Below are 60,722 nucleotides of genomic sequence, written 5' to 3' on the forward strand. Positions count from 1 at the left end.
TCGTTCATCTGAAGTTGCTCAGTGAGTAAACAGAAGAGATTTTCAACCCAGATATACCAAACTCACTCTCAACAAGCTGAGGGTTCTCCAAGGTGTCTGGTTAGACGCCTGTTGTATATTCAAGGTGGGATGAGAGAGAGGGCCGTAACTGTGATAAAATTAGGGGTGCAACCCTGACGCACTATGCGGCTGTTTTTCCTTTTTTTTTTTTTTTTTACTGTGGTGGGTCTTCTTTGCCTCACGCGGGCTTTCTCTAGCTGTGGTGAGCGGGGCTACCCTTTGTTGCAGTGCACGGGTTTCTCACTGAGGTGCCTTCTCTTGTTGCAGAACATGGGTTCTAGGCACGCAGGCTTCAGTAGCTGCAGCATGCAGGCTCAGCAGTTGTGACCCAAGGGTTTTAGAGCACGGCCTCAGTAGCTCTGGTACACCGGCTTAGTTGCTCCAAGGCATGAGGGATCTTTTCAGAGCAGGGATTGAACCAGTATCCCTTGAATTGCAAGATGGATTCTTAACCACCGGACTACCAGTGGAGCCTGTATGTGGCTGTTTTTGTGGAAGATGCTCTGCAGAAGAGAAAGCCAGGGGCCACAGTTCAGAACAACCAGGTTCCTGGATGGTAATGTGAATGATCAGGTCCTTTTTGCAGGAAGGAAACCCAGGACAAGGGGACTGCGACACCAGCCCAGGCAAGCAGAGAGCAGAGCTGTTCATCAGCGGGGACCCCATGGCTCCCTGCCCACGGCCTCAGAGGCGCAGCTGTCTCTGCCTAGCCACACTTCCAGCCTGCCTGCTAGACGGCGGGACCATGTGAGGGCAGAGAGAAAGAAGATGGCGTTTCCGAAAGTGGGGAGCTCTGAGGTTCATGGTCTCCTACCCCCAGCTGGTTGGGCTGCAGGCACCAGCTCCTGGTGGGGCAGAATGCAGAGCCTCCCCAGGTCAGCAGGCTGGAGCCAAGATGCTTTCCTGAATGGGATTTCCAACGACAAGCTCTCTGGTCCTTGTCCGTGCATGCATGCTCAGTCATGTCCGACTCTGCGACACCATGGACTGTAGTCCGCCAGGCTCCTCTGTCCATGTGATTCTCCAAGCAAGAATACTTGAGTGGGCTGGCATTTCCTCCTCCAGGGGATCTTCCCAACCTAGGGATGGAACCCAGGTCTCCTGCACTGCAGGCGGGTTCTTTACCACTGTGCCACTTTGGAAGTCCCCTGTTTCATGTCCACTATTCATGAAAAACTGACATCTCTCTCCTCCCCTCAGCCTCCCCATTCCCTTACCCATCAATCTTGCCCGCAGAGGGATCCACTGTGAAAAGTGTGGCTTCTGTCCTACGAGGGAATCATTTATCTACATATTTACAAATTGATATTTTCTTAAAAGAAGATTGCGTGCAGTGTACTGGCCGGCAGCCTGCCCATTTCATCTCTGAATGGTGGGCTTTCCTGGCTCCTCAGTCTGCACGTGGATGCCTAGTGTCCTTCTCTGGCACAGATGGCATGGCATCCCACAGTGCAGACACAGGCCTTGTGGGCCCGGTTGCTGAGTGGATATAGTCACAGGCCTTCTTAAGAATGGGTTTCGCACAGAGTTGCTCCTTCCCATCAACTAACCAGAGGTGGGGACAGGGGAGCTGGGGAGGTGACATCTTGCCCCAGAGGATCTGGTAATCCCAGGACTCTGGTCCCTCTGATGTTTAAGGGATTTATAGGAGATGACAGACCCAAGGGGTGATGTAGCTAGGGGATTGACGGTTGGGAAATGGATGAGGTCTAGAAAGTCTTTTGTCTAGGAGGGGTGGGCCTGTGAGGCTACAGGGTCTGAAACACCTCCCATGGTGCAGTGGTAGCTCCACATAGTCAGGCCTGCTGCCCTCAAAGAGCTGAGCTGCAGCCTCCTTCTAGGGGCTGAGGTGCTATCCACTCCGGGCAGCCAGGCTGTGTCCTGCAAACCTCTGGGTGCAGCTCTCTGGAGCCTCCGTCTCGATCACCCAGGTGAAGCACTGGCAGCTCCCCTCCCTTCCTTACAAGAGCTCTGCTCTTCTAAGTCATGGACCAAGCAGTGGGGCAGCCAAGAGTCTTTCCTTTCTTTTTTTAAGCCCCAGAGCTGCAAAAACTGGTCTGTTTATAGTGATAGAAATCAACTTACCCAAAGGACATGCTTCCTGGCAAGTCCAGGAGACCAGTGGGACACAGCCACAGTGGAGCCTGAAGGGTCCTGGGTTCCCCAGAAGCCCGCTGGCATGCGTAATGTCGCCCTCCTTTCTCACTGCCTTCCCTTCCCCACCCTCCCTCCCTGTCCTTGAACAAGCCGTCACCACTCCTCCCATGCTGCAAGCACTTCGTTAAATACTAGGTATTGAGAGGTGAGGGTCATAGGCTTCCACATTGGAGAAGGAAATGGCAACCCACTCCAGTGTTCTTGCCTGGAGAATCCCAGGGACGGGGGAGCCTGGTGGGCTGCCGTCTATGGGGTCGCACAGAGTCGGACACAACTGAAGCGACTTAGCAGCAGCAGCAGCAGCAGCAGCAGCAGTGGTAAAGAATCTGCCTGCTAATGCAGGAGATGTGGGTTTGATCCCTGGGTGGGGAAGATGCCCTGGAGGAGGAAATGGCAACCCGCTCCAGGATTCTTGCCTGGGAAAATCCATGGACAGAGGGGCATGGTGGGCTCCAGTCCATGGGGTCACAAAGAGTTGGACATGACTTAACAACTAAACAACAAAACCAAGGGCTGAATAAACAAGTTCCTGCTACTCTTCAAAAGGACATGCCATTCTTCTGCACTGAGTTTCATAATCTGCTTGGCTGAAGTTTTACGGTTTTATTATGTTTTCTGATTTTATGCTGTCCCAGATCTCCAGGGTCCCTATGCCAATGCATAGAACTATGGGCTGGTCCCCGGACCCCTGTTTTTGTCCCAAGCGCTTGGCACTGACCACACCTTCCAAGGACTAAAGAGACATGGGCACCTGCTGGACTCCCCTCTCTTCCCTGGAGAACTCATACTTGGCCTTGGCAAAGGCCCTCATGGCTGCCACACGGGATGCTCCCAGGGACAGTGGGCCCCCCCTCCACCTCTCAGGCTCTCGCATCCCTCTCTCCTCAGCCTGATCACCTATGCTCAGACATTGTGGGCGTGGCGCTTGGAGGGTGTGTTTGAGACTGACTGAATGAACAGGTCACCAGGTGGAAACTGAAGCTCAGCGAGTTTCTGCCTCTGAGTTTCAGGTCTGCCTCTTCACGAGTCCTAAAAGGTGATGTGCAGGACTTCGCTGGTGGTCTAGTGGCCAAGACTCCGCCTCCCAAGTCAGCAGGCCAGGGTTCAACCTCTGGCCAGGGAACTAGATCCCACAGGCCACAACTGAAAGAATCCGCACACCAAAATGAAGCCTGAAGATCCTGTGTGCCGCAACTAAGACCTGAACAACTAAATCAATCAATCAGTATCTTACAAAATAAAACTAAAAATAATGTACAGAGTGAAAACAGTTGCCTTGGTTTGGAAGAGATGGGTGGGGGCATCAGTACAACTTTCCTTACTAATATACATTTGTAAGTGTATTTTTCCCAAGAGAAAACAAATGCAGAGAACAGACAGCAAAAGAGGGCCCACCAGCACAGTAGGTGGGAGGCAAAAGGCTTCCCAGTTGAGTGGTTTCTCTGGGAGTGGGTGACTGGTCCTCCAGAAGAGGTCAGTTTCCACAGGGAGGCCTTAGGAGGAAGCCCAAGTAGAAGTGTGAGTCTGAGAGCAAAATACCTGCGATCAAGGCTGTTCCAGGATGCACCTGCAAAATTCTAATGTTTACTCAATTCTTCACAGTCTGAAATGCATGCTGTGTGGCAAAGGCTATTTGAGTGAAACCTGGAAGAGACAAGCTTAACAGGAAGCAGCCGGTCTGCCCCAACCTGCTTGGAGGGTGAGTCGGCCTCTGGGGGCCCCCGGCCCAGCCCTCCCTGTGCACCAAGTGCTTCCTGATATTTTGGGTGGCTTAGGCCAGATTCCGGCACAACTCGAGGGGCAGAGGGTGAGCTCTTCTGCAGAGGTGAGGGTCCTGCCGCTCTCCAGGGTGGAGAGATTGAGTCGGATTAGTCTCAGGGCTGGGTTTCCCAGGTCATGTTAGCAGTAAATAACCCGATTGCCAATGCAAGAGACATAAGAAACATGGGTTTGATCCCTGGTTCGGGAAAATCCCTGGAGGAGGGCATGGCAATCCAATCTAGTATTCTTGCCTGGAGAATCCCATGGACAAACGAACCTGGGAGGCTACAGTCCACGGGGTTGCAGAGAGTCGGACACGACTGAAGCGACTTAGCACGAGCATGCAGCAGTCTCAGGGCTGAACAGGAGAGAAATGACTCAGCTTGAGGTGTGCTTTATGTTCTTTAAATTTTGCTTCTTTCCACCTGAGCCCAGCCTGCCCTTGGCCTTTCCAGCTCTGCCCCAGGAGCCACTTTGCTCCCCACAGAGATCAGACCCTTTCCGGCCTCCAGGACCCATGTATGCCTCTCGCTTGGCCTGGCACACCCGTTTCCCCCTTCCTGCTCAGGCTCTCCTCAGACTCCCCTGTCTTCTTTTGCCAGAACCCATCTGTGCTGTTTCCTTCTGCCCTGGATGCCACAGGTCTCCCCACTGCTCCCCCAGCAGAGTGGCTCTGACCCCCTCAGGGATTCCCATATCTATCCTGCAACCTCACAGCATGAGGAGCAGGGCCTGACCAAACTCCAGGGCCGGGTGCCTGCTGCTCCTCTGTAGGGAAGGCTGCCTTCTCCCTCCAGGTAACCACTGCTCCCCCTTCAAGGGTCCCTTCCTCCACAAGCTCCCTGGACCCCGAGCCCAAGCCAGGCTGGGCTGCTGGGTGCTCTTGAGTCTGCCTGCACTCCCTCCCAGCACCAAACCCTTTACACATTTATCATGCAGTGTTTGATTGACCTCTCTCTCCTGTGCTCTAGGGCGAGCTTCAGAAAGGCAGGGATCCACACCCTTGCCAACATTTGTTGTGTTCTTTTCAGTGATAGCCATTCTGGAAGGTATGAGGTGAGACCTCACCATGGTTTTGATTTGCATTTCCCTGATTATGTTGAGCATCTTTTCATGCGCCTGTTGGCCATTTCCTCTTTGAAAAAATGTATATTCAATTCTTCAACCCATTTTTAAATTGGGGTATTTTTTTATGTTGAGTTATAGGAGCTGTTTAGATAAGTTAGATATTAACTCCTTTTATCATCTGCAAACATTTTTCTCATTGAGTGGTTTGCCTTTTCATTTGTCATGGTTGCCATGCCTTTCATGGTTGTCTTTGCTGGGCAAAAGCTTTCAAGTTTAATTAGGTCCCATTTGTTTATTTTTGCTATTATTTCCTTTGCTTTAGGAGACAGATCCAAAAAATTACTGCTACAATTTCTTTCAAAGAATGTTCTGCCTATGTTTTCCTCTAGGAGTTTTATGGTTTCTTGGCTTACATTTAGGTCTTTGATCCCTTTTGAGTTTTGTATGTGGTATAGTAGAATGTACTAACTTCATTCTTGTATATGTGGCTGTCCAGTTTTCCTAGTACCACTTACTGAAGAGACTGTCTTTTCTCCATTGTATATTCTTGCTCCCTTCATCCCAGATTAATTAACCGTAAGTGCATGGGTTTGTTTCTGGGCTCTCTAGTCTGTTCCATTGATCTGTGTGCCTGTTTTTGTGCCAGCACCATACTATTTTAATGACTAGCTTTGTAGTATAGTCTGAAGTCAGGATGAGTGATTCCTCCAGCTCTGTTCTTTCTCAAGATTATTTTGGTTATTCAGGGTCTTTTGTGTTTTAGTACACATTTCAAAATTATTTGCTCTAGTTCTGCAAAAAATGTCATTAGTATTTTGATAGGAGTTGTATTGAATCTTTAACAATATTAATACTTCCAATTCATGTTGGCAAGGATGTGAAGAAAAGAGAACCCCCGTACACTGTTGGTGGGAATGTAAATTGATGATGCAGCCACTCTGGAAAATAGTATGGAGGTTTTCAATATACTAAAATTGGAACTGTCATCTGACCCAGCAATTGCACATCTGGGTATATGTCCGAGAAAACCAAACCACTCCTCTGCAAAGGTACATGCACCCCGATGTTCATAGCAGCATTATTTTCAATCACCAAGGTATAGAAGCAACCCAACTGTCCATCAACAGATGAATGGATAAAGAAGATGTGAGATACACACACACACATACGCAATGGAATACTACTAAATCATAAAAAAGAAAAACCTTTTGCCGTTTGTAGTAACATGGATGGACTCGGAGGACATCAGACTAAATGAAATGTCAGAGAAAGGCAAATGCTGTGTGATATTCATATATGAAATCTAAAACTATACAACAAACTAGCTAATATAATAAAAAGAGAAGCAGACTCACAGATACAGTTTTCGAGTGTGTGGGTTTTATGCAAGGGACACAGAGGCAGTGGGGACTGTCAGCCGTCGCCAGTCAAGAGGCCCAATTGCTCTCCTGGGCATGTTCCTTCTCCACTCTGAGCCTGGAGGTGGGGTGACACCCGCTGGAAAGGCTCCTTGAGATTAAATGAGGTCACGTGGGCAAAGAGCCTAGGGGGTGCTGGGCACTTAGCAGGCCCTCAGCAGTGCTGGCTCCCTCCAAGGTCCAAGATTCAAGGCAGGTGTGATTGCCCTTAATCCATCGCCCAGCAGTTCCAGCGCCGAGTGGTGCGGATCGGGGTGGTGCAGAGTTCCAGGCTCCAGGCTCTGAGGGCACAGGGAGAAGGCATGGGTGACCGTACCTGGTCTCAGCAGTCCCTGCAAGGCAGGGAACTAGTCCCACGGTGAACTTGGATGCGTATTAACGCACCCGGCAGAAAGATAAAAGAGCCCCAACTTAAGAACAGTTTGCGCTATGCTGATCCAAGAGATGCCACGGTGCCTGCGGAGTTTAGGGAGCCAACTGTTGATGGTGATCATTCTTAACAAATGCTGATCACCTGCAAAGAGTGTAAAGCGCCTCACCGAATGGCTTTATTCGGCTTCCGATGGAAGGTAGCGCCCAGACGTGGGGCTCAGGAGTCAAACCCCAGTCTAAACCTTGGAGTGTTTCAGGGCTGCGCCTATGACGCTGGGCAGGGCCCTTGGGGCGCGCCCCACGGTTTCGGGCGGGGACCGGGCGGCGGCGGCGGCCGGGGCTCCTCCCTCTTCGGCCAGGGCGCCCCCGCTCTTAACCCGCGCGCGGGGGCGCCCGGGCCACTGGGCTCCGCCGAGCAAGAGAGCGGTCAGCGCAGAGTCAGAGCTGCGCTCGTCCCGTCCGGTTCCGAGGTCGTCGCCAGCCCGCCAGCATGGCCCCCTCAGCGGCGTCGGGCGTCAGCAGCCTGCCTAGCGGTTTCGCTGTCTTCACCACCTTCCCGGACCTGCTCTTCATCTTTGAATTTGTGAGTGGCTGGCGCGCCTGGCGCCGGCGCCGGCGCCGGGAAAGGCAGGTCGGGATGGGTCATGGAGCGCGCTCTCCTCTGCCGCAAGCCGCGAGGGTCCCTGAGCCTCTGGTAGCCGCAGGAGGAAAGGCTCTCCCCAACCCCCACCCCGTGATGCTACTTTGGCCCCTTCTAGCCCACGATAAACCGTCTCCGAGATTTGGGTGGAAAAACCAAACTCGCAACACGGATCAAATGTCGTAAGCTGGCCCGGGTCCATTGGGAGCGCACCGGGTCCAAAGCTGCGCTCCCAACCTGCTTCCCATGGGCTTACTGGCGATCGGCGTCCCTGTAGATGCACCCGGCTCTCCCCAGGGTTGGGATTTTGTTTTAAAATTTAAAAATCAGCAAAAGACACCTGCATATTACCAAGCGAAGGGTGGAGATGGGGTTAATGTCATAGGAGGAGCCGAATCTGGGTTATTTTCCCTTGAACGTTTCTGGTGAGTGAAGGAATTGGCCACCACTTTGATCTGGAAATACAACAGGCTGTGACTGCTCTGCCACAGTTATTGTGCTCATTGTGGAGGCTGGGGGAAGGAAGAGGGACCTGAAAGCTGGGCCAGGACTTGGCTGACCTTGAGCATCCAAGGACTTCTGCACCTGCTGTTGGTCCCTCCTTACACCGGAGCCCCAACCAGAGGCTGTGGGAAAGCGCTTCCTCCTCAGGGCTCCTGGAAAGTGCTCTCTGTGGGGACGCTTCAAACCATCCTCAGCCTAAACTCCCCAGGGTCCCAGGCCCTCACCTGGGAAGGGGCGGGCTGTATTTCTTTCCTGGGTGTGGTTCCATGAGCCAGGAGACTCCTGTCCCTGCATCCCCACCGCAGTAGTGGCTGCCTTGAGAGTCAGCTGGTAAAGAAAACATCCAACCTGTTCAAAAATGGACCTCAGCTTCTTACCTCCTGCTCGGTTGGGGAAGGCATGAACACCAAACCCAGCAGGTTCTGTTGCCCATGCAGGGTAGAGGGGGAGCACCCATGGGGGAGAGGGCTGAAGGGGTCAAGGTTGCCTGGTGGCACCATATCACTGAAATTGAGCCCGAACCTGCGTGTATACAGAGTAACTTTAAATCCTGGTGCTAGCCAGAATGCAGGAAGGGACTAGAAGCTCTAGACACCTCTAAGCTCAGCCACACCATTTATAGGTGGGGACACTCAGTCCCAAAGTGGAAGGGGTTTGCATTCACTGGAAAATTCCTTCCCCAAACGGCTCGTCTCTGTGCTTCTATTCAGCACTTAGCCTGAAAATGAGCATGTATAGTAAGCAATAGGTCGTTCCTTCAGAGGCTACTGTATTTACAGCGACAGAATTTGGTGATTGTAAGTGATGAAGGCTAAAGGTGAGGTGTGTGATGGGGCAGAAAGATTTGTAAGCCACAGAAGGAGTTGCTAGTATCTCTTGAGTTGCCCTAATGAGTTGTTTACTCTGCCTTTGTAGCTGTTTGGGGAGCATTATAACAGGAGGCATCAGAAAATGCGTTGAGAATTCCTCGGTGGTCCAGTGGTTAAGAATTCGCCCTTCTACTGCCAGGGGCCAGGGTTCAATCCCTCATCGGGGAACTAAGACGCCACAAGCCAAACAGCATGGGTAAATAAATAAATTTTTAAAAAATGTGTTCATTGGGCTTCACACAAAAGACTCTGGCACACCTTCCTCCTCTTGCCCTGACTTGAATAGGTGAACATGCAGTATTCATAATAGTCAACCAGTGGAAACAGCCCAAGTGTCCCATCAACAGGTGAACAGATAAATGAATAGCGATATTCCATGCAGTGGAATACTACTCAACTGTAGGAAAGAATGAAGCACTGGTGCAGGTTGGTAAACCTGAAAACACTACGCTAAGTAAAAGAGCCAGATACAGTAGGTCACATGGCATTTGGTTCCACTTACGTGAAATGTCCAGAATGGGTAGATCTCTAGAGACAGAGCACAGATTGGTGGTTTGCCAGGGGCTGAGAGGAGAGAGAAATGGGGAGCAACTTAATGGGTGTGGAGTTTCCTTTGGGGGTGATGAAAATGCTTTGAAGTTAGATAGAGGTGGTGAGTGCACGTCGTGAAGGTATTAAATGCTATTGAACAGGTCAGTTTTAAATGGTTAGTCTTCTGTTGTGCCAACTTCGTTTTCACTTTTTAAAAATTGAAAACTGTTTCAAAAATGACAGAAAAGTATACATACTTTAATAGGCGTTCATGTAACTATCACTCAACTTTGTTATACCTTAATATTTTTCCTTATTTACTCTCAGTAGTAAGGAAATAGAGCTTTCAGATGTCATCTAAGCCACCTGGATATTTTGCTATTATCTTACTCTCTTCCCTTCAGCCTCAGGACCACCCCTGGGCTGAACATGTGTTCAATGTTAGACTTTTACTGCACCCCTAACTATTTATGATTACACCTGTGTGGTTTCATATTTTCCCGCTTTATAAAAAGGATGGTACACATCCTTCTTCAACACGGGTTTCATACAACCTTGTTCTGAGGTTTATACACACTGACACTCTTTATTTGGTCTTTTATTGATGGACATTTGGGCAATTTCCAAATGTGATACAGCAGATGGCACTGCCAAAGAACATTCTTGTGTTTGCTCCTGTACTTTGGGGAATTTCTTTCAAGAGCACAAAGAGATTTGACTCACTGGGTCATAGGGATCGCACGCCCTCATTTTCCCAGTGTTAGCACACTGATGTCCAAAATGGTTACTCCAGTTCATAAGTGGGATTACCAGGAAGCTGATGGAGCTTAATTAAGCTCAGGACCCCTTCTTTCTCAGGCCCCTTCCAAGACTCTGGCTGACTTCGCGTTCCTTTAGAAAGAAGGTCTCCATACTGTATAACCCTCCTGACTCCCACCAGCAGCTTATGAAAGTCCCCATTGTGCTTCATCTTGCCTCACTTGGTAGAGTCAGACTTTGTAATTTTCTGCTAGTCCAATGGGTGTGAAAGGCTTGATTATTTTTTAAATCTGTGGCCCAGCAAGTTGTTGATTACTCACAGTCCATTTTCTCATGCTTGACCTCCCAGTAGCCTGGGAGGTGCCGCAGTCAAACTTTCTGCCTCCAGGTCTGCAGGGTGGACCTCTGCTGAGCTCCCCAAGACCAGGAAACTGCCCAGGAGCAGGGAAGGGTGGTAGCTTGGGTGGAGCAAGGCAGCTCTTCCCTAGGCCTGCACCCCTACCCTTGGGCTCCTGACCTCTGAAGGCTGTGGCAGACCCTGTCTCCATAAGCACCCCAGAGCCACCAAGGCCCTGCTGCTGCAGCAGGCAGTGGGTCACAGGTGTACACCCCCCTCCAGGCGCAGGCAGAATGTCAAATGTCCCCCTCCCCCAACAGCTCCCAGGGCTGTGCTCTGGCCTGTTCCCCCTCACCCACCCGAGAGAATTTTTCCTTTTGGAGCCAAGGCTCTGGTTTCCCTTCCCCCGCCCGCCACCGCCCTCGCCTAAGCCAGGGACTTCATGACACTGTTCAGAAAACAGGATGTTAACATAGGATGCTTTTGTCTCAAGCTCCAGCCAGGGTCCCCAAAGGAAACTTCTTTCACAAAGTGTTGAGAGGGACACCTCCCTTTCAAAACTTTTGGAGGGGTTGCCTGAGAACAGGTTATGTAATAATCTTTAACCCAACTCCCTTCTCCCCAGCCTGCTAGAGGCAGCGCCGCTGACAGCATGGCCAGGACGTTGAGAGAGAACTTTTGTTTGGAGAGTGTGCTGGGGATGCCATCCACTTCTCCAGGCACGCTGCTGCCCCCCACCCCCGCCTGCACACCTCAGGAGCCCGAGGGATCAGAGAAGGTCAAGTGATGAGGGGCAAAGCCTGTAGTGTGCAGTTTTAGGGGGTGAAGATGGGGAACCACCTGGAATCGTTGGCTGTGTCAACGCTTACAGTGAACTGAACATGTGCTATGCTTGTGCTTCGTCGCTCAGTCATGTTGACTCTTTGCTACCCCACGGACTGTAGCCCGCCAAGTTCCTCTGTCCATGGGATTCTCCAGGCAAGAATACTGGAGTGGGTTGCCATGCTCTTCTCCAGGGGATCTTCCCAACCTAGGGATCAAACCCAGGTCTCCCGCATTGCAGGGAAGCCTGAACATAGTAGTTATTAATACTAAAGTGAGACTTGCAGGGGCCCAAAGTGACTGGGGGCTTTTTATTATTTGACGGTGACCAGAAAAGTCCTTGGACCTCCCTGGTAGCTCAGCTGTTAAAGAATCCACCTGCAATGCAGGAGACCCCCGTTTTATCCCTGGGTCAGGAAGATCCCCTGGAGAAGGGATAGGCTACCCACTCCAGTATTCCCAGGCTCCTTGATGACTCAGATGGTAAAGAATCCACCTGCAATGCAGGAGACCTGAGTTCGATCCCTGGGTTGGGAAGATCCCCTGGAGGAGGGCATGGCAACCTACTCCAGTGTTCTTGCCTGGAGAATCCCCGTGGACAGAGGAGCCTAATGGGCTACAGTCCATAGGGTCTCAAACAGTTGGACATGACTGAGCGACTAAGCACAGCAGAGAAAAGTCCTGGCACTTACCCTAGAGCTTCACCTGTCTGGGGAAAGGCAGAACCACAGAATGGGAACTAGACAGTGGGGGTGGGGTGGGGCCAGGATAAGAAAGCAGTTTTCTAATGGGAGGTCGGCATTCTGGCTCCACGGGGAAGGCAGCCTGGAGACCCCTAGGGGATGAGAGCTGTAGAATCCCAGAAACCTAGAGTTTCTAGAGCTGGGGGAAAAACAGGCTCAGAGAGGGGAGGCACTCGCTTGGGAACTCCATCTCCAGGATGGGCCTCCTTGCAGTGACAGCAGGTCCTGAATTCGCCCCAACACCCATGACAAACTTTTGCCTACAGGAAATGGGATCATTCTGCCCACCTGGCAGCCCTGGGTGAGGCCTGGTTCCCTCTTCTCCCCTAGCTCCCCCAGAGGGTGAAGGGACAGTTCGGAGATCTTGGGGAGCCCACACCCACCAAGGCCTTGTTGCTACAAACACCCTGGAGGCTCTGAGCCGCTAGCTCCTGGGCAGGTCCAAGAGTCTGCACGTGATGCCACCGCCTGGCCCCCAGTGACCCAGCTGGGTCTGGAGTGGTCCTTGGGAGGCCAGTCTACACCCTGAATGTTTAAGGGGGGACAGTGAAAGGCTTGGGCGGGGAGCCAGGCGCCCTGAGGTTCCCCTGGGTTCCTGGCAAGCACCTCTCCTCCAGTCACCAGAGAGTGGGGGCCGGCCCTGCTGGCCAGTGCTGGCAGCCTGGCTTCCCCGACTGTGCCCTCCGACTCCCCGCCCCGAGTCTCCGATGTCGCAGGCCCCTCCCTGCAGCTGTTAAGGGCACAGCTGGGTTTTTACCTTTCTTCTTCTCTAAAGGGAGGGGAGGTGGAAGTCTCTCAGGGGGTTGTCCTTGGAGCTGAGGTACACTTGACTTTTCAAGTTTTTCAAGAACAGGAAGGCTACTTTGATCAGGAAACAGTGACTTTGAGCTGTTTTCTGGAAAATGCTAAGCGTGAAGATGCACTTAGCTCCCGGATCTGTGCGTTCATGTGTCATCACGACCAAGCCGCCTTGAAAAAGATTACTTTTTAAGTTTTCCATAAGTCACCCCCAAGTCAACACTGATGGGGCCCCTTTCTCTGTCTGAGAGCTGTCAGAAGAGACGAGGCAGGTTCCAGATGCCCCTGCAAAGGCACATCTCACACTCAGGGTTAGGCTGGCTATTTGTACCCACAACCTCCATGCCCCCCACCCCCTCCCCCTCCGGCTGCCAGAGAGCATGGAGGAGGGTCACACTGCCTGCCGAGGCTAGCTCTGAGCCGCTGTAGGAATGGCTTGGCTTTTTTTTTTTTTTTTAATTGAAGAACAGTTGATTTGGAGTGTTGTGCCAATCTCTACTGTACAGCAAAGTGACTCAGGTTTACACATGTATACATTCTGGTTTTATTTGTTTTAATTTGTTTATTTTTAGTTGAAGGGTAATTGCCTTACGGTATTGCAGTGGTTTCTACCGAACATCAATATGAAGCAACCATAGGTTTACATTCTGTTTTTAATATTCTTTTCCATTACGGTGTATCCCAGGTGATTGGATATAGTTCCCTGTACTCTACAGGAGATCCTTGTTGTTCATCCATTCTAAGTGCAGAGGTTTGTATCTACTAACCGCAGACTCCCAGTCCGCCCCTTGCCTTCCTCCTCTCACCTTTGGAAGCAGGTCTGATCACTGTCTGTGCATCTGTTTCTGTTTCGTAGCTGGGTTTGTTTGTACCATAGTTTAGGTTCCATGTACAAGTGATATCAGAGCTTCCCAGATGCCGCTAGTCGTAAAGAACCTGCCTGCCAATGCTGGAAACGTATGTTCGATCCCTGGGTCAGGAAGATCCCCTGGAAGAGGGCACAGCAACCCACTCCAGTATTCTTGCCTGGAGAATCCCATGGACAGAGGAGCCTGGCAGGCTATAGTCCATAGGGTGGCAAAGAGTTGGACACAACTAAAGTGACTTAGCATGCTTGAACCGACTTAGCTCACATGCACATAAGTGATATCGTATGGTATTTGTCTTTCTCTTTCTGACTTCCTTCACTTAGTATGAGATTCTCTAGTTCCATCCATGGGAGAAGGCAATGGCACCCCACTCCAGTACTCTTGCCTGGAAAATCCCATGGGCGGAGGAGCCTGGTAGGCTGCAGTCCATGGGGTCGCTAAGAGTCGGACCTGACTGAGTGACTTCACTTTCACTTTTCACTTTCATGCATTGGAGAAGGAAATGGCAACCCACTCCAGCGTTCTTGCCTGGAGAATCCCAGGGACAGGGGAGTCTGGTGGGCTGCCATCTATGGGGTCGCACAGAGTTGGACACGACTGAAGTGACTTAGCAGCAGCAGCAGCAGCAGTTCCATCCATGCTGTTACAAATGGCATTATTTTGTGCTTTCACATAGCCGAGTAATATTCCGTTGTATATGTGTACCATGTCTTCTTTACCCAAGGGCTTTGCTCTGGACTCAGGACACATTGTCTGGGGGAAGGGCTGGTATGGGGACTGGGCCACCTGGGGCCGGCCTCAAGGTGGGATGGGGCCAGTCTGCACCTGGCTGGGGGCTGGCTCTTCCTGGATTCAGTGCTGAACACCAGCTTCCACCCTTCATACAAGCCTAGCTGGGCTTCCTCCTGGCTCTCACTTGTCACCTGGTCTTGGTGCTTTGGACCAGGGCCCCTGGGGTTAGGCATTGAGGAGATGCCCCAGAGGGTGCTCTTTCTGGATGCTGAGGGATGTGAGGACAGCAAGTGACGGACACCCCTGGGCCCTGAGGCACTGCCTTGAGGAGACGTGGGTCAGCTCCTCACAGCTTCCAGACTGTCCCATGGCGCATAGGGCAGGGCCCTGGTACTCTGTGCATCATGGGACTCTGACTTGCCTCCTGCATTCTGGTGGGAAGTTGTGGTTCCTGGTAGCCTCCGGGTGGGCAGTCTCTAGTGGTGTAACCAGTTCTGAGGGTAATGTAGCAGCCTTGACTCTCCGCCTCAATTCCCAGGCTCCCTGTCCCTCCCTTTTCGTTGTTGTTCGGTTGCTGAGCCATGTCCGACTCTCTGTGACCCCATGGACCGCAGCACATCAGTCCTTCCTGTCCCTCACTGTCTCCCCGAGTTTGCCCAAGTTCATGTCCATTGCATCAGTAATGCCATCCGACCATCTCATCCTCTGCCACCCTCTTCTCCTTTTGCCTTCAGTCTTTCCCAGCATCAGGGTCTTTTCCAATGAGTCCCGGTGGCCAAAGTGTTGGAGCTCATCTTCAGCATCAGTCCTTCCATGAGTATTCAGGGTTGGTTTCCCGCAGGGCTGACTGGTTTGATCTCCTTGCCGTCCCAGGGACTCTGTCCCTCCCACTATGTGATCAATATTGCACTCACACTGGGACAGAATGACCCGTGCTGAATCATTTTAATACACCAAGGTCCTAGGACCTAAAAACATCTGTAGGAACTAGAAGAAAAGCTGTCACACATCGATGGGCAGTGGGAAGAAGGGCTACACAGCCAGTCTCAGCTGACCTAAAATTCCACACTGGAGCCTTGGTTCCTATTAGAATGCCATCGGGCTAGGAGGGGAGGGGCAAGAAGAGAGGAGCAGGAAGGAGGGGGAGAAGTACCCCCTCATGCTTATAACCAGTGCCATGGAGAGAGAAGGGTACTGGGGAGGAGGAGATTTCCCTGCAACCCCCAGGAGAAGGGAATCCGGCCTGGACAGGGGCCCACAGTCCATACTCGTCCTATTAACATCAACTGCAGATCTGAACTCACAGCCTATCTCTGAATCCCAAACCTTTATCCATCTCCTCACCAACAGACTCAAGGCCCCCTGGGTCCTGGCCTCACCTTCAGATTAAAGGGACACTAGCACATGCTTTCAATGGCACCCCACTCCACTACTCTTGCCTGGAAAATCCCATGGACGGGGGAGCCTGGTGGGCTGCAGTCCATGGGGTCGCTAAGAGTCGGACACGACTGAGTGACTTCACTTTCACTTTTCACTTTCATGCAGTGGATGGCACCCACTCCAGTGTTCTTGCCTGGAGAATCCCAGGGATGGCAGAGCCTGGTGGGTTGCCCTCTATGGGGTCACACAGAGTCGGACACGACTGAAGCGACTTAGCAGCAGCAGCAGCAGCACATGCATACTTTTCATACTGTTCATGGGGTTCTCCAGGCCAGAATGCTGAAGTGGTTTGCCATTTCCTCCTCCAGTGAACCACATTCTGTCAGACCTCTCCACCATGCCCCACCCGTCTGGGGTGGCCCCACATGGCATGGCTTAGTTTCATTGAGTTATACAAGGCTGTGGTCCATGTGATTAGATTGACTAGTTTTCTGTGATTATGGCTTCAGTGTGTCTGTCCTCTATGCCCTCTCTCAGAGCCTGCTGTCTTACTTGGGTTTCTCTTACCTTGGAATTGGGGCATCTCTTCACGGCTGTTCCAGCAAAGTGCAGCCACTGCTCCTTACCTTGGATGTGGGTAGCTCCTCCTGGCCACCGCCCCTGACCTCGGACATGGGGTAGCTCCTCTCAGCCATGCTTCTGCAAGGATACTGAAAGAGGAACTCCCCAGGTCGGTAGGTGCCCAATATGCTACTGGAGATCAATGGAGAAATAATGCCAGAAAGAATGAAAGGATGGAGCCAAAGCAAAAACAATACCCAGTTGCAGATGTGACTGGTGATAGAAGCAAGGTCCAATTCTGTAAAGAGCAATATTGCATAGGAATCTGGAATGTTAGGTCCATGAATCAAGGCAAATTGGAAGCGGTCAAACAGGAGATGGCAAGAGTGAATGACGACATTCTAGGAATCAGTGAACTAAAATGGACTGGTTGGGTGAATTTAACTCAGATGACCATTATATCTACTACTGTGGGCAGGAATCCCTTAGAAGAAATGGAGTAGCCATCATGGTCAACAAAAGAGTCAAAAATGCAGTACTTGGATGCAATCTCAAAAACGACAGAATGATCTCTGTTCGTTTCCAAGGCAAACCATTCAATATTACAGTAATCCAAGTCTATGCCCTGACCAGTAACGCTGAAGAAGCTGAAGTTGAATGGTTATATGAAGACCTACAAGACCTTTTAGAACTAACACCCAAACAAGATATCCTTTTCATTATAGGGGACTGGAATGCAAAAGTAGGAAGTCAAGAAACACCTGGAGTAACAGGCAAATTTGGCCTTAGAGAACAGAATGAAGCAGGGCAAAGAATAATAGAGTTTTGCCAAGAAAATGCAGTCATCATAGCAAACACCCTCTTCCAACAACACAAGAGAAGACTCTACACATGGACATCACAAGATGGTCAACACCGAAATCAGACTGATTATATTCTTTGCAGCCAAAGATGGAGAAGCTCTATTCAATCAGCAAAAACAAGACCAGGAGCTGACTGTGGCTCAGATCATGAACTCCTTATTGCCAAATTCAGACTTAAATTGAAGAAAGTAGGGAAAACCACTAGACCATTCAGGTATGACCTAAATCAAATCCCTTATGATTATACAGTGGAAGTGAGAAATAGATTTAAGGGACTAGATCTGATAGACTGCCTGATGAACTATGGACAGAGGTTCATGACACTGTACAGGAGACAGGGATCAAGACCATCCCCATGGAAAAGAAATGCAAAAAATCAAAATGGCTGTCTGGGGAGGCCTTACAAATAGCTGTGAAAAGAAGAGAAGTGAAAAGCAAAGGAGAAAAGGAAAGATACAAGCATCTGAATGCAGAGTTCCAAAGAATAGCAAGGAAAGATAAGAAAGCCTTCCTCAGTGATCAATGCAAAGAAATAGAGGAAAACTACAGAATGGGAAAGACTAGAGATCTCTTCAAGAAAATTAGATATACCAAGGGAACATTTCATGCAAAGATGGGCTCGATAAAGGACAGAAATGGTATGGTCCTAAAAGAAGCAGAAGATATTAAGAAGAGGTGGCAAGAATACACAGAAGAACTGTACAAAAAAGATCTTCACTACCAAGATAATCACGATGGTGTGATCACTCACCTAGAGCCAGACATCCTGAAATGTGAAGGATCCTGAAATGTGAAGTCAAGTGGGCCTTTGAAAGCATCACTACGAACAAAGCTAGTGGAGGTGATGGAATTCCAGTTGAGCTATTTCAAATCCTGAAAGATGATGCTGTGAAAGTGCTGCACTCAATATGCCAGCAAATTTGGAAGACTCAGCAGTGGCCACAGGACTGGAAAAGTCAGTTTTCATTCCAATCCCAAAGAAAGGCAATGCCAAAGAATGCTCAAACTACCACACAATTGCACTCATCTCACATGCTAGAAAAGTAATGTTCAAAATTCTCCAAGCCAGGCTTCAGCAATATGTGAACCATGAACTTCCAGATTTCAAGCTGGTTTTAGAAAAGACAGAGGAACCAGAGATCAAATTGCCAACATCCGCTGGATCATCGAAAAAGCAAGAGAGTTCCAGAAAAACATCTATTTCTGCTTTACTGATTATTGAAAAGCCTTTTACTGTGTGGATCACAACAAACTGTGGAAAATTCTGAAAGAGATGGGAATACCAGATCACTTGACCTGCCTCTTGAGAAACCTATATGCAAGTCAGGAAGCAACAGTTAGAACTGGACATGGAACAACAGACTGGTTCCAAATAGGAAAAAGAGTACGTCAAGACTGTATATTGTCACCCTGTTTATTTAACTTCTATGCAGAGTACATGTTGAGAAACGCTGGGCTAGAAGAAACACAAGCTGGAATCAAGATTGCCGGGAGAAATACCAATAACCTCAGATATGCAGATGACACCACCCTTATGGCAGAAAGTGAAGAGGAATTAAAAAGCCTCTTGATGAAAGTGAAAGTGGAGAGTGAAAAAGTTGGCCTAAAGGTCAACATTCAGAAAACTAAGATCATGGCATCTGGTCCCATCACTTCATGGGAAATAGATGGGGAAATAGTGGAAACAATGTCAGACTTTATTTTGGGGGGCTCCAGAATCACTGGAGATGGTGACTGCAGCCATGAAATTAAAAGATGCTTACTCCTTGGAAAGAAAGTTATGACCAACTGAGATAGCATATTCAAAAGCAGAGACATTACTTTGCCAACAAAGGTCCGTCTAGTCAAGGCTATGGTTTTTCCTGTGGTCATGTATGGATGTGAGAGTTGGACTGTGAAGAAGGCTGAGCGCCAAAGAATTGATGCTTTTGAACTGTGGTGTTGGAGAAGACTCTTGAGAATCCCTTGGACTGCAAGGAGATCCAACCAGTCCATTCTGAAGGAGATCAGCCCTGGGATTTCTTTGGAAGGAATGAGGCTAAAGCTGAAACTCCAGTACTTTGGCCACCTCATGGGAAGAGTTGACTCATTGGAAAAGACTCTGATGCTGGGAGGGATTAAGGGCAGGAGGAGAAGAGGACGGCAGAGGATGAGATGGCTGGATGGCATCACCGACTCAATGGACATGAGTTTGGGTGAACTCCGGGAGTTGGTGATGGACAGGGAGGCCTGGTGTGCTGCGATTGATGGGGTTGCAAAGAGTTGGACATGACTGAGCGACTGAACTGAACTGAACTGAGTGCATGCATGTACGCTCAGTTGTGTCCAACTCTTTATGACCCCATGGACTATAGCCCACCAGCCTCCTCTGCCATGGAATTCTCCAGGCAAGAATATTGGAGTGGGCTACCATGTCCTTCTCTAGAGGATCTTCCCAACCCAGGGATCGAACTCGAGTCTCCTGCATCTCTTGCATTGGCAGCTGGATTCTTTACCACTTGGGCCACCTGGGAAGAAAAAGGGACACTATATAAGTCTATATTGGGAGGGTGATGTCATAATGGGTCCCCCAGAAAGAACAAGCCTACTGACAAAGGGGCCACAAGGGCAGAGCACCTCGTAAGTAAACTGAGTCACAAAGCCTTAGCATCACTCCTAGTGTTCACCATGGGAGTAGCCTCAGAGGCCAGACGTCTCAGTTGGTAGAGGAGGAGAGGGTTCCCACCCAGAGAATCTCTGACCTGCCCCAGACACCTCCATAGGGTCAGAGGGGGGACCTTGTGCAAATTTCTGGGCGCTGTCCCTGTCCTGGGCAGTGGTGCTTAGCTGGTCCTCCTCACTGGGGCCCCGACACTTTCACCAGGACCTGACTCTGCCCTCGGTGGCCCCAGAGCTGCTCCGGTGGGGCTTGGCGGTAGGACTGGATGAGAGAGGACAGGAAGAGAGAGGCGGGCCCCAGGTACTAGTGTAGCTTTGAATAAAGTCTGCCTCCTTGGCCGTACCTGCCCTCAGCGCACTTTGCTCTCAGTGTCTGCTAATGCACGAGTGAATGAATGAATGAGTGGGTGACTGAGTACGTGAGCAAGTGAAAGAAGGCTTTCCTTAGACTTGCTGGGAGCCCAGTCCCTCCACACAAGAGTGGAGGGGCTCATATCAGAACTAGTGCTTCCTTCCTGTTCTCTCTGCCTTTCAGAACCGGAAGAGGCCCCAGCCTCCCTCTCAGACCCGTTTTCTTGGGTCCTGGGGAAGTCTTCAGTGCTCTGACTTCCCTTTCCGTGCTTCCTCCTGCTGTTTGATGCTCCCGTCCTCTTGACTTGGTGACTATTCCCTTCTCTGCAGCTGCTGTTACTGTTTAGTCGCTCAGTCGTGTCTGACTCTTTGTGACCCCATGGACTGCAGCACGCTAGGCTTCCCTGTCCTTCACCATCTCCCTGTGTTTGCTCAAACTCATGTCCTTAGAGTTGGTGATGCCATCCAACCATCTCATCCTCTGTCCCCTTCTCCACCTGCCTTCAATCTTTCCCAGCATCAGGGTCTTTTCCCATGAGTCAGCTCTTCGCATCAGGTGGCCAAACTGTTCTTTGCAATAATTCATCCTTACCCAGCCTCTACACATGTGCATGCACGCGTGCGCATGTGCGCACGCGCACACACACACACACACACACACACACAGGAAAATGCCCTCAACTCTACCTCATGGAATGATTGCTCTTTTCAATCAACCAAGACTTAGAGCTGGGACTGCTGCTTCTCCAGGAACATGGTTCCTCTACAGGTCAGGCCACCCTCACAGACCTGCCTGGCATCACAATGATCCCTGACTGCCAAAAGAGTTCAGTGAGCACAGACACTTCCAGAAATACGAGTTGGAGCTGCTGTTCCTGGGAGAGCACCTAAGGGCTTGGGGGTCCCGGCTGGCTGTGTTCTGTGGCCACTTCCCTGTAACCGTCCAGAGTTAGAGGCACAGGCTCCTGTCCACACATGCCTTCAGGACCACCCCCTGCCCTGGGAGCTTGGGAATTCTGACTCTGAGCCCCCAGGGACCACACTACTAGGTGTGTGTCTTAACAACCTTGCGTGGGACGTCCTCTTTGGGAAACGTCTTGCCTTGCTATTGGAAGAGTGCCTGCCCGTGGTGGCCTTGACAGAGTAAAATGGAACCCCAGAAAAATATTCAGAGAATTTGAGCAATTCTGCCTTGTCCTCAGTGATCCGAGTCCGGCAGTGAAAACACTGGACGATTGTGGACCCGGAGCTCTTGGCCCTGCACAAGCGAAGGAGGCGGTCTGCCAGTCTCAAGAATGTGCCGATGGAATCCTTTTCCCTCTCTTGTAACCAAAGCTCATTGTTTGAAGGAAGACTTTCTCATCTTTTTATGTCCTTTCTGTTCCCTTTTGCAGAACCAGACAAATTTCCCCCAACTTTTGATTTCTAGGAGATGGTAGAGTTTTCTCTTTTCGATGCTTTTGAAATTTTATTTTTATTTTAAAATTCTGGGTCCCAGTGAGGTCTAGCGGGGATAAGTACATGTTGCCATCCTGACTGGGGCTTGCACGTGGCTACAGGTGAGGCTTCCCCCCATCATATGACAGTCGTGACAGTGAGTATCCAGAGCACTTGGTGTGCGCTGCTCCTGCAGGTACACACCCATTTCACCCCAGCCCCATGGGGCGGGACCTGCTGCTGTCACTGTTTTTCAGATAGGGACCAGAGAGGAAAGAATTAGCCCAGGGACAACCAGTTGCCAGCAAAATGTGGCAGAGCTGATTCGAACTCAGTTATTCTGAAATCTACACCCTTAACCATCTTCACCTGCCTCCTCTTGATTAATTCAGAAATGAAAAGACAGAGGACTTCTCTGGTGGTCCAGTAGTTGGGACTCTGAGCTCCTGATGCAGGGGCCACAGGTTCGATCCCTGCTTGGAGAACTAAGATCCCCCATGCTTTGTGGTGTGGCCAAAAAAAGAAAGAGAAAGGACCTACTCTGAGTTCACATGAGAGCCTTCCCCAAGACCACCTGCTGAAGAAATTTTATTCACAAAAATAATTTGATGGGAGTGAACAACCAATAAAAACTTTTTGGCAATTTTTTGTCTAGTTTTGTACAATACCCTTGGTTCTTACAGCACTTCACCTCCACTCAGCATCTAAAACCAGACAGAGTGAAAGATGGCAGTTTCCAGTCCTAAAACACCAGGGTGGCTCAGATCCCCAGCTCCACTCCATTCACACACACACAGGCTATGTCCTTGCGTCCCGAGGACACCCAAGGAGGAGTGACTCCCACGTTCAGGAAAACAGGGATGGAAGCTTAAGAAGAGGAAAGGAAACTTTGAACTGGAGCCACTTGGGAACTGGAGCGGCATCTTGGCCAGCATTGCTAGACACTAGAGACAGAAGCCATTTCGTCGGGTTTGACAAGAGTTACCGGAACATCATCCATGGACCAATTGTGTTATGGAAACACATTCCAAAGCCTTTGCAAAGACTTTGGGATGTGTGCTTCTTGTCCTAGAACTCTGCTCCTCTCCTGGGCATGAGACCCAGGCACTGGGGTTTTGAAGGTGACCCAGGCAGTGTAGACTGATGGTTAAGGGACCACAGTGCCTTAGCCCAGGCGCCACCTGCATTGTCCAGCATGGGGATCAGGGACCCAGAGAGAGAGCTCAAGCCTAGTGACCCTCAGGCCACTCAGCTTAGAGACATTCATCTGAGGCCACCCCTGCTGGCTTCACCATCTCTGTTATGGAGGATGATGTCCAGGGTGCAGGCCAGGGGTGGCAGGAACCAGGCCTGGTGACAGAGATGACTGGAAACTGGGGCCATGCCTCCACTGGTGTGACTGACATTTCAGAACCATTGCCTCTCAGAGTGCTTCCTGGGAGCCCCCTCCGGGTTTTCTTTAGGAGGAGAAGTGCTTGAACCCTCACCTACCCCTTCGCTCTTGACAAATATTTGGCCGGTGGGGTGCTGAGGCCAGGGTGGGGTGGACTGCTCCCTGCCCTGGACGCCTTATCTCCTGGGTGTGGGTGTTCGGCTTGCTCTGTTTGCTCTCTGCAAACTTTGTAGGTGGAGTGTGGCCTGGCACTGGCTTAGCCACGTGATTTATGCTGAACCTCGGCTTTCCACTGAGTGGGGCCAGGGAAGCCTTCGAGGTGGCCCAGCAACTCGTGTGGAGGTCACACTGCCTCCAGCCGCAACTCCTCCCACCTGTGCCCCTACCTCTTGCCTTCCTAAGCCGTCCTTGCTGCTCCAGCAGCCTCTGGGTCTGTGAGGTGCTTGTTCCTCCCCTGGAAAGCCTCGTCCTGACCACTTGGCCAGGCACAGTAAAGAATCTGTCTGCCAGTGCAGGAGAGGCAGAGATGTGGGTTTGATCCCTGGATCGGGAAGATCTCCTGGAGAAGGAAATGGCAACCCACTCCAGTATTTTTGCCTAGAGAATCCCATGGCAGAGAAGTCTGGCGGGATCACAGAGTTAGACATCACTGAGTGGTTAGAAACAAATGAAATCAGCTAAGTCCACCTCTCCCTTCAAACCTCTATTGGGGCCATGTCCCAGTTGGTGCTACTCTGCCCACTCAGGGCTGGTAATTGTCTTGAGTTGTCACTGACTGACTCGGGGTCTATATGGCCCGGGCTGCTGGCATCCTGTTAGGAGTCTTCCCCCTGCCTGGGTGATGCCAGGCACAGGGCCAGAAGCTTCACACGCATGCCCACAGTTTCAGGCAGTTCACGCCACCCTAAGTGCCATTTGCAGTGGAGGAAGCCGGGGCCTCCTCCAGCAGATTTGATGGGGAGGCCCTCCCACATTATGTGCCAGCAGGCCCCTGCTCGTGTGACGGGCATGCCACATCCACCCTCTTCTCCAAGCCATGCTCTCGTGCCTTCCAAGTCCAAGTCCGTCTCACCCATCGGCACGCTCACATCCTTCTGTCCCTGTTCCTGTGAATAAGGCCTAGCGGTCTGTTTGATCTTCAAGGCAGTTATGGATGAACCTACACACACATCTCACCCTACGGCAGTCTGAGGGGCTTATTTGATGGACTTTGCTCCACTGATTATTGGAAAGTGTGTCCCACTAACTCTCAGTCACCACTAGAGGAATTTTCTGGTGAGAGCTGCCTGCATCTGATTCACTGGGCCCACCTTGGCTTTGATAACTGCAGATTCTTCACTGCACTGATTTTTCTACCCAAATGTGATGGTCCCCTGGTGCTTCTCAGCTAAGAGGCTCAGAGAACACCTGTGAGGAAGTGCTGCCTCTTACCCAGCAAGCGGGCAGCAGGTTCAGGGAGACAGGGTCGAGGTGTGGCCACATGCAGTCACACCACAGGGGATGCAGGGCTAGGAGGGGGCCCATCCTCAACCCCCAGACCCTCAGGAGGATGGTGCCAAGCTCTGCAGCTCCTTGGACCCTCTGACTGCAAAGCCGCGTGCACCTGTGTCCCAGCCCAGGCCTTTTCTGGCTAGGGACGCTGGGGAGGCTGAGGTGACCTCACTAGGATGGAGAGGGACAAGAAGGGAAAGCAGGCACAGAGACTCCCAGCATGACTGTGCCTTGTCCACAGAGGGAGCTAGACCGGGGCACTGAGGTCATGACCCCTATGTCTGTCCTTACGATCCTGGGGGCTCCCTGACCCTGAGGGACATGAAGCAGGGTGTCTTCTGGATAATGGTGGCAGGGAGGAGTGTTTGTCTCATGCCTGTCCTAGGAAACCTGAGATCAGGCTGGCCTGGGCCTCCCCACTCCACCCCTCCTCCAACAGTCAGAGAACTTCTGAGACTTGGGGATTTCAAAATCAAGTTTTTTATTAAATGCTAACGATATAGTATGGCTAATTTGTTTGGCCAAGGCCAACAGAATCTGCTGCTCACTACCATTTTATAAAAGAAAGAATATTTGGGGGAGTTCCCGGGCAGTCCAGTGGTTAGGACTTGGCGCTTTCACTGCCGTGGCCCTGGGTTCAGTCGCTGGCTCACAAACTGCACAGCATAGCCTTCCCCCCGCTCCGACCAAAAGGATATTTTTCTATAAGAAATACTAGGAAAAATATAATCCCAGAATTTGCCCTTTACTGATAAAACTGGATGGTATGAATCCTTTCTAGGGATAACCTATTAAGTCACATGTGCCTTTGTTTCTCCATCTCACAAGTGGGTCAGGCCCACACTTGGGACACTGTGAGGATGAACTGAGTTAGTATTTGTGCAGTGCCCTGGCTCCCCAGCGCAGCCTGGGGGTCTGGCCTTCCTGGTCTGACCGTCACCCCTTCTCTGCCTCCCTCTGCAGGTCTTTGGGGGGCTGGTGTGGATCCTGGTCTCCTCGTCCCACGTGCCTATTCCGCTAATCCAGGGCTGGGTCATGTTCGCGTCTGTGTTTTGCTTCGTAGCCACCACTGTCCTGGCCTTCTTGTATGTAATTGGCGCCCACGGCAACAGAACATCATGGATCACCCTGGTGAGTCCAGCCCTGCATGTCTGGGGCAGGGGGTAGTGATGGGCGCTGTCCCCTGGGAGGCGGGCTTTCCCAGTGCTGGGTGAGGAGCCCTATGGGTGTCTCCCGCGCGCCCTCCAAGGCCAAGTGGCGACAGCAGCCCAGGGGTCCCGCGGCAGGAGGCTGACTGATGCTGTCCCTGCCTGGTTCTCCAGGGGCTGCTCTGCCTTCTCCTCTGTGATCACCCCTTTCCTGGAAACCAGCAGCCCAGCATCCCTCCCTGTCCCTCCCGCACCTGCCAGGGGTCGGTCGGCCTCTCCCCCCACCCACAGGACTGGCTTTCGCCTCCGGGGAGGGGCTGGGGCGCCGGGGGTGGGCCCCGCTGCCCGGTGTGAGGCGTGCTCACTGCCCCGCTCCCATCCCCACCTCTAACACGGGGTCACCAGAGAGGAGCCTGGCAGGGGAAGAGATGGCCTGTGATCTCCCTTCCCCGTGAATTCTGCCTTGAGGCCTGTGAAGGGGGGAGACTGACGCCTGGGCCACCTGCCCTGACCGCCCCTGGATGGGGTGGGGTCGTCAGCCAGGCCCCTTACTCTCCAAAGGCCTCCAGCCTAGACTTCAGAAACCCCCTGAAAATTATAACTACTGAAAGCCTGCTCTAGTCCTTTTTTGCAAAAAAAAAAATTACTTATTTATGTGGCTGTGCTGGTCTTTGCTGCTTTGCTCGGGGTTGCTCCAGTTGAGGTGAGCGGGGCCTCTCTCCGTGTGGTACCCGGCTTCTCACTGCAGTGGCTTCTCTGGCTGTGGCTCCCGGGCTCTCGAGCTCAGGCTCAGTAGCTGTGGCGCATGGGCTTAGCTGCCCCGCAGCATGTGAAGTCTTCCCAGACCAAGGATCCAACCATGTCTCCTGCATTGTCAGGTGGATTCCTACCCACTGTGCCACCAGGGAAGTTCCTTTTGTTTTGCTTTTAAACATAACTGGAGCCCCCATCCCTGGTCATCCTTCAAGAAAAAAGCTAACAACAAAACAACAATACAAATGGCCTGAGTCTTTGTTTCTGAGTTGAGCACCGAGGCCACATCCAAACTGGGGACTGTGACCACAGCGGACACTTCTCAGGCCCAGAACTGATTTCTACCAGTTGCACGCAGAAAGGGCCACTCCCCGACCCGCGACTAGATCCCACCTCATGGGAAAGCAGTGCCCCTCCTCCATCAAAGTCCTTACTCTGCCCCCAGACCGGTGAGACCGAGCTCAGCCCATCGACCCTGGGCAATCAGTGTCTCTGAGGAGGGGGTGGGGCGGGGTGACAAAGGAAGTGGCGGAGGCTGGTGGAGGCGCCTGGCCCAGGCCAGGCAGGGTCAGGCGGGGTGGACAGGCCCTGCTGGGACCACAGCCGCCCCAGGCCTCCCAGCTGGCCGCCCCATCTCTCTGATGGCTCTTTCTGACCCCGCAGGACGCAGCCTACCACTGTGTTGCCTCCCTGTTTTACTTTGGTGCCTCTGTCCTGGAAGCTCTGGCCGCCATCCAGCTGCAAGACGGCTTCGTCTACAAATATTACCATGAAAACATCTCTGCTGTGGTGAGTCCCCCGTCAAGGTGCCCTGTTCCCAGCTCCCACTGCTCACTGTCACAGGTACTGAGTGGAAGGCTGCCCAGGCCCTCCCTGCTGTTTTTTAGTTCACTAGATTTCAATTTGGCCACCTCATGCAAAGAGTTGACTCATTGGAAAAGACTCTGATATTGGGAGGGATTGGGGGCGAGAGGAGAAGGGGATGACAGAGGATGAGATGCTGGATGGCATCACTGACTCGGTGGACGTGAGTCTGAGTGAACTCCGGGAGTTGGTGATGGACAGGGAAGCCTGGCGTGCTGCGATTCATGGGGTCGCAAAGAGTCGGACATGACTGAGTGACTGATCTGATCTGATCTGAGATTTCAATTAAAATAAAACTCCCCCCTCATTTCTGAAGAAACAGAGCCCCAGAGGAGGGAACTGGTGTGCCCAGGCTCCCAGGCGCCAGTCAGTGCGCACTGCCCAGGCTGGGCGGGCTTTGAGATGGCAGATGCAGGAGGGTGCGTGCCCATGGGGGCCAGGCAGTGTGTGGGCTCCTGTGGACAACCTTATTTACCCCCTGAAGCTATGGGTGGAACGGGCGCTGGAACCACCTTCCCCCCGTTAGGAGGACAGAGAGGATGAGATTGTGTATCTGGGGGGCACCTTGCCTGCAAGTCTCTGAGCTCTGAAAGGAACGTCCTCCGCCTGGGAAGCCAGACCCTCTGGCAGGCTGTGAGGTCATAATCTGAATCTTCTTGTTGCTGGAATGGGTCAGGATGACAGGGAATAAGAGAATATATCCTTTAATAAAACTCTTTTCCAGAGTTACACATGTGTGGGCTTGCCCCAGTATGCTGACTCGTTATATCAGATACATTTCTAACTGTGGATATTATTTAAAAACTAAGAAAAAGCTTCAGAAACAGCGCCCAGATTTCTAGTGAGCAACCTATGAATTAAGTAAACCCCAAGGTCAGATGTGATGACAGACTACAAGATGCCCGCCCCCAGTGCCAAAGCTGTGCTGCCCCACCCCTTTGGGGAAAGGCAGGACAGAGGCGGAGAGAAAGCCCACAGGGTGGGCACCGCTGGGCTCTGGGAAGGGGGTGCCCTTCCTGCTCCCAGAGGGACAGGTCTCGGGGAGAGCGCCTCGAAGCCTGTCTGCTAGCCTCCAGGGGCCCATCCCCTTCCCTGGGGAAGCCACACGCTCCCCTCAGCTCCCAGCCACTGCCCAGTGCCATAAGCAGGGCCCCCTCATGGTCCCTGGGACCCCCTCAACTGTCCCACAGAGTGGGAGCCTCTCCCATATGGGATCATCTCCCAAGATGGCTGGATTCTAAACAGAATCACAGCAGGCTCTCTTTCCCTTGAGACGAATCATTTGCCGCCTCCATCACCTTCAGATGACTGTTTCATTGCCCCCTCGCTAGAGAAACCACAGGTACCGCCCCCAACCCGACCCCAGAAGCCTTCTCTCTGAACAGACATCAGTCAGGCATCTGACAACCATTTCTGTAGAATTACTGCAGACGAGGGCAGTGAAACCTAGATGGAATGTGGATAGTGGGCCAGCACTTGACTAACAATCCAAGTGGGGTGAGTTAATGACCCTGTCCACTGGTCTAACCTCTAGTTGAAAACTGCTGGGCTCCACCACGTTCTGACTTTTTTACTTTCTATCAAAATACAGCATAGATGTCTTGGGTTTTCCTGGTGACTCAGCTGTAAAGAATCCACCTGCCAATGCAGGACGGGTGGGTTTGATCCCTTGGTCAGGAAGATCTCCTAGAGAAGGAAACGGCAACCCACTCCAGTATTCTTGCCTGGGAAACCCCATGGACAGAGGAGCCTGGTGGACTTCAGTCCATGGGGTTACAAAAGGGTCAGACACGACTTAGCAACTAAATAACAGCACAAATAGGCTTCTAGAGAGGTGAGGACACAGGGGTACAGCTTGATGAATTCCGTAATCCATCCATTATTCATAGTTCACGACCCTCCGTGTAACAAATGTCCAGACTAAGAAACAGAACATAACAAGCAGCTCCCAGAAGTCCCCTTCGTGCCCTGCCCAGTCATCATGCCCCTTCACTCAGGATCCCAGAAGTCCCCTTCATGCCCTGCCCATTCATCACGCCCCTTCACTCAGGATCCCAGAAGTCCCCTTCGTGCCCTGCCCAGTCATCATGCCCCTTCACTCAGGATCCCAGAAGTCCCCTTCGTGCCCTGCCCAGTCATCATGCCCCTTCACTCAGGATCCCAGAAGTCCCCTTCGTGCCCTGCCCAGCCATCGTGCCCTTCACTCAGGATAAACTCCGTCCTGGTGTCTAGCTTCTGGGGTCCACTCCACCTGCTTTGGGTCCCCATGAGCACTGTGTGCCTGCTCCCATGTCTGGCTTCTCTCCCCACATCAGGTTTGTGAGGCTGTTCCACATCGCTGGGTGGGGAAGTAGAGGTTTGTTCTCTTTGCTGTTTACTGCTCCACTGATGACTACACCAGCATCATCTATTTATCCTTTTCATGACTGATCATGTCCCCATATCTTTGTGAGCTCAGTTGGAGAGCCCTGAGAAGACTCTGGCAAAGTCACGGGGGCAGAATCAGGAATCTAAATGCTGCCTGCGGGCCCGATACGCTGGGCTGAACACACACCCCCTCCCCCACCAACCAAGGGAAATATGAGCCCGTTTTCATGTAAAGTCACATCTTTGTATTCAAAATATCAGTTGTGTCCATGCATGGGGGAGAAGGGATCCTGAATACAGGCTCAGGATTTAACCCCAGACCTTGCCCAGACCGCACATGCCTCTCCCAAGATCTGGGGTGGGGTGGCGGCAGCGGACGTGGGGGCGGTCTGAGGATGTGAGAAGGCTTGGCAAGACCCTTTCCCCCACGTGCCTGGCCTTCACGAGCATCTGACCACCCCTCACTCTCTCCCGTAACTCCACACCTTCCTCAAGAGCTCAGTTTCCCCCTCTCTCCTGGGCTGGCAGCAGACAGCCTGCACCAGAGGGATCCTGAGGATTGTTGAGAGTTGACTAAAAGTAGCTGGAAATTTCTGGAGAAATCTGGTGGCTCCGAGGTCTTAACTGTGGTGGACAGCAGTGGCCGTTGCTCATGGAGAGGGGCTTCTGAGGGTCTGAGTTCACGTCCACTCCTGGTCCTGGCTGTCTCTCCTCAGTGTACCGCCTTCCTGCCCCTCTTCTGAGGAGCTCCTGCTGAGGGTCTCTGTTGGGCCCCAAGTCCCCACACAGTACACTGCTCCTGCCTGATAGGCAGAGGTCTCTTTTGAGGGCTTCTCACTCATCTGTGACTGCTCCCTTTGGACAGGGTGTCTGATTCCCAGATGGATTTTTTTGCCTGGTTATTAAATAACTCAAGTTACTCACTGCCCCTGGCAATGAGGGTGAGGGTTCACCCAGGTGTGGAGGCAGGGCGAGGGGGGGCACCATGACTGCTGGTTTTATGAGAAGTTTCAAGTCACGGGAGTGCAGCCAGTTGGATGCTGTGCCTCGGTTGGAAACTCTTGACCCTCACACCCAAGGTCACAAGCCAGGTGCAGGTATTTGCTAAGGGGCAGGAAACCTCTGGGGGCCAGCCACCCAGAGCTGGGTGATACTCCCCAAGCGAACACAGCAGATCAGGGCCTTGAAAGGGCATGCATGGAGTGACCTTTCTGCTGCATTTCCTGGCCTCTGCTCCCAGCAGCTTTCTCAGTAAGCCCTCTCCTTTTGCCAAAAACTCAAAATCCCTCCTCCCCATCCCAGCCCCTCACTTCCTATGGCCTGGCTCCCTCCAAATAAAATTCTGGTCGAGGTCAGAAGATACCCAGGTGGCAAACCCATGTGTTCAAACTCTCTTGGCCAAGGCCACTGGGATCACAGTGGCGGACTCTGGTCCTACTGGTGTGCAGGAAGGAAGTTTTCCATGAAGAGCAGGGCATATTCGCCTGCAATTATCATTGGAGGGGGTCTCTGGGGGCCCTCATTTCTAGTTAGGCAGCACTGATGTGATGACATGTGCAGGCAGAGGGTTGACCTTGCAAGCCAAGTCCAGGGTGTCATGAGGTCACCTGGAGTCTGTGCTCAGGGCATTCTGGGTCGCACGCGGGCTCCACAGGAGAGCACGTCTGCATGTGTAATGGGAAGCAGTGGCGTCCACACGCTCCAGGGCTACCAACCCTGAGCACCGCGAGAGCGGCCAGCCCAGCATGGACAGCCCATGGCTTTCTGAACTCCCCCCGTGAATACCCAGTTAACTGTCATTTATCTCGGTTGCAGGTGTTTTCGTATGTAGCCACTCTGCTGTACGTGGTCCATGCCGTGTTTTCCTTAATCAGATGGAAGTCTTCCTAGAGCAGCAGAACTTTAACTGAACACCAAGAAGGTGTTAACCGATCGGCCAGCCTTCCAGCATAACACTTTAGAATGCAGAATGTTCTTGAGAACGGATAAAGAGAGAGGTTTATTCTTCTGTATACCTTCATGTCAGAGTAAGGGGGCTTGCTACGTTTATCCTCCAACTGTTGGGCTGTCTTTCCAAGATCGTTTCCTATTTGAAAGGGGGCAGTGGGGTGGGGATTGAGGACTAACCATGACACCGGACTGCTGGCCCCTGGACTGGATCGTGAGGACTGCCTACCGGAATTTTCCTCAGGCGCTTCTGAGGGTCCATCTTGCAGCAAGTTTCTCCATCTTCATGGATATTCTGCATCTTCAAGGATAATCTACCTGTCGTGGGGAATAAAAGTCATTCAGCAAATATTTGCAGATGTCCATGGTGGGATGGGATAAACCCTTGAAATACTTTATAAAGTGTCTTTATGTTCAATACTTTTGTGGGAGTGTTTTATTTTTTAATTCTCCAGCATGGGAACACCATCATGTCAGTCCACTTTCTGAGGACTCCTTGGGTTAGATCAAATCTCAGAGGCAGCTGCAAAGGGCAGTTCAGATGACAGCTGTGTGTGCCTGGTCCCTGCATCTCCGAGAGCCCAGAGAGGGTATCCCATTCTCCTCAGCTAACAGGGAGGTCAGATGGCTTCACTCTTTCTAGAAACTCACCAAGTTATCAGCCTGGGGGACCCCTTCTTTTTCCTACAAAACAAAGGAGCCTGTGCTCAATGAGAAAGTCCTTATACCAAAAGAAAATGGGCAGATGTTTCTTCTCACTCTATACAAACACTGATCAGAAATTTTCTGGGCAGTATGTTCTATGTCAGGCTTTCCTGGTGACTCAGTGGTAAAGAATCCTCCTGCCAAGGCAGGAGACGCAAGTTCAATCCCTGGGTCAGGAAGATTCCTTGGAGAAGGAAATGGCAACCCATTCCAATATTCTTGCCTGGAAAATCCCATGGACAGAGGAGCCTGGCAAGCTACAGTTCACAGGGTCCAAAAGATGAGGTCACAACTTAGCAACTAAACAACAATGTTCTGTGTTCTATGCCCATCGGGAATGTGAATTAGAAACTGCTTTTAGAATTTCCTTGGGCCACTCCATAGGAGATAAACGGGACTGGGCTACCATGGGAAAGGAGGCATGATGACAAGTGGCAGTGCCATGCTGGGTATGAGTTGTCTGGGTCAGAAGGAAAGAGGATGATGAGGAAAGAGGGCCCTCAGCTAGAAATGCTAAAAGCTCAGCTCCTGTTATGAAATGCTCCATTATCACTTCAATCAAAGATGTTCATGATGTTCCCGAGCTGGGACACCAGAACAGGTGCCTCAGAGGCTGGTCAGGTCCCAGCATGGAGGTGAAGGGGCAGAGGCTGGACAATCGCTTCTGAGTGGGCACGCAGAACAAAGAGTCAAACCTCAAGCAGAGGTTTAACTAGTTGACATCTTACTCCCCTTCTGGTATAGGGACCTGTGACTAAACTGGGTCTCAGTGGTGTCTTCAGGAGCTGTCTGTTATCCCATGTAATTGTACCAGAAAAGGCCATTTTCACCCAGTCCATTTAAGTTAAAATTTTATAGTATTAGGAACAAAAGGACATAGGGGCTATATCCTGAAAAATGAAAATACAGGTTAAGAAATGATAGGAAGTTTGTCACATATTTAACAAAATTTCCAATTAAGTGTTGACTGAGGGAAGTCTCATTTTTCTCATGATGTGCCAAGATGCTAATAGAAGCTCACATTCAACCCCATCAAAAAAAGAAAGAAACCAGAGGCTAACTGAATGCTTTTGCACTTACCCAGTTTAAAGGAACTTCGACATGCTACTGAAAGTTGCCAGTTGTCTAACTCTAAACCCTCATTAGTTCCAAGCTTTGCAGATTCTCTGATATGACTTTCTCATTCCTCCTATCCCGAGTCATTTTTATCACTTGGAGTTTCATTGAGCTTTCGATTTGCTTCCTCTTTGCAATGGGTGTAATAAGGCTCTTGCCTTGGGCCAGGCAGCTCCCATATAGAGAGCCTCCTGTCCTCCTCCCAGTTGGGCACAGGACACAGCCACAACTGTCCTTTCACAGGCAGGGGGACGGGTGCACTCGCTGGTGAGAACTGGAGCTGGTGGGGCTGGCTTCCTCTGCCCCTGAAGCTCTGTAGTCACTCCCTGCCCTCAGGTGCCCAGACCTGTCCTCACGAAGGTCTGTCCTCTGGCTTCTCAGGAAGTGACAGTGAGACAAGGCCTTGTAGTGGACCTGAGGCCAGTGGGCAGAGGACATCAGGGGCGGATGACACCGGGCACAGGGGCAGCCCTGGACCACCAGCGGAGTCTGCAGGCGGCCACGCGGCTGGGTCCAGGTCCTGGGCACAGCGCACTTCCTGAAAGGGCTGCCTGCTCTGAGCTGCAGTCAAGGCCAGGCCGGTTCAGGCAACCACCGAGCTCCAGGTTGCAGCCCCCACGAAGCCAAGGACCCCGTCCTGCTGACACTTTAGGTGTCTTTAAGTTCATAGAACAAAGAGCTAAGACCCTCCACGGACCTGAGAAAGGGGTAAGAAGAAGCCAATGTCTGTACATGACCGAGAGCCAAAGCTTGCAACACAGAACAAACCATGGTGACTATAAACGTGGGTGAGGGTTGCATCACGAACCAAAGGAAGGACAGGCTGCTATGGATCACATCCCACCCGGACATTCTGGAGGCTTCCACCTATGACTCCAGTCTTGTGGACCCCATGTTCCTCAGGGGCTCTGGGGGACATCCTGAAGGTGTTTCTTATGGAGGGCAGGTGACCTGGTAGGGGCTTCAGCCACATATAATCCCCCTCTGGGAACTATCTTCTAATACCCTTCCCTTCCCCCACCCTCTTCTGCTCACAGTCAGTGGCAACAGATCTGCCCTTCTCCTGGGGAGGACACAGTTTAGAGGAGTTGAGATTCACATTACATGCCTGATTTGTGTGGTGGCTGTTGTTCAGTCACTAAGTCGTATCCGACTCTGTGACCCCATGGACTGCAGCACGCCACGCTCCTCTGCCCTTCACTATCTCCCAGAGCTTGCTCAAATTCATGTCCGTTGAGCTGGTAATGCCATCCAACCATCTCATCCTCTGTTGCCTCCTTCTCCTGCCTCAATCTTTCCCAGCATCAGGGGCTTTCCGGTGAGTCAGCTCTTCACATTAGGTGGCCAAAGTATTGGAGCTTCAGCTTCAGCATCAGTCCCGCCAATGAATATTCAGGGTTGATTTTCTTTAGGATTGACTGGTTTGATCTCCTTGCAGTCCAAGGGACTCTCAAGAATCTCAGAATCCCCACAACAGCCCAAATGAGGGATTGAAGACCTCCTCCTGGTGACCTTAGCAGGACAGAGGGTTCCCGCTGCCAGCCATGGGCCGTGGGCTGGTGCAGCCTTCAGGCCCACACAAGGGATTGTTGTTCAGGGAATTGCTCGGGGCGGCTCGGGGTCACAATGGGGCCTCTGAGGGCACAAAGCGCCTGTGGGCTTGCCAAGTGTTCCTGCACACATGGGCATCTGCCCAAGGCATTTAAAATAGCATGACTTGAGAAAAAGATTTAAAGTGATTTTCCCCTCTCTCCGCATGATCCATGGGCTTTGTTCTGTCTCCATCATATGGTCTTGGCGGCATCTAAGAACTGGGGTGCTGAAGACAGATGCCAGGGCTTCTAGCTGTGACCTCTCTCTTCTCTCACAGATGACCTGGGACAATCAGAGTGCCAGGCTCTCTACATGGTACCCAGCGAGGTTTGATACATGTAGGGAGTTCAACTTCCAAGATGTCCTTCAGTCGATTTACAGTCAAGGAGAGCCTGGAAGGAGGCAGGCACCCAGGGACGTGATGGGATAAGACATGCCAACAACACTGGATGCCCTGTGCTGCTTGAAGCTCTTTAGTCACTTAGTCCTCATGACAACCCTATGTGGTGGATACTATTCAGATGAAGACTCTAGACACAGAGAGGTTAAAGGATTTACCCAAGGTCACAGATGAAGTAGGTGTTCCAAGGACCTAGCTCCACATCCCCCAGCGCCACCTGTCATGTGCCACATCTCACAGGATCAGGGGGTGCAGAGCTGCCAGGCAAGTCCCTCAACCCACAACACTGACAGACGATAGTGAAGGTTCCAAACCACACACGGGAGCGTCAGAGAAATCCAGGGGGAAGCCCAACCTCCCAAGGAGGTGTGTCTGCGACGAGAGCACCTGGGGGCAGGAAAGCTTCCCCAGGCAGAGCCAGGGCAGTGATAACGCCAGGTGAGGTAGAGGAGGTGAGGTCTCAGGAGGTTAGGAGGGCCAAGGCATGGCCCTGAAGGTGAGCACCCACTGGACGGTGGCAGCTCTCCTGGTGAGGGATGCTGTGGGTCTGGGCAGTAGAGGGGGTGGTAGGAGAAGAGGGGTGGACAGACAGGCTAGGCTGGGAGAGTGATCCCATGGAAGACAGTGGCTTACGGCATGGACCCTGAGCCAGCACACGAGTGTGGCCTCTTAGCCTCACGGCCCTTGCTTGCAGAACAGGAATATTCGTCTTGCCTCACAGGTTGTTGGAAGGATTCAAGGACTTGGTTCAGCTAAGCACCTAAAACCAAGGAAGGCTGAGGGAAACGCCAGCTGGGCTCATCATGATGGGCACAAAGGAGGGAAAGATCTAGAATGATCCTGTTTCTAACCAGGGCAGATGATGGTTATTGGCATTGTGTTTATAAATTAACCATGTTCCCCTGACATTGTCATAAATTTGGGTTGATACTTTTGCTTTTCCCCACAAAAGTGAACACTTAGTCAGTAATGACACACTTTAAAATAGCTTCACCTAGTTTAGCACAGATTGAAATCATAAGGAAGTAATCACAGTTCAGGCATACAAAATAGGACCCATGGGCATCAAGGATCTGGTCTCAGACACAGCCTTGCGCCACTGACAACTTCAACTTTTTTCTGAACTATATCAAACCAACAACACCACTTGCTTTTAAACAGTATCTGCCAGCTGCAAACTTGTGGTCTCAAGGTTGTTCCCCCTTCTAACTACAAAATAATTTCTGACTCCAGCTGATCCTCACTTCCTGCCAGCTCCAATTACAATTCTTGATCAACAACTCATATAACTAAACTGTGGCCTTGTGGGCTTTCCTTGATAAGTTCTCTCCATTTTGTGATCCAACACAATTCAACTGCTTCTTGAATCTCGGTCTACTGGGCTGCAGTCCTAAAAAAAAACCCAATGATGCCTCTTTTTCCCAATTCACCCATGGCTCAGACAGTAAAGAATCTGCCTGCAATGCCGGAGACCAAGGTTCAGTCCCTGGGTTGGGAAGATCCCCTGGAGAAGGGAATGGCTACCCACTCCAGTCTTCTTTTCTGGAGAATCCTATGGATAGAGGAGCACGGTGGGCTAGAGTCCATGGGGTTGCAAAGAGTTGGACACAACTGAGCAACTAACACACGTTTTTCCAATTAAGTCTTCATTCCCCAAATTTTGGTTAACATAGTAAACCAGATTTTAATCCCTTGGGAAGGAAGTCACTTCGGCCAGAGCCCTCTGACCACTAAGTGAAGGGTCAGACCACTAGGAAGGCCAGGAAAGGTCATGGTCATCTGACCAGACCCTTTAGTCCCTCAGTTGCCCTGGCATGAGTAGCCAGACCTCAGAAGCCTCCCTCCTCCGTCATGGGGCAGTGCTGGGAGGGGTCTGGGACATTACTGATGAAGAATGGGAGGCTGCAGAAGCCAAGAGACTGGCCAGAGCACCCACTGAGTTGGCGCTGGAGCTGGCACTCAGCCACGGGCCTCCCAGTCACCTCCTCTGCCAGCCGCCCACCTTGTTTCCTGCCTCTGCTGCCCACCTCTTCTCCCTTCCAGTTTTATTAAGATACAATCGTCATATAACACTGGAGAAGTTTAAAGTGTACAGCATAATGACTGCTCTCTATATATGCTGTGAAATGCTACCACGATTAGTTTAATTAACATCTTAATGGGCTTCCCTGGTGGCTCAGAGGTTAAAGCGTCTGCCTCCAATGAGAGAGACCCAGTTTGATCCCTGGGTTGGGAAGATTCCCTGGAGAAGGAAATGGTAACCCACTCCAGTATTCTTGCCTGGAGAATCCCATGGACAGAGGAGCCTGGTGAGCTACAGTCCACGGGGTTGCAAAGAGTCAGACAAGACTGAGCAACTTCACCTTCACTCACACAGTTAATACAATCTTTTCTCCTGGGGATGAGAGCTTCTAAGATTTACTCTCTTAATGATTTTCAAATATACAGAAGTGTACTGTCATCTATCATCATTATGCTGTATAATACATGCTTAGGACGTATTTATCTCTTAAGTGGAAATTTGTACCTTTGACCATTTTTACCCCGTTCTCCCACCTCTGCCGCCCGCAACTGCTGGCAGCCATAAATCTGATCTGTTTCTACTATTTCTTTTCCTGTTAGTTTTCACATAGAAGTGAGACGATACAGATGTGTTCTTCTCTGTCTGATTTAACTTCCCTTAGTATAAGATAATCACTGTCTCAGAGAGATACCGGCACCCACCTGTTCACGGCAGAAGCCAAGACACAGAAACAATCTAACTGTCCGCTGCCAGGAAACAGGGCATTACACCTTCCTCTTTTAGGATACCGCCAATGCTTTCTCCCATATGCACCGCGGCAGGACAGACAGGGAGGAGCTGAATTAACAACCTGCACTGAAGGCAGGGCCAGAGGTCAAAAAGAGCCATCCCTGTGAGTGCAGGGGACAGTGCCCAGGCTCCGGGCCACTAGTAGACCCTGCGGTCTTCAGTCTCTGGGGTGAGATCTGATGACAACCTCGTGGATCACCTAAGACCACATCCAGCAGCAGCTGGTGGAAGGCATGGCCATCCCTGAGAATCATGTGCAGATCACTTATCTTCCTGTATGATGACAATGTGTCCCCACACCCAGCCAGCTCCAACTTTTGGGTGTCCTTTGTCCTACACCCCCAGCCTCTGCTTTTTAAGCCAGCAAGCACCCCGCCCAAGCAGACGCCCTGACTGGTTGCTTCTCTGCAGAACCAGCCCACAACAGGACACAGTGAGGCTAGAAAGATCGACGGACTCTCACCAACTCCTAGGAGAGCGAGTGGCAGAAGGAGGCAAAGGCCCCGGAGGCCCCTCCTATGACTCCTTCCTATCACCCAGGCCTGGAAGGGCTGGCAGGCAGAGGGAGTGCAGGTAGACGGACCGCATATTTTAGCCAAGCCCTGACTCCTGAAAGCGGGGCAGGGGCCTCCAGTCTCGGCCTGCACCCTGCCTTGGGCAAACAGTGACCAGAATGCACCCTGACATAGCTTGCCTGGGGAGCTGGCCTTGTCGGTTAGATGTTCAGATAGGGCTGCCTGCCCTTCACCCTACTCACCTGAGTCAGGTGGGTTTCCAGCCTTTGATTCTGAGGAAGGGTCCCTGACCTTCCTCAGGGGGTCTCCCCACAGGGTGTCCTGTATGCACAACCCCCTAGCTGTAGTGGAAGGAAAAGGGGTTTCTGGCCTCACCCCCAGGCAGGTGGGAAGGGCTGATGGATGAGAAAGCTGCCCTGTGGTCACCTTAGGGCCCATCCTGCCCCTCACCACCTGCTCAGCTCTGTCCTTCCTGTGTTAAACATGAGGGACCCGAGTGGCCAGCGTGCATTCTCAATGGGACTGAAACTAAGAGCTCCCCACCCATTCTCTGCTGTCATCTCTCAGCAATCCTACCAGGCAAATGCTATTACCACTTCCACTGTACAGACTCTGGACCACAGCCCGCTGAGGTCTCTGCTAAGAGGCTCAGACCAGTCCTGAAGCAGGTAGTTTGAGCGGGCACCCAGGCAGGGGAACCACCCCTGAAGAAATGTTCCACCCCCCACAGTCCCATGTCCCTTCCAGGATGGGTCTCCCCAACTCCCCCAGCTACATACAGGTTCTCAGATGCCCCTGTTCACCTTTGGAGTTTCAAAGGGCCAGTGTCCCCTGAAGATGCTTGTATTTCAGCACATGCATGCATGCGTCCTCAGTCGTGTCTGACTCTTTGCTACCCCATATACTGTAGCCCACCAGGCGCCTCTGTCAATGGAATTTTTCAGGCAAGAATACTGAAGTAGGTTGCCATTTCCTTCACCAGAGGATCTTCCTGACCCAGAGATCGAACCCTAGGCTCTCCCATCTCTTGCATTGGCAGGTGGATTATTTTATCATTGTGCTACCAGAGAGCATGTGTGGGCACCAGGACCCCATCCTTCCCACCCAGGATACACTTCGCTCAAGGAGACTGTTCTTCCAGCTACGGTGAGAGAACAGACCCCCACGGAGTGGACACCCCCTCACAGCCTGGCTAAAAGGACCTTGTACTTTGTTTGACACAGCCACACCAAGAACATGTGTTCTTGAGTCCCACCGACCTGCCTGGCTCCAGAGTCACCAGGGCCTCAGCCAGCCATGGCGGCTCATCCACGAATTGAAATAGATTTCAGACTCAGGTCTCTTCTCACGTCCCTATTGGTTACCCACTCCAGCACAGTGAGTGACCTCACCTCCTACTTCTAAAAAAAAAATTTTTTTTAAGGACTAAAAATTTTAAAAGGGAGGAGGAGAAGGAAAAAGGGAAGAAGTTGTTCAGAGCAATCTCCCGCTCGCTTGTCTTCGCTGGGTTCTTTGCTTGCTCCTGGTCCTTCCCATAATACAAACCTACCTCCATCCTCTTGGGCCCTAGAAAGTGGTGGCGGCGGCGGCGGGGGGGGGGGGGAGGAATGGGGGCGGGGCCTTCCCTTGTCCAAGCCCCGCCCTCCTCCCAGCATCCCTTGCGGCGCACAACCTTCAGCCACAACCTGCTCCCTGATGGGTTACACCTCAGCTCCTGCTCAGGTCCCGTCCCTCCAAACAAGACCAAGGTCAACACCGATGGAGCCACAGAGTAACAGCAAGACCCAAATATAAGAAACCAGCAACAGTCCCAATCAAACCAAAAAACCCCCAAAGCTCTCCGCCCACTGTGCTCTTCCCCTTCACAGCCAGACTTCCGGGAGAATCGGCTCCAGGCCCGTTCAGAGCTGAGCCACTTAGAGCACGACAGTGGTCACTACCAACCTATGAGCTCCCCAAGACAAATAAGCTGGAATTCAGGTGATAGGACTAACCTCTTTTGTGTGAAACCTAGTTTCAGTGGCCTACAGGGAGCCGTGTGCAGATGCCTGGCACCTAACACTTCACCAACACCCTGACTGGCAGCCACCTTGAGGAGAAGCTGCCCCCCACAGTCAACCCAAGATGGCAGTAGTGGGCTGTGTGCACAGACGCTGCCCCGCCCATCAGTCTGAGGTTCCGGAAGCAGTGCGCCTGCGCCAGACCTGCAGGAACACACCACGCCCTCCATAGCCCAGAACCTATAACGTAGTCCCAGCTTCATTGAAAATTATTTCCCTGCAAACATGAAAGAAATTGCAACTCTGAAATCTTGAGTGCAATAGGACAATAGTGCTTCAGACACACACAATCAGATATATATTTGAATCTCATTATTTGCAGTAGTTATTTTGGTAAAGTCACCAGAGACACTGGCTTAGTAAATAATGAACTACTTCTCCTAGGGTAAATGTAGGATCGGGTTCTGTAAGCCTGTGGTCACTACATTTTCACCAGCTGGCAAATACATCATTTGTTCTGTTTCTATTTAAAGGTACCTTGTTTAATGTAATTTGTTGATTCATTCACGTTGAACTCATGGTCAACAGCACTCTAATTTATTCGTGAATGAACCTTATTAACACAGGCATTTTTCTCTGTAAGGCACATTGCAGCTTTTGGTACTTGGTCAACAGCAGCCAGCATTATGCTTGGGCACTATTTGAAAAAACAAGATCACCAACACAAAGCACAAAAATGCAAAACACATGGCACTAAATGGACCATGAAAAGGATGCTTGATATCAGGACAAGGGCTGAAACCTGAAGGCAGAGCATCACCTTGTTCAACCTCAGCCAAAAATTGTATATCAGGCGAGTCAAGTTCCTAAGTAGTCTGCACATGTTCACAAATGACTGTAGAAGGGCCATGAGGGTTGATTTGGGGGTTACAGGTGGGTCATATATTAGCAAGTGGATCGACTCACAATACAGAACCAGAATTAATGAGAGGCAATTAATTGTACATTTGGCTTCCTTGGTGGCTCAGTGGTAAAGAATCTGCCTTCCAAACAAGAAACACAGATTTGATCCCTAAGTCAGAAAGACCCCCTGGAGAAGAAAATGGCAGCCCACTCCAGTACTCTGGCCTGGGAAATCCCATGGACAGAGGAGTCTGGCAGGCTACAGTCCATGGGGTCTCAAAAAATCAGACACAACTGAGCAACAACAACAATAATTGTACATATCGTTGAGGAATACATGACTGAAGTTGGATACAAGACATTTGGCAGATACAAGACCTTTGTGAGTTTATCCTCCCAGTTTGTGGTTTGGCTTTTTGTTTTCTTAATACTGTCTTTTGAAAAGCAGAAGATTTTATATTTATGAAGACTGATTTACCAAAAATCAGTCACCACCTGCTCCCTACTGGGTTACACTCAGTAACGGCACATTTTTTTTTTTTTTGCTGTTTGTATTTCTAAGACACCTCAGTCTTTGCCTACCCCAAAGTCTTGAAGATTCTTTTTCCTACACTATCTTCTAGAAATTCTATTGATCTAACTTTTATGTTTAGATCTACGTTCCATTTTCAGTTAATTTTTGTGTGTAGCCTAAAGTAAGATCATTATTTTTTTTTCCTGTTCAAATATCCAAGGCTTCTAGCACTACGTGTTGAAAAGACTACCCTTTTCCTCATCGAATTACCTTGGAGCCTGGGTCAAAAATCAGTTGGTCGTGTTTGTCAAAAATGGTTTCACAATATACTGTAGGTCTATTTCTGGATTCTCTTTTGTGTACCCCTTGATTTGTGTCTATCTTTTAGTCAATACCACACTGTTGTACTTTTTTTTTTTTAACTGTTGTACTTTTATAATAAGCCTTTAAATCAGCTATTGTAAGCCCTCTTTTTTCTTCTTTTTCAAAATTGTTTGACTCTTTTAGGTCTTTTACATTTCCATATCAATTTTCTGCCTAATGAGTCTATGATTGGGATTGCACTGAATCTACAGATCAACTTTGGGAAAACTGACATCTTCACAATATGAGTCTTGTAATCTTTAAATGTGGCATATCTCTCCATTTATTTAATCTTCTTTAACTTCTCAGCAACTATTTTTTCATGATCTTACACACATTGTTAATATCCTTCCTTTTTATGCTACTGTAAATGACATTTTCATTTTTAAATGTTTGGTGCTATATGTGGAAATGTAGTTGATTTTTGTATACTGATCTTGTATGACCTTGCTAAACTCATTTAATAATTCTAATAGTTTTTCATAGATTCTGTAGGATTTTATATAGATACAATCATGTCATCTGTGAATAAAGACATTTTATTTTTTCCTTTTCAATTTAGATGCCTTTCATTTCTTTTCCTTGCCTTATGACACTGTTTAGGACCTCCATTAAAACACTGAATAGTTATAGTGAGAGTGAGTATTCTTGCTTTGTTTCTAATCTCAGAGAGAAAGCATTCAGTCTTTTGCTACTAAACAAGGTACTTGTTGGATGTATCTCACAGATGGTTTTTGTCAGGCTAACGTTGTTGAGAAGAGAAATTTGTATGCAGGTCAGGAAGCAACAGTTAGAACTGGACATGGAACAACAGACTGGTTCCAAATAGGAAAAGGAGTATGTCAAGGCTGTATATTATCACCCTGCTTATTTAACTTATATGCAGAGTACATCATGAGAAACGCTGGACTGGAAGAAGCACAAGCTGGAATCAAATTGCCGGGAGAAATATCAATAACCTCAGATATGCAGATGACACCACCCTTATGGCAGAAAGTGGAGAGGAACTAAAAAGCCTCTTGATGAAAGTGAAAGTGGAGAGTGAAAAAGTTGGCTTAAAGCTCAACATTCAGAAAACGAAGATCATGGCATCTGGTCCCATCACTTCATGGGAAATAGATGGGGAAACAGTGGAAACAGTGGAAACAGTGTCAGACTTTATTTTTTGGGGCTCCAAAATCACTGCAGATGGTGACTGCAGCCATGAAGTTAAAAGACGCTTACTCCTTGGAAGGAAAGTTATGACCAACCTAGATAGCATATTCAAAAGCAGAGACATTACCTTGCCAACAAATGTTCGTCTAGTCAAGGCTATGTTTTTTCCTGTGGTCATGTATGGATGTGAGAGTTGGATTGTGAAGAAGGCTGAGAACCAAAGAATTGATGCTTTTGAACTGTGGTGTTGGAGAAGACTCTTGAGAGTCCCTTGGACTGCAAGGAGATCCAACCAGTCCATTCTGAAGGAGATCAGCCCTGGGATTTCTTTGGGTGGAATGATGCTAAAGCTGAAACTCCAGTACTTTGGCCACCTCATGGGAAGAGTTGACTCATTGGAAAAGACTCTGATGCTGGGAGGGATTGGGGGCAGGAGGAGAAGGGGACGACAGAGGATGAGATGGCTGGATGGCATCACTGACTCAATGGACGTGAGTCTGGGTGAACTCCGGGAGTTGGTGATGGACAGGGAGGCCTGGCATGCTGCGATTCATGGGGTCACAAAGAGTTGGACATGACTGAGCGACTGAACTGAACTGAACTGAAAGTTGTTGAAGTTTCTGTTTTTTATTTTCTGAGAGATTTAACCATGAAAAGTTGCTGAATTTAGTCAGATTTGTCAAATGCTTTTTCATCATCTGTTGAGATAATCAAATGGGTTTTCTTTAGTCTGTTAATATGGGGAATTACATCAGTTGAATTTTAAATGTTAAACTAACTTCGCATTGTAGAATAAGCTCCACTTGGTCATGATGTATTTTTAATGGATTTGTAGAAAAATGGTTTTTGTTGAATTCAACCTTCTAATATTTGCCAAAGATTTTGTGTCTTTTGTGTCTTGGCTTATAAGGTTTGTTGTTCTATAATAGTCTTGTAATGTGTTTGTCTAGTTTGAATATTAGGGTAAGGCCTGTCCCATAGAATAAGTTGAGAAGTTTTCTCTCCTTTTCCATTTTCTGAATTGTGCAGGATTGGTATTATTTTCTTTTTAAAATGTTTGGTTAAATTAATCTGCACCTGAAGTTTTATTTGTGTGATAGCTCACATCTATAAGGAGGTCTAAAAGCTGCTCGGAAGTTCTAAAATGTGGTCTAGAAGTTCAAATGGGGAATCCCCTGGAGGGTCACTGAAGGATAATGTGGATGGGCTGTTTGGTGAAGGCATCTCAACATCACTATCTATCCCAAGAAAGCTACTCCTTTGCAGGTCACTAATTAACTCCTTACTGCATGTAGCTGACCTGGGGTCAACCCCAGCTTCCTCGACCTCTCATCAGCTGTCGATACCACTGGGCCTCCTTGCTTTGACACTGCTTCCTTCCTGGGCTTCAGTGACTTCACACTGTCCTGTCTCCCGTCTATTTATCTGGCTTGGTGACCTGCAGCATTCCATGTGAAGCTACCTTGCTTTCTGCTCTGTGTCCACATTCTTCCTTGAAGAAATTACTCACACCCATGGGAAGGATGTTTTAGTCCATTTATCACCTCCCTTTATCTCAGCTCCAGACCTATGGACACAACTGCCTACAGAGTCTTCTAACCCCTGAAAATCATGTCTCCATTTGATTGAGCTGTTTATATCTTTCAGTAGAGATTTATTGTTTCCCCCTTAGCAATTTTGCACATTGTCTGTTATGTGTGTTCTTGTGTTCTTTATAATTTGTGTTGCTATCATGGCTAGAATCTCTTTTATGTTACTGGTCATTCTGGGACACTGGCCACTTGACAATTTCCTATGGGGTTGCCTGTATCTGGCCATCCTAAGCCTCCCTTGTATTTGCTCTAAGAGTTTGTCCATTGATATTCTTGGACTATGTAGGAGGATCATGTCCACTACAAATGAAGACTGGGTCAACCGCAGAGACAGAACTAATGGTGGAGGAGTGGGCATGCATGTCCTATTTCATCCTTAAATGGAAGGAATGTTTCTAAGGCCCTTAAGTTCCAGGTTTACTCTGGTCTGTACAATGAATCACATTAAGGAAACTCTCTTTCCTCCTAGTTTGCCAAGAGATTCTTTTCAAGAGTGTGTGTAACTTTGATCAGTGTTTTGGGCCTCTCTTGGAGCAATCCCAAGGTTTTCTCTTTTAAGCTGTTATTTGTTACGAAGAGTTGGACGCGACCGAATCGGCTTAGCGTGCACGCACTACTAAATTAAACTGATAGACTAGTGAACCAATTCAGAAGCCATGGTTCTGGCAGCCTCCTGGACACACTAACCCCATCATGTGATGATTTCTCCTCCTCAAGGGATCAGACAGAGAGAATAAACCAGGGCTCATGTTCTCAGGCTGGTTTCACCAGGATCTGTGAAGCTCACATAGCAGCACTGTGTAGGTCTGCACACTTTCCATTTCTGACCAGTCTTTGAAGATCAGGCTTGCTTATTGTTTAGAGAACAGTTTCATTCTTCATGTTCTGAAGGAGGAAGGAGCCAAGGTAGGCTGTGCTCCAGACCTGTGATTTCTGCTTTCAGAAAGCTAGCACTCAGAACACCCCACCCCCAACCTCAGTCATGCCCTTGAGACCTGGCTATGGATTGTAGCCAAACCCCTCCAGTCCACCTCTGGAACAAGGGTGCCACCGACACCGGAGCCCAGGACATTCAGGCTCAGGAGCAACTGCACCTTGGGTGGAGAGATGGCTAGGGATGAGCAGTCCTTTGGCCTCCGTGTCTTATTGTCTTGAAACTTTGCTCCCAGACAGCAAAGGAATCAAAGTAAAGCTTTATGCAGAAAGAGGAATAATTCCAGCAGGAGCCAGCATACTAATGCTGTAGTGTTCTTTATGTAAGCCATAATTTATTTGGGATTTTTCTTTGGATGCACATGTGGGGTTGATAGAGTTGTCTTTTTGTGTGTTGCCCAGACTTGGGAAGCTTTAAAGAAATACAGCTCTGGGCCCAAGCCCTGGAGATTCTCATCCATTTGCCCCAAGGTTAATACAAGAATCTGTACTTTTAAGAAGCTGATTAGAGTGTTATTATCATTTTTTAACCATTTTTAAAATTTTACTTTTACTCCAATGCTGCGTGTGGGCTTTCTCTAGTTGCAGAGAGTGGGGCTACTCTTCATTATGGTGTTCGTGCTTCTCCTTGTGATGGCTTCTCTTGTTGCAGAGCACAGGCTCAAGGGCATGCAGACTTCAGTAGCTGCAGAATGTGGCCTCAGTAATTGTGGCTCTCGGGCTCTAGAGCACAGGCTCAGTAGTTGAGGCACACATGCTTAGTTGCTCGGTGGCATGAGGTATCTTCCCGGACCAGGAATCAAACTCCTGTCCCCTGAATTGGCAGGTGGATTCTTATCCACTGCACCACCGGTGAAGTCCATTTTTTAACCACTTTTAAGTGAAGTATCGGAGAAGGCGATGGCACCCCACTCCAGTACTCTTGCCTGGAAAATCCCATGGACAGACCATGGGGTCGCGAAGAGTCGGACACGACTGAGCGACTTCACTTTCACTTTTTACTTTCATGCACTGGAGAAGGAAATGGCAACCCACTCCAGTGTTCTTGCCTGGAGAATCCCAGGGAAGGGGGAGCCTGGTGGGCTGCTGTCTATGGGGTCGCACAGAGTCAGACATGACTGAAGCGACTTAGCAGCAGCAGCAGCTGCAGCAAGTGAAATATAGTTAATTTACAATGTTGTGTTAGCTTCAGGTGTACAGCAAAGTGATCCAGTTGTATATGCATCTGTGTGTGTGTATACATATATATGTGTGTGTATCTGTATATATGTGGAATTGGGCAAAAAGTTTGTTTGGGTTTTTCTGTAAGATGTTATCAAAAACCCGTACAAACTTGAACTATTTGGCTAGCCCAATATATACTTTTTCAGATTCTTTTCCATTCTAGGTTATTACAAGACATTGAATATAGCTCCCTGTGCTAGACAATTGGCCCTTGTTGTTTACTTACTTTATACATAGCAGTGTGTATATGTTAAGACCAAACTCTTAATTTATCTATCCCCCTTACCCTCTACTATCCTCTCTGATAACCATACATTTGTTTTCTGTGTCTGTGAGTCTATTTCTGTTTTGTAAATAAGTTCACTTATATCAATTTGTTTAGCTCCCACATATAAGTGATACCATATGATATTTGTCTTTCTCTGTCTGATTTACTTCACTTAATATGATAATCTCTAAGGCCATCCATGTTGCTGCAAATGGCATTACTTCATTTCTTTTTATGGCTGAGTAATATTCCATTGTGGGTATTTGTGTATACATATATCTCACATCCTTTTTGGAAGGCCCTGACCTCAGCATTGTTATCACTGAAACCTAGAGTTTCACGGAGGGTCTCAGAGATCACCCGGACACCTTACAGCCTGATCTACTAGGGCCAGCTGTAGCCGGAGTGAAGCAGGAATGTGTGTGTGTGTGTGTGTGCACGCGCATGCACACTGCCAAGTCCAGGTCTCCTAGAGAGCTGGGGGACTTTCTGATTTTATAAACCTATGGCCCTCACCCTGAGGACCCTGGGGACTGGATCTGAGCATCATCTGTAATTCAAGCTCCTACATGCCCTTCAGCGCTTTTTTTCAGATATGTGTAGATGTGTTTGTGATGCTAACAAGTATCATTTAAAAACATAACCAAATTCAGAGCAGCTTTCTATTGGTTTTTATTTTCTCTATCAGCAATCATTAGAACTGCATCTACTCTTAGATATACCTCAGGGAAGGAGCCAGTATATGGTTTTTATTTTTTATTTTCCAGATTCTAAATAAAGATCTTCATCCATGGAAAGGCTGGAAATTCGAGGGGAGAGGATCTCCCCAGAATCAGCAATGGCTTTTGAGTTAAGGAGCAGCTGTGTGGCCAGCAGCCATCCCCCCCCCAGCTCCGCCCCACTGGGGTGACCCACTGGCCAGATGACATCAAGGATTTGAGCCACACCAGTCTGTGACAGGGAGGGCTTCATACGAAGGGAGGCTTCGGAAGGGAGGGAGTCATTTGACCGATGCAGGAAGGGGAGACAACCTGGCAGCCATCCAAGCGGATGCCTCCCCGACCCACTGAGGCTGACTCACATTCTTAGGGGTTTCTCAGCACACCCAGCTTCTGGGCACTAACAGCCTCAGAGCCTGCCGTGAGGCCCCAGCACACCAGGAACAAGCCCTCACTGGCGAGCCAAACTCAAGGCCCCTCTCTAGGTGTGACCAAGCAGTGAATTTGGAGAGACCTAGTGTAGGCTGCAGTCCATGGGGTCGCTAAGAGTCGGACACGACCGAGTGACTTCACTTTCACTTTTCACTTTCATGCATTGGAGAAGGAAATGGCAGCCCGCTCCAGTGTTCTTGCCTGGAGAATCCCAGGGACGGGGGAGCCTGGTGGGCTGCTGTCTGTGGGGTTGAACAGAGTCGGACACGACTGAAGCGACTTAGCAGCAGTAGCAGCAGTGAGTGTAGACTCACAAGCTCACATCAGATGTCCTGGCCACTGGAAGTCCCACGTGGCTTCCTGCTGAGGGGAGGGCAGACTTTGTTCCTATGCGTCCCAAGACACAGAAGCCTGGACAATGCTGCCATTTGAGAGTATGCAGCAGTATGAGGGTGTGTGTGTGTGTGTATGTTTGCACACATATGTGTAAGTAAAAGACTGTATTTTCCCACTATCTTTTCTTCAAAAATACATATGTATTTATTCACTTATTTGGCTATGCCGGATCTAGGTTGTGGCATGCAGGATCTTCCAACTCTGTTGGGGTGTATGGGATCATTTGGCAACCCACTCCAGTATTGCTGCCTGGAGAATTCCATGGACAGAGGAGCCTGGCAGACTGAAGTCCATGGGGTCTCAAAGAGTCGGATATGACTGAGTGACTGAGCACGGGATCATTGGACTTAACCCGCCTGCCAATGCAGGAGATGCAAGAGACCTGGATTTGATCCCTAGGTTGGGAGAATCCTCTGGAGTAGGAATTGGCAACACGCTCCAGTATTCTTGCCTGGCAATCCCATGAACAGAGGAGACTGGTGGGCTACAGTCCGTAGAGTCCCAGAGGTGGACACAACTAAGTGACTGAACACACACACACGGGATCACTAGTTGCAGCAGGCAAACTCTTAGTTGCAGCATGTGGGATCTAGTTTCCCAACCAGGGGTTGAGCCGCAGCCCCCAACATTGGAAGCACAGAGTCTTAACCACTGGACCACCCAGAAAGTCCCTCCTGAACTGTCTTGAATCTCCACCCTGTTCTCATGGCTTTTCCCCCAAGCCCATTCACTCCAGCTGGGAAATCCTATTTGTCCTGCTGAGCTTCTGAAAAATCATCCCTCTGACCTTCTCAAGGGAACCTCAGGTCTTCTTGTTCTCGCTCCGGCCAACCAGTGCTCTGTTTTGCTAAAGCTGACATGACACATGCTCAGATCGCTGCTCTTGTGTCCACTCTCAGAAGTTTGGTCTCCAAGTATCTCCATTTCCAAATCCTGAAATACCCTTTGCTGCTCTAGCACTTCGGAGCAGTTTCTTTGGAAGCTGCCTTCCTGCTGTACAGCTTAATAACAGGAATTCCTTCAGGTTCTTTTTAGCTCAGTAGAAGGGAAGGAGGGACTGGATGGGACCCGGTGTTGAGAGTGGTCTCTTGCTTTGTTGTAGGCCACCAGCTTTGGGCAGAAGCTGCCAGGGGGCTACCAAGAAGGCTCTGGGTAAGAGGGAGGCTCTCGCCAACCCTGGGAGCAGAGGGTGAGGGCTCTTGGAAGCCTGCTCACAGCTGGTGGGCTTGGAGTAAACAGAAATAAAACCCCCAGGGTGGTGGGTGAGGACAGCTGGAAGTTGGAGAGAAGTCTTACTCCCCACTAGCAGCTTGGGACTCAGAAGGGGAGTGTAATTCACATCCCCGTGGGGCCTCTGGAAAGGGCAGGACAGGTTCAGGAAGGAAGAGACTGCAGATGGCCAGAGAGCACGTCACCAAGCGGGACTTCAGGAAGGGGTGCAGCTGTGGGGGTCTCTTCTGAGGACTGCTGTGGTCCCAGCACTGGCAGAGGGCCTGAGGTTAAGGACCCCTTTAAAAGGACACACACGGGTTTCCTGAGGGCCACGGAGAACATGGCTCGTGGGCTTCAAGGAATGACCCTGGCTGTAGGGATGGCAATCCCCCTCACCCATGATGCTCCCTGGTAGCTGCCCAGAAGACGTGTCCCAGACCCAGCTCAGGAGGCAGACAGAACATGTACTGGGCTGCTCTCCCTGGCCTTCAGGATGATATGCTTTTAAGAGTGTTCGCTGGTGGCTCAGTGATGAAGAATCCACCTGCCAGTGCAGGAGACATGGTTTGATCCCTGGTCTGAGAAGATCCCACGTGCTGTAGAGCAACTAACCCCATCCACCACAACTACTGAGCCTGTGCTCTAGAGCTCTGTGAGAAGAGAAGCCACTGCACTGAGAAGCCTGTGCACCACAGTTAGAATAACCCCCCTCGCTGCAGCTAGAGAAAAGCCGGCACAGCAACGAGTACCCAGCACAGCCACAAATAAATAAATATTTAAAAGAAGAGTATTTGTTAACATGAATCTTAGTAACCAAGCTCCTATGAACCAGAGGTCATCGCCTCTTCCACAGCAACAGCTCCATTTGTAAGATGAAAAATCTTACCCTGATTGTTTGGTTATATCTGCGATGCTCCCAAAGAGAGAGACTCCTAGTTTAAGTTTACCAGACACTGAACTCATCCCCAGGAATGAGATGAGACAAAAATACTACTGCCCTGCTGTGTGGGCTCTACAGATCCACCCAGAGGCAGGGACAGCTTTCTTTCTAAGAAATCACCATTGTCCAAAGTGAAACTTAAGCTCAGGACTTACAGCTGCTTACTCAGGCAGGGCTTCCCGTGAGGGTCTCATGGCTGTGTCAGTCTCCTGAGTGAGGGACCAGGGACCCGGGGTTGTGCCTACTGAGTGTCAGGAACTGTTCCCCATGAGCCTGGAACAGCAGTCTCAGCCCCAGTTAATGAGCCACTTGGTCTATCCCCTTGTTTTATTTTTTAATTTTTTACTTCTTTTATTTTAAAAATATGTATTTATTTATTTTTGGCTGCATTGGGTTTTAGTTGCAGCATGTGGGATCATTCCTTGTGGCGTGCAGGCTTCTCTCTAGTTGTGGCATGCCGGTCCAGAGCACGTGGGCTCTGCAGTTGCAGTGCATGGGCTTTGGTGGCCCACGGAAGGCGGGATCTTAGTGCCCCGACCAGAGATCGAACCCATGTCCCCAGCATTGGAAGGCGAACTCTTAACCACTGGACCACCAGGGAAGCCCTATCTCCTTGTTTTAGATAGGGGGAAACAGAGACCCTGAGAAGTAACAGCAGCCCCAGCCCACACAGCTGGCTTTTTCTGACTTCTTCATTGACCATATGGCAGAGGTTGGACTGAGTCTTCCATCAGTTGAACAAGTAAAGGTTTTTTTCTTTCTGCCCCTTAGTCCATAGGCTCTCTCTTTGCATCACTAATCAAAGAAAGAACCTTCTGAAGATTTCCACTGCCACCTACTCACCATTTGCAAGCCCTGCATGAGAAGAAGAGAGGCAAATGGGATTCTTTCAAGACTAGTCTTTGTAGCACAAATCTGGAATATGTTTAACCTGAACTGGGATGCTAGTAGGGGATTATAGCTCCTAGGAATCCCACATCTAGCAGTTCAAGTTGGAATGATTTACCTGTGTAGCGGGCAAGCATTTCCAACTTCACAATATTTCTTTGAGAAGAGAGATGACTTTTTACTAGAATGATCAGTTTCTACAGGGTAGCAGGTACCGCCTCATTCAGTAAACAAACAGGGACTATTGGGGGAGCTCTGCCTGCCCCCTGGTGGTTGTAACTATAATTTTTTAAATGTACTTTTATTCATTTAGTTTTGGCTGAGCTTGTTCTTCTTGCTGCGCGTGGGTGCTGCGCATGGGCGCTGCGTGTGGGCTTTCTCTAGTTGCAGTGCGCGGGCCTCTGGTTGTGGTGGCTTCCCTTGTTGCACAGTGGGGCTAGAGCTCAGGCTCAGCAGTTGTGGCCCAGGGCTTAGTTGATCTGCAGCATGTGGAAGCTTCCCGAACCAGGGATCAAACCTGCATCCCCTGCATTGGCAGCCGGGTTCTTGACTACTGGACTACCAGGGTGGTCTCATAACTATAACTTTTTAACCATTTTAATGATGTTTCAATAACAAAGAACACATGTTTAAAGTATACACTTTGGAAAATGTTGACATTGCATGTACAGTGAAACCATCACCAGAGTCAAGATAATAAACATACCTGTTGTTCGCAAAAGCTCCTTATACCCTTCTGTCATCCCTCCCTCCCACCTCTCCCCACCCTCTCCTATCCCCAGGCAACCATTGATCTACTTTCTGTTACTATACATTAACTTGCACTTTATAGATTATTACAAAAAAGGAATCATACAATGAGATAAATCTTGTCTGGCTTGTTTTACTCAACATGGCTATTTTGAGATGCATCCATGTTGGGTATGTATCCTGCTTATCTCTGAGCAGTAATCCTCATGTGGACATAGTCCAGGGCGTGTATACTTTCACCTGTTGAGATATACCTGCATCGGTCCAGGTTTTGCCTATTATGAGTAAAGCTGCTATGAACATTTATACTCGTCTTGGTAAGGCTTGCTTTCTCTTGAATACATGCCTAGAGGGAGAATGGCCAAGTTGTAAGTGTATCTTTGACATTTAAGCTGTCAAATTGCTTCCAAAGTGGGTGTGCTAGTCTGCATTCCCATCAGCAACGCACAACAGCTTCAGTTGTCCCAGATGCTCACCAACATTTGAGAGTAAATCTTAATTTTGGACATCCTAATTGGGGCATAGTGGTATCTTAGTGGTTTTTATTTGCACTTCCCTAATTATTGATAAGGGCTTCCCTGGTGGCTCAGTGGTAAAGAATCTGCCAGCAATGCAGGAGATGCAGGAGACACAGGTTCAATACCTGGGTGGGGAAGATGCCCTGGAGGAGGGCATGGCAACACACTCCAGTATTCTCATCTGGAGAATCCCATGGACAGAGGAGCCTGGCGGCTATGGTCCATAGGGTTGCACAGTCAGACACGACTGAAGCAACTTGGCAGTTATTGATAAGAGGTTCCCTGATGGCTCAGTGGTAAAGAATCTGCCTGCCAATGATGCCAATGCAGGAAACGTAGGTTCTATCCCTCGGTTGGGAGGATCCCCTGCAGAAGGAAATAAGCAACCCACTCCAGTATTCTTGCCTGGAAAATCCCATGGACACAGGAGTCTGGTGGGCCATATAGTCCATGGGGTTGCAAATAGTTGGACACAACTTAGCAACTAAACAATTCTTAATAAACATCTTTTCAAGCCTGTTTACCAGCGCTATATCTTCTTTGGCGAGGTGTCTCTTCATGTGTCTTGTCCATTTTTTATGGGGTTGTTTCTTTTCTTATTGAGAGTTTTCATAATTCTATATGTATCTGAGTACAAGTCCTTTATTAGACAAGTGATTCATGAATATTTTCTCCAGCCTGTGGCTTACCTTTTCCACATCCTCAACAGAGTCTTTGAGGAGAAGAAATTCTTAAATTTGATGCAGCTTAATTTACCAGTATTTCATGGATCATGTCTGTGATATTGTATCTGAGAAATCTTTGCCTAACCCATGGTCACAAATTTGGGTATTACAAATAAGTCTAGGAAATATTTTCCATTAGTTTTTGTATATGGTTTGAAATATGAATCAAAGTTCATTTTTTGCACATGGACATCCAACTATTGTTGGAAGAGGGTGTTGCTTTCACCAGTGCATTCTCTGGGCAAAACTCTGTTAGCCTTTGCCCTGCTTCATTTTGTACTCCAAAGCCAAATTTGCCTGTTACTCCAGGTATCTCTTGGCTTCCTACTTTTGCATTCCAGTCCCCTATGATGAAAAGGACATCTTTTTTGGGTGTTAGTTTTAGAAGATCTTGTAGGTCTTCATAGAACCGTTCAACTTCAGCTTCTTCAGCATTACTGGTTGGGGCATAGACTTGGATGATTGTCATATTGAATGGTTTGCCTTGGAAACGAATAGAGATCATTCTGTCGTTTTTGAGATTGCATCCAAGTACAGCATTTTGGACCCTTTTGTTGATTTATTATTTGCAGCCAAAGATGGAGAAGCTCTATACAATCAGCAAAAACAAGACTAGGAGCTAACTGTGGCTCAGATCATGAACTCCTTATTGCAAACTTCAGGCTTAAATTGAAGAAAGTAGGGAAAACCACTAGACCATTCAGGTATGACCTAAATAAAATCCCTTAAAATTACACAGTGGAATAGATTCAAGGGATTAGAGCTGATAGACAGCATGCCTGAAGAACTATAGATGGAGGTTTGTGATATTGTACAAGAGGCAGTGATCAAAACCATCCCCAAGAAAAAGAAATGCAAAAAGGCAAAATGGTTGTCTCAGGAGGCCTTACAAACAGCTGAGAAAAGAAGAGAAGCTAAAGGCAAAGGAGAAAAGGAAAGATATACCCATTTGAATGCCGAGTTCCAAAGAGTAGCTAGGAGACATAAGAAAACCTTCCTCAGCAATCAATGCAAAGAAATAGAGGAAAACAATAGAATGGGAAAAACTCAATTTCTTCAAGAAAATTAGAGATACCAAGGGAACATTTCATGTAAAGATGAGCACAATAAAGGACAGAAATGGTATGGACCTAACAGAAGCAGAAGATATTAACAAGAGGTGGCAAGAATACACGGAAGAACTATACAAAAAAGATTTTCATGACCCAGATAACCATGATGGTGTGATCACTCACCTAGAGCCAGACATCCTGGAGTGCAATGTCAAGTGGGCCTTAGGACGCATCACTACAAACAAAGCTAGTGGAGGTGATTGAATTCCAGTTGAACTATTTTAAATCCTAAAAGATAATGCTGTGAAAGTGCTGCACCCAATATGCCAGCAAATTTGGAAAACTCAGCAGTGGCCATAGGACTGGAAAAGGTCAGTTTTCATTCCAATCCCAAAGAAAGGCAATGCCAAAGAATGCTCAAACTACCACACAATTCCTCTCATCTCACACGCTAGCAAAGTAATGCTCAAAATTCTCCAAGCCAGGCTTCAACAGGACGTGAACCGTGAACTTTCAGATGTTCAAGCTAGATTTAGAAAAGACAGAGGAACCAGACAGCAAATTGCAAACATCCATTGGACCATCGAAAAAGCAAGAGAGTTCCAGAAAAACATCTGCTTCATTGACTATACCAAAGCCTTTGACTGTGTGGATCACAACAAACTGTGGAAAATTCTTAAAGAGATGGGAATATCAGACCACCTTACCTGCCTCCTGAGAAACCTGTATGCAGGCCAAAAAGCAACAGTTAGAACCAGGCAGGTTCTAACAACAGACTGGTTCCAAATTGGGAAAGTACGACAATGCTGTATATTGTCACCCTGCTTATTTAACTTAAATGCAGAGTACATCACGTGAAATGCCAGGCTGGATGAAGCACAAGCTGGAATCAAGATTGCAGGGAGAAATATCTGTAACCTCAGATATGCAGATGACACCACCCTTAAGGCAGAAAGGGAAGAGCCTTGATGAAAGTCAAAGAGGAGAGTGAAAAAGCTGGTTTAAAACTCAGCATTCAAAAATGAAGATCATAGCATCCAGTCCCATCACTTCATGGCAAATAGATGGGGAAACAATGAAAACAGTGACAGGCTTTATTTTGGGGGGCTCCTAAATCACTGCAGATGGTGACTGCAGCCATGAAATTAAAAGACGATTGTTCTTTGGAAGAAAAACTATGACCAACTAGACAGTGTATTAAAAAGCAGAGACATTACTTTGTCCACAAAGGTCCATCTAGTCAAGGCTATGGTTTTTCCAGTGATCGTGTATGGATGTGAGAGTAGGACTATAAAGAAAGCTGAGTGCCGAAAAATTGATGCTTTTGAACTGTGGTGTTGAAGAAGACTCTTGAGAGTCCTTTAGACTGCAAGGAGATCCAACCAAAGGAAATCAGTCCCCTATCAGTTCATTGGAAGGACTGATGCTGAAGCTGAAACTCCAATATTATGGCCACCTGATTCAAAGAACTGACTCATTTGAAAAGACCCTGATGCTGGGAAAGATTGAAGGTGGGAGAGAAGGGGACAACAGAGGATGAGATGGGTGGATGGCATCACTGACTCAGTGGACATGAATTTGAGCAAGCTCTGGGAGTTGGTGATGGACAGGGAGGCCTAGCATGCTGCAGTCCATGGGGTCACAAAGAGTCGGACACAACTGAGCGACTGAACTGAACTGAACTGATACAACTATACCAGCACTGTTGGTTATATCTTTTTTTCACTGAATTGCCTTTATGTCTTTGTTGAAACTCAACTGATCACATTTGGTGGATGTATTTTTATACACTCTATTCTCTTCCATTGATCTATTTGTCTATATTGATACCAATACCATACATCTCAATTTCTGTAGCTTTCTAGTCTGTGCTGTGTGCTATGCTGAGTCACTCAGCCGTGTCTGACTCTATAGGCTCCCCAGGCTCCTCTGTCTGTGGGGATTCTCCAGGAAAGAATACTGGAGTGGATTGCCATGCCCTCCTCCAGGGGATCTTCCCAACCCAGGGATTGAACCCAGGTCTCCCACATTGTAGGCGGATTCTTTACCATCTGAACCACCACGGAAGCCCAGCTTTATAGTCTATTTAATCCCAAATATTTTCTAATTTGCCCCATTTAATTTTTTCACAGCCTTGTGCTATTTACAATATTTTCCAGATATTTGGATTTTTCAGATATTATTGATTTCTAATTTAAAACATTTGATCCGGAATACACTTTGTATGACTTGAATCCTTTTATACTGATTGAAACTTGTTTTCTGGACCATAGTGGTAAGTGTCCTAAATATACTTGAATGTAAATGTAAAACATAAACCTCTTCAGTTCAGTTCAGTTCAGTCGCTCAGTCGTGTCCGACTCTTTGTGACCTCATGAATCACAGCATGCCAGGCCTCCCTGTCCATCAAAAACTCCCGTACTTCACTCAAACTCATGTCCATCGAGTCGGTGATGCCATCCAGCCATCTCATCCTCTGTCATCCCCTTCTCCTGCCCCCAATCCCTCCCAGCATCGGGGTCTTTTCCAATGAGTCAACTCTTCGCATGAGGTGGCCAAAGTTTCAGCTTTAGCTGGAGTTTCAGCTTTAGCATCATTCCTTCCAAAGAACACGCAGGACTGATTTCCTTTAGGATGGACTGGTTGGATCTCCTTGCAGTCCAAGGGACTCTCAAGAGTCTTCTCCAACACCACAGTTCAAAAGCATCAATTCTTTGGCACTCAGCTTTCTTCACAGTCCAACTCTCACATCCATACATGACTACTGGAAAAACCATAGCCTTGACTAGATGGACCTTTGTTGGCAAAGTAATATCTCTGCTTTTCAATATACTATCTAGGTGGGTCATAACTTTCCTTCCAAGGAGTAAGCGTCTTTTAATTTCATGGCTGCAGTCACCATCTGCAGTGATTTTGGAGCCCAGAAAAATAAAGTCTGACACTGTTTCCACTGTTTCCCCATCTATTTGCCATGAAGTGATAGGACCAGATGCCATGTCTTAGTTTTCTGACTGTTGAGCTTTAAGCCAACTTTTTCACTCTCCTCTTTCATCAAGAGGCTCTTTAGTTCCTCTTCACTTTCTGCCATAAGGGTGGTGTCATCTGCATATCTGAGGTTATTAATATTTCTCCCGGCAATCTTGATTCCAGCTTGTGCTTCTTCCAGCCCAGCATTTCTCAACATGTACTCTGCATAGAAGTTAAATAAGCAGGGTGACAATATACAGCCTTGACGTACTCCTTTTCCTATTTGGAAGCAGTCTGCTGTTCCATGTCCAGTTCTAACTGTTGCTTCCTGACCTGCATATAGGTTTCTCAAGAGGCAGGTCACTTAGAAGAAAACAAATGCCAGAAGCATCAAATGAGGATTTGGCAATGATGTGTTAGATATGACACGAAAGGCACAAGTATTAAAAGAAAAATAACACACAAATTGGACTTCATGAAAGTTTCTCATATTTGTCCATCAAGCAACTCTATCCACAGAGTCCAAAGGCAACCTAAAGAACAGTGGGAAATGTCTGCAAATCATATAAATGACAAGGTATTAGTATCCAAAATATACAGGCCTGTGGAAACTTGACTATGAAAAAGCAAACAAGTTGATTCAAAGATGAACAGAGAGACTTCCCTTGTGGTCCAGTGGTTAAGACTCTGCACTTCCACTGCAGGGGATGTGGATCTAATCCCTGATTGGGGAACTAAGATCCCACCTACCATGCAGAGCAGCCAAAAAAAGAAAAAGAACAAAGGATTTGAATAGACATTATCCAAGGAGATGTATAAATGGCTAATAAGCACATAAAAAGATGCTCAGTATAATTTTCATTAGGAAAATGAAAATGAAAATTATGAAAAGAGAGCACCTCACATCCATTAGAGTGGCTAATATTTTAAAAAGCAGAAAATAAAGTGTTGGCAAAGATGTGGAGAAATTTAAACCCTTACACATTGTAGATGGGATTGTAAAGTAGTTCAGCTGCTATGGAAAACAATACGGTGGGTTCTTGAAACAATTAAAATTAGAATGACCGTACAACCTAGCAAGTTCTCTTCTCGGTATATTCCTAAGAGAATGGAAATCAGGGTCTCACAGAAGTATTTGCACACCCACGTTTGCAGCCGCACTATTCACAGCACAACTGAAGTCTCCGTCTAAAGATAAGCAGACAAGGAAAAGGTGGTCTGTATGTACGATGAAGTATTATTCAGTCTTAAAAAGGAAGGAAATTCTGATACCAGTAATAGCAAAAATGACCCTCAAGGACATTATGCAAAGGGACAGAAGTCCAATGGACAGGGATACATATTGCCTGATTCAACTTGTATGACGTACTTAGAATAATCAAAGTTAGAAACAGTAAATACAACACTGATTGCCAGGACTGAGGGGAGAGGATGGGGATTTACTGCTTAGGAGGTAAGGGATGCACTTTCCCAAGAGGAAGAGAGTACAGGCATGGATGGGGCTGACGGCTGCCAGCAACGCGAATGGACCGCGCTGAGCTGTACACGTGAAAGTGGTGGACGTGGTGAGCACTACGTGTATTCCACCACAATTAAAAATGTGTTCCAAGTAGAGTCGTAGAGCAAGTAATGAGAGAAGGTATGCAGAATAGTGAGCCCAGGGAATCACCTGAGCAAAGAGGGCCCCTCACTGTGTGCACAACTAGGAGCACGCACTCCCACACATGTCATGGGAAGACGGATGTACAGCTATTGCATGAACTACAAGAGAGGTCCAGAGAGCGACCGAGAGACGGTGACTGGGCGGGGCCTGGGCTGGTTTGGAGGAGGGGCCTGGGGCAGGGAGGGACTCCTGCAGATGTGGAGGGGGGCAGGAAAAGAGTGAGAAGGTGGGGGTGGGGAGCCCAGGGGTTAGGAGAGGGGAGGGTGGTCATGCTTGCCCTCACCACCTCCATGGGCCAGGACTCAGACACTAGCTGGATGCAGGAGGGCGGAGGAGGAGAGAACCCAGGCCCTCTGAGCAGGAGATGCTGGACCTGAGGCCTGAGCTTTTCATGGGGGAGAAATAGAACCTTCTGGGCTGAAGGCAGCTGCTCAGAACCCCAGTGACCACAGTTGACCCCAGACTGAGCCCAAAGGGGCTGCTGCCTCTGTACCTACTTCTGAGCTGGATAGACCTCATTCACCCCACAGTCCCAGCAGGCCACCCAAGGGTGGAATGTCCACAGAGGGCTGGGTGGGTGACTGAGGTGGGGAGAGGAAGGGAAGAGTAAGCCCACTGCCCCCCTAAGGGCCGGGGTGGGAGGGTGTGGTCCTCAGTTCACATCCTGACAAGGTACCAGATGATGATATTGTATGCACAATGGGGTGATCCAGG

At 49.2% G+C, this 60,722-nt stretch overlaps 1 protein-coding gene and 2 long non-coding RNA genes across 3 annotated transcripts; 1 reads left to right on the forward strand and 2 right to left on the reverse strand.

Annotated features, from left to right (window-relative positions):
- Positions 1–6,406: 6,406 nt before the first annotated feature.
- Positions 6,407–7,090, reverse strand: LOC133256660 (uncharacterized). The gene is made up of 2 exons (XR_009739256.1): positions 7,004–7,090; positions 6,407–6,745 (listed from the first exon to the last, which is right to left on the reverse strand). It is a non-coding gene; the product is annotated as an uncharacterized LOC133256660 (long non-coding RNA).
- Positions 7,091–7,141: 51 nt separating this feature from the next.
- Positions 7,142–32,071, forward strand: LOC133256659 (myelin and lymphocyte protein). Its single transcript, XM_061431466.1, has 4 exons — positions 7,142–7,419; positions 25,538–25,705; positions 27,139–27,264; positions 31,522–32,071. The coding sequence occupies exons 1-4, from the start codon at positions 7,327–7,329 to the stop codon at positions 31,594–31,596; spliced, it is 462 nt and encodes a 153-aa protein (XP_061287450.1). The 5' UTR covers positions 7,142–7,326; the 3' UTR covers positions 31,597–32,071.
- LOC133256661 (uncharacterized) lies at positions 31,758–35,234 on the reverse strand. Its single transcript, XR_009739257.1, has 2 exons — positions 33,439–35,234; positions 31,758–32,337 (listed from the first exon to the last, which is right to left on the reverse strand). It is a non-coding gene; the product is annotated as an uncharacterized LOC133256661 (long non-coding RNA).
- Positions 35,235–60,722: the final 25,488 nt, after the last annotated feature.

This window comes from Bos javanicus, chromosome 11 (genome assembly GCF_032452875.1).
Source record: "Bos javanicus breed banteng chromosome 11, ARS-OSU_banteng_1.0, whole genome shotgun sequence".
In the NCBI taxonomy this organism is placed as follows: domain Eukaryota; kingdom Metazoa; phylum Chordata; class Mammalia; order Artiodactyla; family Bovidae; genus Bos; species Bos javanicus.

What these genes read in the sequence shown, in the direction of transcription:
- LOC133256659 (XM_061431466.1), top strand. Translation starts at nt 7,327, where the DNA reads ATGGCCCCCTCAGCGGCGTCGGGCGTCAGCAGCCTGCCTAGCGGTTTC. An exon ending in GAACATCATGGATCACCCTG is followed by an intron (nt 25,706 to 27,138) that starts GTGAGTCCAGCC and finishes CTGACCCCGCAG; the next exon opens with GACGCAGCCTACCACTGTGT. An exon ending in ATGAAAACATCTCTGCTGTG is followed by an intron (nt 27,265 to 31,521) that starts GTGAGTCCCCCG and finishes TCTCGGTTGCAG; the next exon opens with GTGTTTTCGTATGTAGCCAC.